Consider the following 72,089-nt stretch of genomic DNA (forward strand, 5'->3'; position numbering starts at 1 on the left):
ATAACACATAAACCAGTAAAACAGTACTTATGGCGTTGATTTCTTCAATATAAAATAATACTTATTGCTCAGAATTTGTAACAGAAAAAATCAATATGGAGATTAACATACTCTTTGTATTTTATGTATGGCTGAAATACATGAAGACAATGCCTGTTTAGTATGCTACCCTTCTGTCTTTAAAAACTGACCTGCCTGTATACTTTTAAAGAATAATTATTTACTTCTTAATAACCTAAGAGGAAAATTCAGAATGAGGTAAGGCCTCTCTGAAAAGACTCCTAAAAAGCTAGTTGTCTGTAGAATGGAAAGAGTGAGAATAATGTCAGAAAAACTCCTAGTCCACTGATGAATTGTTCAAAATCAATTGTAATTTTAGTAGCAAATACTGGGGGGGGGGGGAAACTAAAGATTAAGTGCAAAGAGAAATCATTCAGCGAAATGATCTATGCAGCAAACAAAGTAAAAGGAAACAAATTTTATGGAAGTGACTTTCATAAATTGTAATATATAGCCTTCAGTTTGCTCATGTACTGTAATACAAAGATTTTTTTATACCATATATTTAAAATTATGGCTCTCTGTGTCGGTGATCTACTCAAGTAATAATAGCTGATATGCCAACAGCGCTGGTCATGTTACGCTAAACCAGAGGAGCAGACACAATGCCTCTTGGGGGCACTGGTGGAAACAAGACTGTCAGCAACATTTGCTATACGGCTTTTAAAAGGATGCAGCATGTAGTTCTAGCACAGCTCTGCAGCACTGAATGGTCTTTTAAGCGAGGAAAGTGGTATGATACTACGATAATCAAAGCCCTTGAACAGGAGGTAGAAGCAGTGGGAAGGAGATGGAGCAAAGCTTTAAGCAACCTGCAGTGTTATGCTCTGCCCCCAGGTATCTTCTGTAGCATCTATCAGAAACTAAAAAGTTGTTCAACACTGTCAGACTTGCTGAGTGCATCAGTAGTGACGGTGTGTAGCAATGGAAGCACTTTAAAAACATTTGTGTCGAAGAAAAATAAGAATGTGGCAGATGTATAGAATATTAAGGTATGTGAATTAGTGCTAAACATAAATCTCCATTTTTGAAGACAAGAAGAAAGGTTCATAATCTACATATATATTGAAAAAGCATTAGAGGCATAACTGTGGGTAATGAGAAATAGAGAGGGGAAAAGAGAGAGGAATTTGCCCCCCAGTACTGAGAAAGTGCCCCTGGCACAAATAGTCCAGAGTGCATCACATCTCTACCAAAGACAAAACTAGAGGAAGAACTGTCCCAGATAGGGATAGCCCCATGGGCACAAGCTGATCACGAGCACTGCCAACAGCTTCTCTCTGTACTGAGGCGGTTAGCTTGCAGGCATCGTGCATGTGAATGGTGATCTCCAACAGACACTCTGAAGCATCTGTGAAAGAATTTGAAGCTCAATATAATCTAGTATTATGATAATGTTTCATTTCTCATAACTGTTTCCATCCTTCTGTCCAATTTGCTACCCAAGGTGGGTCTGTGTGAACCTGACAACTGTTCTTGAGTTATCCCTGGAAGTAGTGGGTAAGTCTAGGTAAAATGATGTGCACAAACCTTCTCTTGGAAGAACTCCATTTCAAGAAGAGTTGTGCAGGAACTGCAGCTTCTATCAGAAACACTGCAATACTGAGAGCCATTTTCTTAGAAGAAGTCCTGTCTGACAAGCATTGATCACTGTGACATATGCACAGAGAGTAGCATAATTCTGGGTGAGCCTTTAAGACTCTCCTAATTTCCTCTGGCATATCATATCAGCTTTATCGACTAAACTGAGTATTTCAGATGGTAGAGAGAAACGTGCATTTTCCCAGACGGTCACGTCTTCCATTGCACAGCACTGGGGAGCACAAGACTCTCTTTGCAGGCTGCAATAATGACTCATGGGTATTGTGGGGTTAGATGGCTTTGTAACAGTGATTTTGCATGAGAACAGCTTTTGTACCGCAGAAACCCTGTGTATAGTTGTCCGCAAAGGACATGTATTTACCTTATCTTGTGTAGGAGTATCCTATAAGGGAACTCAAAGAGTATGAGATTGAGTGCTGGTTTATCATAGGACTATAATTTTTAAACTCAGGTAACACAGTGAAGCAGGAGAAAAGGGTGAATTAGTAAATAAGGAGTTTTATCTGCATGATAGTAGTATAATACCTGTGCAGCACAGTGCAGTGCCATACATGTCATGTACCATTCAAAAAATATCAATCAAAAGAGGACATAAAGCCTTTTAATATTATTTTTGCATACACGGAATTGATGCACAAGTTCATTTTAGTTGTTAATAAACTCATGGTAGTGACAGTGACTTAGTTTGGAAAAGGCAGCAAGAAGGATTCTGACAAATCTCCGATGAAGAAACAAAGACTTTTAAGAGTATGAACTCATTTTGACACAAATTATGTACAACTTTGCAAGTGCCAAAATGAAAAAAAGATGCACAAAAATGTAGAAGTTCAAAAATAATGTGAAAATGGGGTGTATGCATAATATTTTGATCATTCATATTTCTGAATTACTTTTTTTGTGAGGAGGGAATTTAATTGAAAATTCTTAGGAAATTGTTATGGACAACAATTGAATTCCTGAAGACTGGCATGAAAAGTGCCAAAATTAAGTTCAAATCATGAGATTATTAACCTCAACTCTCAGTAACATTTTCCCATCTTTGTTAAAAAGAAATACCAAATGAGTTAGCCTGTAAGAAGGGATGTAAATTTGAACAGAGCAATTTCTAAAGATGCAGTTGTATGGTCTGCAGTAATACTTCAAATGCATTTTGTCTCCATCTCAGAAATAAGCACTCTTTCTGTTGATTTTCCATTTGTTGTTGTTGCGGTTTTCAAATTTACTTCCATCTGAAGTTCCAAACTGCTCATTTCTTCTTGTTTTTTTTTTGTTTCCTCCCCTTTTCCTTCACTGCTGACATGAATACAGCTGTTCAATCCCCCTGAGTCATTTTGAAACCTGTGAGAGACTGCTGCAAGCAATATCCTCCCTGATCATAACAATTTGATGTAGAGTCATTTCCTGTGCAGATCTAAAGAGGAAAGTAAATTGGAATTTTTTTTCAGCTGGGAAGAAAACAGCGGTGCCAAATACCTGAAGTCATTGAAGACCTGATTTCAAAGATTATTTTAGGATTTAGGACCCATGACACCAGCCTCATTTAGGATACTACTGGTATTTGGCTACAAGATGTAGTCGCATTCCTTTCTAGCTGGTAGAAAGGGAGCAAAGCTTTAGGAAAGGCTAAAGCTTTAGTTAGTGTTAAAATGGTAAAAGCAGTGCTAAAGACCTTTGAAAGAAAATGAATGTCTCCAGTTCAGAGACGTTTTAAGATAACAAAGACTTTTTTTTAACCAATTTTGAAAATAGGCTTATACTCTTCATTATTTCCTGTACTAGTCTCAATTTAATCCTGTAGTATAAAGTTTAGCAATTTAAAAATAGTACCATAAAGGTAATTGTTTATTTTTAAGTAAATTGATGGTTCAAACATATTAATTTGTTCCTGTTACTCTTTGTATTTTGGTAGCACATACAGTACCCATCTGCCCCCTAAGTTGTTGTATCTCTCTGTGCTAGGCAATATGTTGAGTATATTCAGATGTTACAAAAAAAACTTGTTCTAGAGGGCACACTGTAAAAAACAACAACAGAAATGTTCAACAAACAGAACAATAAATCTGAAGTATTGTATTGTGTGCTTTAAGATATTCAGAATGAATGTCAACTGTTTTATGACATTTATGACATTTGGCATGTTTTTAACATCCTTTTAAGAGTTGGAAAATGCAGGTAAATATGTGCTAAGAATTTTCTGGTACTGATAGAAAATCACAACTCAAGCCCTAATATCAACAGTCAGGAAACCTACCCAACTTTCATTGAATTGCCAAGCAAACTGGGAAAAAATGGGATAAAAGATATCAGCTGGAGATCACCAATAAGCATAAGCCAACTATTACAAACCACTGCAAAAAAAAGAAAAAAATCCCTGACCTTATAACTGTGTGGAAATATAACAGTTACATCTGGAAGGAGCATGGAGAAACTTTATTTTTCTACTTACTACTGGAAAGTCACACCTTGAATCAAAATGTGCAGCTACTTATGGCGAAGAAGGGTAGAAAATTTGACCTCAGAGAAAAATAAACAAAAAACAAAACACAAAACAAACAAAAAGATGAGGCTGGACGTGGCACTTAGTGCCATGGTCTAGCAACTGTGGTGGTAGTGGATCAAGGGTTGGACTTGATGATCTCAGAGGTCCTTTCCAACCCGTCTGATTCTATGATTCTATGAAACAAACAAAACAAAAAAAAAAGAAGACATGGAAAGGCTTAGAAACAGAGAAGGTAAAGGAACTTTTGTAACAGTCTTCAAAAACCTCCCATATAGATGCAGAAAAGGAGTCTTCATGTCCAATGTGGATATGCTGAGAAAAGGGTTTGAATCATAGAATCATTTAAGTTGGAAAAGGTCTTTAAGTTCGAGTCCAACTGTTAACCCAGGACTGCCAAGTCCACCACTAGACATGTTCCATAGATGTTCCTAAGTGCCACATTTACATGGCTTTCAAATACCTCCAGGGGTGGTAATTCAACCATTTCCCTGGGCAACCTGTTCCTGATTCCAGTGCCTGACAACCCTCTCTGTGAAAAAATTTTTCTTCTTTTGATTTGAAATGTGCAAAATGCAGGTTGAGTGTTAAGGTAAAGAGGGATGCATGACATGTCTAGCTTTCTAGCAGTGAAAGTTGTTAGAAAGATGGTTATACAAACAGGTTTTAGGAATGATGTCATATTTATTTCTAATTTGGGCAGGATCAGATGACTTGGTGTTGTTGTCAGCTTTAATTTGTATGCTTCTATAGAGGCTGGTCAGGGAGCTCACAAAAGGCACCTAAAACTTCTGTGAGCTATTACAGTACCTTGACCAGTTAAAAAAATTTGGAGTTTATCTACAGATTTACTCAAAAGTAATTACATTTTCTATTGAAATAGAAATCGAGATGATAGTTAATTTTTCTCCAAAATGAAAAGTTCTGTTTGAAAAATGCAATTTATATACAACCTATTTTTGCTTCATATATTGATAACACGTATTATTCTTAAAAAGTAGTCTGTTCCTAAATTTTATATTGATGTATTTTAAGTAGTCCATGTTACTAATAATTTAATTTCAAGATGCACAATGATTTTGTTTTTGCTTCTTGTCTCCAGAGTATTTTTGTGTATGTTCCTTTAAATTTTCTTGAAAAGCAATATTTTCTCAGTACTAAGGCACATAAAAGCTTATTTCCAACTACAATTCTTTTTTTGGCAATTAGATATATGCAGTCAGTGGATAACTTTTGGTTATGTATGAACTCTTCAAAATCCTGAGTGCCGTCATTTGTTGGCTACACATTGTAAAATATAGCAGTGTTGGAAAACTGCCACAACTTGAGGTCTGATCTGATATGCTTTTGCACAATCCTTTTAGGATTAGACTTAAGGAACCCTTTAATACATGGTACCAAGGGACACAAAATTAATCCCCAAAATTATTTACTATTCTGCATAAATGACAAATGTAACTATTTTAAAAAATAAAATATTAAGCACTTTGTGAATAAATGCCCTAAACATATAGACTAATAAATGCTGTTCCACATGCTCAGCATCATTACAAACACAGCTTGTTCCTTGCCTTCTGTTGTACCTTTTATTTATTCAAATTTCAGACACTAATAAGGATTCTATGATTCATAGATTTTTAAGTGTACTGAATGGGCAGGGGAGAAGAAAGGTAAAAATGGAAAAAACCCAATAAACTTTTCATTATTGTTTTTCAATATAAGAAATGTCAAGAAGTTTTGTAATGGGGTGAAGTTCTATTACTATGAGTGGTTTTTCACTAGTTTCACTGCTTTAACTGTTTGCAAATCACATGCAAAATTGCCATTTTCACAAATTTGTTCATTGGTTGAAAAGATTGAACAAATACTGTATAAGGATATATTCTAGTCCAAAAGCAGATCATGAGCTGGTGTGGATACTGCTTCAAATAATCAATACATGCAATTTTGAATAGCAGCTGCTTGATAGGCTATGAAGAGCATGTGACATTCATCTATTCCCTGTATGGATTAATCCCTCTCTTAATTTACAGTTTCCGTTTTTCATCATTACCACTTTTGATCTGCCGCAGTGACTGCAAAATCTGCTGCTTTGGCAGCCACTCCAATCAACAAGATTTTTCAATGCTCTTAGGAAACAAATAAAAAATGTTGTGAGCACAAATCAAGAACTATATCTAAAATAGAGAATAATTGCAAGTATTCATCTGGGGTGACACAGAGTAAGTCCAGGAGAGCCACCTGAGTTTAAGCACTAGACTGGAATTGTTGAGTCCTTTCTCCGCGTGTGACAGTGATGAATGTCCTTAAGTCAGTCACTTCCTCTCTCTGCTGCTGTATCTCTCAGTGATCCTGACTTCCTTTGTGAAGTGTTTTTTTATATCTATGCTAAATCAAGACTAGATGCTGTTATCAGTATTATGACTGTATAGGCAAAAGTGACTGAGCTTGTCACTTATCTGTACCTCTCCACATTGGGACTACTAGAATCTGGTTTGCCAATAGAAGGAACGTAGACAGCATTGTCCTGTATTTTATGCGAAGATCTTAAGTCCTTTGAATTCTTAGTATCTCATTAGGTAGTCAAAAGAAATGAAAAATAATGTCTCAGACCAGTGACTTTTCAAAGTATGGCACAATAAAACCAGAATACCATATGTTCAAATGAAAAAAAAAAAAAAAAGAAAAAAACAGGGACATCTTGGTTCTTACAAAACGTGGAGAAGCTGTGCTTTTTTGGAAGTTACAACAACAAAGATGGAGATGGAAGATTTGTGGTTAGCATCAATCACATATTAAAGAAGTCCAAATTAAATGTCTAACAGATCAAGCTTTCATTGCTTCTCTAAAGACAAGGTGTATCTTTAAAGCAGTATTCCCTCTTTCAGAACATGCAGGCATACAAATAAGGTTGAAAATATTTACAGACCTTTGAACTATTCTGTTCTAACTGATGCCTTTGAAGATTGCAAAAAAGCATTTTAAGGAAAAGAAAAACATAATGATGCTATCAACAGATACACAAAGAAAGCACAAGAGATAAAGGTATGTATTAAAGCAAAGTTGATAGATAGACATCATAGAAGCTGAGACATAAAAATATATGAATATTTCCATTTTTTCCAATTACTTTAAAATACTTTCAAATAACAGTTCTCAAGTCCCCAAGAATCATTCTTGCTATTTTCATCCATTTGTATTTATCATAGGAGATGCAGGCTGAGCTGACCAGATCTGAGTACTTGCTGGTTCAGAGGACACAGGTACAATTTCACTTACTCCATCCCAAGGTAATGCTTAATATAATTTTTTGACCTGGTATTCTCCGCTGGCCCTCTCTGTTACATAGCTGCAAAATCCTATTAGTCTGCACTTTGGAAATCTGCAAAACGTATTTTTCTTCTTCTCTCTGATTATTGTAATATAGGACATACTGAATTGACCTATGATGCAGAATAACCCGTCTTAACTCCTGTTGTGATGAGTAGCAAGACCTACACAAATTTCAGGTGTTAACCCCTTACTATCCCATTTACTGACATGACTTTTGGACTGGGTTAGGTGTTCTAAGTTAATATCTCCTATTTACAATGAATTTCACTGCAACAAAGTATACTCAGTGGGAAAAAAAAGTATTTTACCTCACTGAATTTTAGTCAGCAAGTTTCAGTTGAAACCTGCACTTTGAAAAGTTCAGTCACCTTTACCTAGTCAGCTAGGTAATAACCTTTGAAGTAATAACCTTTAAAACAATGAAGAGATGCTTTCCCTTCTTTTTGTATCCCAGACTGGCAAACAGAATATATAAAAAATTTTGATCATGCACAGAGAAACACCTCTCCTCCCCCCCAATACATTTTTGCTCAGTAAGGCCCAAATCTGGCTACATGTAATGCTTGGTGTCAATGTGAAACATTTATGCCCTTTTCATCTGTTGACTGACTGATTTGGTAGTTTGGTTTTGGTTGGGTTTTTTTTGGTTTTGGTTTGTATTTTTTTTTTGTTTGTTTAACAGATTAAATATTATAGAATCTGTATATGGAAGACTGCTCATTTTTGGGGGAATAGTGCCTTCCAGTTTTGCAAATGCTGACAGGCAATGTTTTTTTATGAAGGCTTTTCATTTTTATGGATTAGTGTTAAAATGATTTAACATAGGAAAATCTGGAAATTATTCTTGCTCTTTGGAATTAAGATCTTTTTTCCTATTCATTCACATTCATGCAATAAGGCTCTCCCTATAGAATTCCCGATGAGGAATCTGTGCTTCATTTTGTTTTATCATCTACAAATACACACTAACTACTCTGTTAATAGGTATTTATAGAGGAGGGGGGAAGAAATTTTTCCTGGAGCAAGTTTTTTATAATGAATACTGATAATAAAAAAAGATTTCAATTAAAAATTAGGAGAAAAGAAAAAAAAACCTCAGTAGCTACAATATGCTCTGCATTTTCCTTAGAAAGCATAATATGAAGTAGTACTGATAAGACATACTCCAAATTCAGTGGTGGTTACGTCTGATACTAACAATTCAGCACATACTTTAGTTCTTACAAATCCAACCTGAGCGCAAGGTGTTCTTTGCTGTGCACATCTCTAGGCTTATGTGATCTGGTACAATTTTAAAATAATTTTTTCATATGACCTCTCTCTTTACAATAAGACAGGTTTTTCTCAGAAAAAAGTGCTAAACTAAGCTATGAATAATGAACTATTTTCCAGTCAGCTGCACCTTGTCACACTTGTTCATATATATATATATATACACTTTGTACTTAAAGATACTAAGACATCAACAGAGTCAAAACTTGGAGCACACTTCAAATATTAAACATTTTATATTTTAGTAGTTCTCTTCTTTTTTCTCCCTGTTTGCTTTGTGGAATTTTGGAAGTGACTGTGCAGGAGTAGCGCAGACATCTGCTGCAGTACTTTGCTTGGTGTCTCAGGAAGAGCATTACCTGACACTGGCACATTAAGTCAGACAGAGTCACTTAAATTCTGTGCTTCAGCTGAATAAGCAGAATTTAGGGGAGAAATATTTTCAGCTTCATTAAAAATAAAGAATAACATAAATTATTTTTCTTATGATAATTATAGGTTTTTAAAGAATGGAACTAGTATCACCAATTTTTTTTTCTTTGTGGATACTAAAATTTTCCAGAGAGTATTAAACATCAGTGATTGAATTTTTAAAATTTATAAATCCACTAAGATAACCGACATAGTTCTTAATGCTTTTCTCCATAGTGCTTTGATGAAGGTTGCCATTTTTGGCAGCATTAATGGATTTTATTTGTAGGTATTAGTAATTATGCTGTAATCAGAGCAATGTGCTGTTTCATGAAATAATAAGTCTTCAGCTGTATGCATTCTGGGGCAAGATGTACAGAAGTAGAATTAGTAAAAGAGTATAGCTTTGCATTAATTTCTTTGCATGTCTTTTGCTTCTTAAAACACTTGAAAATAGAAGTAAATGCTGGTCGAGAAAGGAATGCAGCAGAATAGGACAAGGAACAGAGGTGAGAAAAGTTTAGATTGAATGCTTTATGCATTTAAATTAAAAAAAAGTAATACCAACAATTTTATAAAAGGGTCGTGATAATTCACACAGAAAAATAAAAAGAGAGCCCTTCATTTCATGGCTGTTTTTCAAATTTTATCTAGGTCATTGTGCAACAGGGACCAAGTATTAGCTCTGGCACAATGCTAGGAAAGATAATGAAGTCAGTCCACAGATGAATTTTGTCCTAACTGTTGCTACCAACTCCTGATTAACTCACAACTCTATGCAGACTGATTTAGCCATTTAAAACTCCCAAAGTGTACGTATATATCCACAGAATAAAGTTGTGTCTTACACCAAATGGTATCCTTGTGACAAGATAGCCAGAGACTGAACATTTGTTCTTGTTCTCAATAATAGTAATTGTTACCAGTAGAGCTTGTGGTCTATGGTTCCTGTTAATACTAATATTGGGACTGCTTATTTTCTCACTTCTATTTTTCTGCAATTCATTCTGCAGCCTGAATTTGGCTCTGTTGATGAGAAAATTTGTGTTCCTACTTCTGATCCCTGCTCTACACCACTCTCTCCTCCACTAACCCCCATCTTCCTTTACTGGCTCTTTCTTTTTTCCTTCACCATCCTTCACCCTGACATCTTTCCACTGATGTTTTCCTCTTGAAACTGCAGTTATGCTTTAAGCCTCTACCCTCATTAAGACAAAACAAGCTCACCAGACAACCATAGGTTTACCTTGGTTTTGTTCTATTTTCTGATTCTTACCCTTTTAAAAACTCTTGAATTCTTCTTTTTTTTTTTAACCACTACAGCTTATTCAAAGAGTGTGGTGGTTGGATTTTTTGTTTATTTTTTAAACCAATTGTAGGGCAATATGTGAAATTCATTAAACATTTGACTCAATTCACTGTTTTCCCACAAAAAGAAAGGTTTAAAATATGCTTTTATTTAGATTAGAAAAATTTAAAAGATATTGAGCTTAAATTACTTCTTTATACGAAAAATCTTTTATTGATGGTAAAAAGATAGATTAGAGGAACACTTAGGCTCTAAAGGTCATTTTGAACACTTCGTAATTCTGGTTTAGAATCTTGTTAAGTGATATTGAGCAACCAACTAATTTAAATGTGCAAAGAAGACTGTACATCAGGGAGTTGGTATGTAAGAAAAAACAAACCAAACTCAAAAGCAAAAGACATCTCAGTAAAAACTTCTGTGCAGTGCAAGAATTTCCAGTACTCTCATTTTAATTTAATTAACTTCAGCAACAATTAAGTCTTGCATGGCAAATATTCTTCTCTTTGCTTACTTCAGTCTTCTGTCAGCTATTCCTTTGATTGTAACCACCAGCAGAAAGTGTACTTGGGAGTGGCAGTGGCCTCATTTTAGAGAAATATGAAACAGGTTAGAAAAACACTAATAAAACTTGGGAGGAAAATAGTCTATGATGTCAACAGAACCTTCAAATCTATGAACCACATTTATTAAAAAAATAAATATACACTTATGTCACGGTCTTGTCATTAACATTTAATGTGCAAAGAGTGTGTGAGCATTCTATATTTAATTAAAACACAAAATTATGACTTCCATCTGCACATGCAGACCTGAGAAGGAGCTTAAGGTGCACAAAAAATTTACATCTGGTATTCAAATATTAGTGTGGGGGGGATATTTTAACCACATCAGATATCGCATCATTCCTCTAGTGTAGAATAAATGTGACACTTTATGTATTAATGTTTGAATACATTTTCAATATTTGAAGTTTCTCAGGCACTTGTATAGAGTTTAAATCATGGGAGGGGAATCACAGCTTCCCAGGGTCAGGAAATCTCTTCAGTTATTTACATTAGTTATTTTTATTTTATTTTTTGGTTCCTTTGGAAACACACACAGAATGTTCTTTTTCTCAGTGCTGCTTTTTCAGTATATCTTTTATTCTACATTTGGTGCCAAGGAGCACAGACCATGTTAAATCTAAAGAGCAGTCTGCAATCTCCTTAACCATATGCTATTTTTACAGCAGGTGACCTGTGGAAATGCTTTTTGTCAACCAAATCCTCCTCCTCTTGGCTTGTCACTCTGCTTGTTTACACCGGGGCTAATCCTGGTGCTGTCACACTGCAGCCACCGAAGCCACCATCTGCTCTTTGCCCTACTCCAGCCTTTGATCAAACAGTAAACAAATCCTTCAGGATAGGGAAGAATTTCCTGGGTGTTGACCATACGGCAACATATTTGGTCATTGTGTGGAGCCTGTGTAGCACTGTAGTCACTGGTAAGTAATATGTCTTCCCATCATCTTCACTTGGAGTTGCAGAGATTTCTCTATGCAGAAACAGATCACTCTCACCTACCTCAGAAGTGGCAACGGTATTTGCGCATGGTTTTGAAATAAGGTTATCAAGTGGTCATTATGTGTCTCAGAGTGGCAAAGGCTAATATCATACAGGGAAAGGGAAAAGACCATGATGACTTTCCTGCAGTCCTGAAACATATTTGCTGACAAGGAGTTCCAGTGACCCAGAAAGGTATTGATTAAGAATTGTTTTCTTGGCTATGCTTGAACAGACCTGAAACTCAAATGATAAGACTGGATAGCTGCAAGAGAAAATCCAAAATGGCAAAGGGGATCCTGATTTTTTGACAAAGGAGTTGTAGTGGCTGAAGCCACTACAATACAGACCAGTAAACCTTGGCACATCTTGTTTTTGCTGGGAAGTCAACTGCTGAGCAAAGATGGGACACAATATATCACTTTTCCCTCTGTGTTCATGGGGTTGGAGCACTGAATAGTACAATTCTTGCTAAATTCTGCAAAACTGCATCTGACATTGCTTGAGGTAGGACAGAGGCTAACACAGTTGCTGAGTAAGCATGACTGGTGGGCCTTAAAATATCTGTATACTATAACAGAATTGCTGAACTAACAAGCTGCTGAGACAGCATAATGAATAGAACATTGCAATAACTTCATGGCTAAGACAGCTGTAAAAAAAGAAAAGAGAAGAACTGTCTCTCTGCCAGTTTCAAAGAACTGCCTCCCCAGTCTCTTTGTGTTTGAACTGGAATGTATTCAGCAAAATAGCAGAAGGACAGCCTGGACAGCTGAGAATGCATGTGGTCAGTGGGTCATGGTATTATAAGGAGATAAAAGACAACTCAGAAATTCATCAATGTGGGGTCAGCAGAAGAGAATCAGCGTTGCAGGTGCCAGGGGCTGAGAAAGGTGAGCATTTTCTCCAATAAGCATGACATACTGGGCAGGATGTACCTGGATCTCTCCATGCTTTTAGTGTGACTTCTAGGCGCCAATGGCTGAAGAGTGACTCATAACCAGAATACTATGCTGCAAATGACTGTGTGCTATGGAGTTTATTATAAATATCCTCTGCCTTTTATATAATTTTGTTACTTACCTTATAGGATTGCTACAAAGATAGGTAGATAGATACATACACATATACATACATACATACATACATATTCATTGCCATGTTTAATTTATGATTAACTCATTGTTCTGTTGCTATAATTGTCTGTAGTCATTAGCTGGGTTTTGTTGTTGTATTGCTGACTTGTAGTTACATTTGCTGCTGCTGTACTTAGTGGAATTTGTATAAGCTACCAGTCAACATAAGGTATTAAAATCATCACCTCCTGAACATTGAGGATCCCTGTGGTTTTGCTTCTCCCCACTAAGTAATTTGTATTAGTTATCTAATATTTACAGTTATGTCTTCAAAAATTAAAAAAGAGTAGGATACTGATATGTAATCATTCATATTGCTAACCTGTTAGCCTGGTTTCTGGTATATTTAGTCCAAGAGAACTAGCAAAACTACTAAATTACCATGATAACTAGCATGTCTGGGAATGCTTTAAAGGGTGATGTGTTTGAAAACATTCCCAATAGGCTGTTTGAATGTCATCAACATGTTTTGGTTGGAGGGGAGGTTATTTGTGTGGACACCAATTGCGCTATGTCTGTTGGCTACAAGAACCAAACACAAAACCTATTTCATCTAATATAAAACTTACACACAGCCTTATGTGTCTTTCCTGCTCATGTCCACGAAACTTTTGGAACATAGCTCTGTAGCTTATAGTGGGACTCCCTCTTTTCCTCTCTATTATTATCAGAATAGTTTTGCAAAATGAAGCTTTGTGAAAAGTTCCATTGACCAAAGCAGGGTTGATAGCATTTGAATTTTGTATAAATATATGCTAAGATCCTCAGAACTTAAGAGAACATGACAGTTTCTTGTAAAGGTATGGACCATCTTGTAAAATAAATTAATTATAGATCCCATTCAGCATGTACCAAGAGCCATAAACTGAGTATTTAATATTTTTTCTTTATAATTAAATTATATTATAATATAATATGAGATTTAATATTGTCCTTTAGAGAGAGCACATGCTCCATTTTTTCACATACTTTTTCTTTAGAATATTTTTTCATTTACTTCTCATTCTGTATTTTAATAAAAAGCAGAAAAAGTATGCAAAATATAACACATTGAACTTTTCTTTCAAGCACAAGCACAATGTTTATTCTTGAATTAATGAAAAAAACCCTATGTCAGCATATTTAACTGAGTTTATATGAATTTGAGTCATTAAACTTAAGTCTAGACTCAGAATGACTTTTTTTCCCTATCATCTGGTTTTAATTGGATCATAATTTTATGTCTTCAGAGAATGACTCTCACATGTTACTAGTATTTTGGCAAAATATCTGTAGAGATATTCCCTCTCACTTCCTATGTAATTTTCAAAAATTCTTAAAGATCTATTTAACACTTCAAGGACTATTCCTCTCCTCTTCTGTTTCTCAGATTAATTTTGAAAATGAAGGGAGGAAGTCCCCTCCATCTCTTTTACAAAGTTAATTTTTCCCTTGTGGGATAAATCAATAAAATGGGATACGTAAAAAGAAAATCTTCAAGGAAAGGCCCCCTGAGCTCCCATGGATGCTCACTTCAACCAAAAAAAGTTTGGAAATGCATTGGGGATCAAATATGCTAGTCATGGAAAATCCATGCCTAAATCCAAGTATACCAGAGTGAAAACACAGAAAGCTACAGCATTTCCTCCCTCTCAAGAGGCAGCATTTCAGTTACCAGCCATGTTAACAGCAGCTGTTCCTGCTGTGCCTGAGCTGTCCTTGCTCCCCTTAAGGAGTGCAGTATTAATGTCCCTGCTTAGTCTGTGCTCAGATATCTGTATTCATATTGGCAGCTATTCCTCCTTTCTTCATCTCCATCACAACACTCAATATATAGCCAAGACACTCTGATTTTAAGATACCTATTACAATGGAATATACTAAACATGGAAAAGTACAGTGCTGTAACTGAAAGCATCAATAATCCCTGGCAGAGAAACAGGCATACATCATGATATATCAGAATAACAGTAAAAACGTTATACGCATAGCTAAATTATAAACAGTAATAAAGAATAAATAAGAGTTTAGGAAGCATTTTTGTCACTTTTTCTTCCCCCTAAAATGAAGTGAGATGAGAACACATTTTCAACATGGTATCTGCAAGCATTAGCACTTGTTACTTCATTGCCACTTAGTGAAAACTAAGATTCCAGTTAATAACAACAACAACAAAAAAAGACTCCTGAGTCTGAGTCTGTGCTGAGGTTTCAAGAACAGAAATTAATAAAACCAGACATTATGGAAATTATACTGTCAAGATGTTGCTTCTTGTTTAGCCAAAATTAAGGTGGACTTTTCACTGTACTCACACAAACAAAAAGCAGTCTGTGCTCTGAGAGAGTAAATCTTGTCATCCATAATTTTTCCTCAAAAATGAATTGCCTAAATAAATAAGAAAATAAATAATGTTAAAATGTGACTGGAGAGTTTACTCTGTATCTCTTCTTTCATTCCTTTCCATTTATTTGACAATCTCTTCTTAAACTATCTCTGCTTTTCATTGTATTTCTGAAGACTCAGTGAAAACCTATGTCACTGCCAGCTGCTGCTACACCCGTTTTATTTTCGCAGCTCTCTCCAAACTTGTGCATAAATCTTGTTCATGAGGCAAGATTTTGCTAGTAACCTTACGCAAAATAGCCAGTAGTGTCATTAATTGGCATAAGATTTATTCTTTTACCACTGCATGGTTAAAATTTACAATTATGTTTACTGGGGTTCTGTGTGTATATTAACAGGAGGCTGGATGCCTCACCGGATTCCTTTCTGCTGTATTCAAAATTATCATAGGTGTTATTTATACCACTTATGTTCTTAGTGCCTTTGCCAAAAAAGAAAAGTCAGTTCAACACAGTTGTCATCTAAAAATAAACACCAATGAGATCTTCTTCCTGTGGGCTGTAAGGTCATTCTGTAACTCAGCATGGTTCATTGATCTCTTCTACCCCCTGCGCCTTTCCAGATTTATTGGAAATCTGTTCAAAGGAGAATATATCTTACTACCCACTACTCTAGGAACTGCTGCTAAACGCTGAGTAAAAGATTCTCTTCTATTCTCTTTATTCCTTGTCCTTAGAGACAGAACTGAGGAAAATCTTCCCAAGTCTCTCAGACATCAGCTGAAAACAGATGAGCCAAACAGGTTGAATACCTTCTGCTGCTCTTCCTTTGGACAAGTTCACTAAGTTCAGGAAACACCTTGGGACCAATTCATGTCAATGTGCGTCTGTATTGCTTCTGTCATTAGGGTGAAGAGCCTCAAAGTAATTTAAGTCAATCATCAGATTACTAATAAAGAACAGCACTAGGCAGAGGTCAGAAATGTCTGCTTTGTATTTACCTTCCTTTTAATATTTCACAGTATTAAACAGTACTGGGAAGAGAGAAATCACATTTCAACTAGCAAGAGAGATATCTATCTACCTGTTTATTTCCTGTCAAACTAATCATATCGTGGCATAGGGTAGTTCAAGCACCCATGTAAACATACGTAACTTATTAGAAAAGATGGAGTTTCATCCACATTCACTCAGTTTATGTCCCCTCTTCACAGTAAATCTTGAAATAAAAGTTAAAACACGAACGTGTGCTAGGAATTTTTCTGGAAGCTCAGCAGCTGGAATATAACCACTGAGGTTTGCTTGATTTTTTGTTCTTTTCCTTTTTTCTTTCTTTAAAACAAAGGTTTCTAGCAAGATTAATATATGTGCACTCGAGCCAGCAGTATGTGTTGGATTAGTACAGCAGTTTATGAGCAGTAGGATCTTACAGTCAGTGGAGCTCCCAAAACAAAGGGCTCACCTTTTGGAGTGGCCCTGGAAAGTAGTGTGCAAAAAGGGAGAGAGGCTCAGTACATCAAGGAGAAGAAAGTTGAAGCACTTGAACTCCTTTGATTCCTGCTACAGAGGCACATCTGACAAAACAAATTTGTGTCAGGTTTTTTGCGAAGTGTTGTCTTCTGCTTTCCCCTACTGCTGGGCCAGGCAGCTGCATGCCCCTTCCTCATCTGTGCCTCATTCCTCTCTTCCCTCTCTTCTCTCTCTTCTCTATTCTTCTTGATCTTGAACATTCACCAGCTTTTGGCCTGATGTTTTTGCTGCCAAGCTTATAATGGTGGACTAGAAAAGCTATGCTCCGAGTCCTAATAATTTTATACTCTTTTACTCACCAAATAAATCTGAGAGGATAGTCTCTTTAAACCATTATCTGATACACATAATATTAACAGTAGGGTTTTTTCTGTACCTCATCTTTCTTCTTTATCCCAAAGGTGAAGTGGTATTGAAGAGGAAGCATAGTTCAGGAAAGGAATATTTCTCTTTGATTAGACATTCAAACACCTCTGTAACCATCAGTCCCTCTCACATCTCTGGCTTCATGGCTTCTCTAACCTCCATCCAAGAGATTCCTTTGCTTTCTACCCTCAAACAAATATTTAGCTCATATTGTAAACCTTAACTAAATAAACACAGTGGTGTTTGTAAAGAGTTTTTAAGTCCATGAGGTATTACTTCAGTCCAGGAGAATGGTATACAAGAAACTCAACTGTTGTACTTGAACACTGCAATTATGCAGGAGTTCTCTGTGAATTTATCTTAAAAAGTCTTAAGGTCTTTTGCCTACTATCACTGTTGCATATTTCATTTTGTAGTCAGGGTGTAAATTACTTAACTTATTTATCAGTGATTAGTGACAAATTAGGTGGCGAATTGCTCAAATACTAACTTTCTTCCACCCCATGGAAACCAAATGCAGCTCTATTTTCAATGAGGCATGATCTGAACTTCAATAGATACACAGGTGGAGGCTGTCCTCTTTCTGCATACATGTTACAAGCAGAGCAGCAGATTTGCTTTCTTGGTGTGTTACACCTGCGTGAGAAGCACATAAATAGTGCTTTGTACAACTTCTTTTCTTTCTTAAATTGGGTAAACATTGTCATAATTCCATCCCAAAATATTCTCAATTGCAACAAACAACCAGGGTCCCTTCTCAGCATACAGTAATTTCAGCTTAATTTTATAGTCCAGTCCATGAAATAATCAGAGCTCTGCCCTCGAAGTTGAATTTGACTAACTAGCCTAAATTCTGAAGACTTCCATGAACTCTATGAGCACCTATGTCTTCCGATATTGCAGTTTCTGCTTTGTAATGCTGGCCAGAAATTACCTGTTTGTTTTGCTAAATAGGTATTATTTTTTGGTTTAGTAGCTTTCCCAGAAAATCTAAGATATCTCCACATATTTTGCAGATAAATGTTTAACATTACCTGAAGGGGTATAAAAGCTGTATTTTCTAACACTGTTCCTGGAGAAATATGGTGAGACTGACCCCTCATCATTACGGGTAGTGATGTCAGATGGGGAAAACAAACATGCAGACTAACAACAATATTAAGGAAGCACCAGGATATCACAGCACTGAACACCGTAATGTTTAGACACCTTTGCAAACAGCAGTTGGAGATAGGAAAGAACCTTACAAGATGATCCATAATAACCAGCATTCTGAGCCAAGAGCTATAATGCTACAACATGGAAAAACAGCTAATCTAAACTAGCAGAGAAAAGAAACCTCCCTCAAGTTGTGTTTAAATTTCACAGATAAATTAAACATGCTCCATTTATATTTTTTCTAAGATGTGTCAGGGTTTAGGGCCTTAGAGCAAGAGGTGGAACCTAGAACTTTCCAACACCATCTATGAAATAAGGTTTTTAACCACAGAGTTGGTGAGCCTTCTCTCCTTCTCTCTTCCTCTCACTCTTTCTTTTTTTTCTTCTTCTTTTTGCTGTAGTACAATGCCTATTTTAGTAGGTTTAGTAGGTTTCCCCATAGTGAAATTGCTTTAAAATGAGTTCAAATAGTTGTTAAAATAGGATTTACCATAGATTTTGACTGTCCCAGGCCACACATAGACAATTGCTTCCTATTTAGGGCAAATTATAGGAAAAGTGGCTCTGAGTTATTTCAGACAGAGTGCAACTGAAGCCCAGGTCCTCTGGGTCTGAAACTTATGCTCGAACCACTGACCCTTCTGTATAAAAGGAATGCATTGAAACACATACTCTTACAAAAACGGCAAGTGTGACTGAAATTTTTGTAAGTGTCCTCACAGCATGCCTGCTGGATAGAACTTGTTCAAGTTTCCTGGTAATGTTGCATCTAAATTATAGGTCCAAGCCAGCCCAAAGCTATACAAACTTGTCTAGCCTTGTTAAAACTTGAAGACTCTTGGACAGACAAAGCAAGACTTCAGGTATGTGAGGAACCCTAGTGCTGAAAACCATGTCACTTCTATAGTTCAAGTGCTTCCAGAAGAGTAAGTCATCTGAGTTGAGGTTTAAGGATGGTAAAGCTGACTTATAGTGCTTAACTTCCACCTAACTCCCATCTGGGGAACTACAGCGATTTCTGAAGTTATACATCAATTCACAACTGTAGGAAAATAACCCAAAAATACTGTTTTCCCCATAGATGCATTATTTTAGTCTCCTTCTTATATGCAAATAAAAATTAAACTCATATTTCTCAGCATTATATCCTGAGATATATTATCCTTCCATTTCAAAATCATGTGTGAAAGAAAAAGGCTACTTACAGAACGTGCTGAGAATCTGTAACGATTTTGCAGTTAATGCTTTTATCCAGACATGACTGAACTTCATGCCCTCCCCAAGCTCTTCCCATCTGCTCAGTGAAACATAGGGTAAGAAAACATGTCACTGCTGTAAATTGATCTTGAACTTTCCTGCCTCACATTCATGTCTTCCAAAAAATCCTTAAAGCTGTAACTAGAGCACTGATATACTCAGTTAAGAAAAAACATTGAGTTAGGCAGCCAAAGTCTGTCCATCTTCTTTCTACTGTGAAACTGGAGTCATTTCGCTGAAGGTGAAGGTGTAAGTCCTTATTTATTTGGCCAACAGCATTTCTAATTTATGACCTTAGCAGATTGGCTCAGGCTCTCTTTGGACTTAAGCGAATAAGTAACCTATAATATCCTCCAAACCAGGGCAACAGGGGCAACTTTAAGTGCTACACTTCACTTCTGAATACACAAGTTTATTGTGCATGAGGGATCTTTTATTTTATCAAGATTGCTGAAAATATAAAAGGAACTAAATATACCTACACTAAAATTACCTCCAGAAGCACATTTAAATAAGACTTACACAACTCAGTTAGAGGGGAAAGGCAAGTACAGAAAGCGTCTGCTCTGATTTACTGTAAATCTCTCCCTGGGTGATTTTGATGACTCAAGAGCAGAGAAGCTTAGAAAAATATATATGACAGAGTCAGATGCTGTTAACTATAAATAAAAACAATAAATACTGTATCCCCCACTATGAAAGAAATCATAGTGCCTTGAGCACTGAAAGAATAACAACGGCACCATAAGAATATTATATGTCATAAGCATTTACAATTAACAACCAAGAGGAGGGAAAAAAAGTGCCCTAAGTCCCCTTTTTTAATAGACTTTATATTTATGAACAACAAAATTAACAGGCATGGCCTAATTCAAATACTACTGTAAATATTATTTATTAATCAAGAAAGTAAGTGAAATATTTTAACACAGCAAAAATTTCAACAGTACCATCTGTTACTCTAAAAAAGCAGTAAGCCTTTAGCTCCTGTAATCATCTCAGTGTAACTGAATAGGTCTATGTATATTTAAAAAAAAAACCCAGGCAAACAGTCCTATTTCTGTATTCTACCCTCACTTCATATTTAAACCAGCCCATTTCCAGAGCCAGATCTAGATCTTAAAGCCCAATTATGTGTTAAATATCAGCATTGGACAAAACTCTGCCAAAGTTTAACAGCTATTGAACCTGCCTGATCCATATACCTTTAATAAAAATTTTCACCAATCATTCTAAAAAATGTTTATTCTGTTTTTAAACTATTTGGACTCTTTGTTCAAGTTCTTTTGGGCTTTACTTATTCTGGATAAGCTGAAGCTTTCAGTAGGATCAAAAAGTCTTTTTCCATAGATGAAATTAATGTCTTTTAAATACCATGAAAACAACATTTAGGTAAAAATAGAGTTTAAAATGTATTGCAGTATTCTTCACCTAGTATCTGAGAGTGAATACTTAAAATTATAAAGCAAAAAGTGAGTTGTGTTCACACAGAAAGTGTGTTAGGCTGAGATTCAGAAGACATTTGCTTTGCCTTGCCTTTTTCTTGCCTTGGTACCACTCATCTGGTGATGATGTTGGGAACATTACCTGGGCTATAGACTCAGTATAAAGTTAAAGCTACCAGGATCATTTTCTGCCAAGGTAGCCAACTATAATAAACTATATCTTTAGTTTTTGATTCTCTTAAATGTCAGAACATGCAAGATCTCCTGACTAATGGATCAAAGCCTGTGGCGACTCCTGAAACGTGAATGACATAGGTTTGAAACCTTCCTGTCCTTTACTATAAAAGATTGAGGTTTAGTATTATGCTGGAACCCTGTTTAGTTTATCTGTACAGATGTAGCTTCTGGCTCTTTCTTCTACAGTGTCCCCATCTGTAAGGAGGGGAATATAATGCCTGCTTCCCCTGTGCCACACATCACAATCTCTAAAGGAAAGTGTTAACTACCTTCCTTAACAAAGAAAATGAACTGTTAGAAGGTACAACATAGTATTCCTCCCCTTGTAATATTTGTAACTCTTCCAAGCCTACATCAACAGAAACCCATTTATGCCATTACTCACTCTAAAGTTAAAATATGCTGCTGGAACAGTAGCATTGCTTTCTATAATGGTTTCTAAATGTGTTTTACATATTTTGTTAGAGATATAATCCTGAGAAATATTAAATCAGACTACCATAACTTTCTCATAGTTTTAACTATTATTTTCATTATTAAAATTGAAATCACTACATATTTAATGTTACTTAATATGTCAACTATACAAGCTGCAATTCAGCAATATGTTCTGCCACCAGCTTTTAAGGTGTTTTGTTTAAGTTGAGAAAACTTAATGGGAGTTGTAGAAGACAACCATTTTGTAATCAGTGTCATGGTGATGCAGGGCTATACATTACTTTTAAAGCTTCAATATGCAATCTCTATTATCTAGAAAAGACAGCTATTAACACTGTGTCTTGTTCTTTTGTTTGTTTTCTAATGAGTGGTATTTCAGTGTATTTTTGTGTTCTAGTGAATTGGGAAACATATTTTTCATCGGGAAATAGAAAATATTGCTATGCAAAATGTCTAATGAGGCATTTTTCACAAATTTTAGGATTCAAAGTTGAGAACTAATGAGTGCCTTGAGTTGAGCAAATAGTAGAAGGTTATGCGGTGGTTGAGAACTGCTTTGGTTTGCTATTTGCTAATTTCCTGATGTTCAAATAATTTCCTTTAATAAAGAAAGTATAACTTTTCTCTTTTATATTTAACATTCCTTCCCACTCAGAACCTTTGGTTTGTAATTAAAAAAAACAGCCAAACAAAAAAACCCAGTATCTGTTTATTTTCCCAGAGTGTTTATAGTGTAAAGTCCTGATCTTACATGGTCTTACATGTGTGAATAATTTTAAGTGGATGAGTAGAATTAAAATGTTTGCAGAAGTATTTATAGGAATAAGGCTTAAATCCAGTTGATAGTCACTGCTTGTGGAAAAAGTGCTCTTTTTTTGACATAGGACTTGCCTTTGTTCCTTCAGATTACTCAGCTCATGAGAAACTTTTCTCAAGTCTGAGCATGTCTTCAGTGTTGGTAGATAGAAAGGGAAAGTTTAGATACTTAGAAAAGACAAGAGACATGGCATGTGCCATCAAGGACATTTGCTACCTTTATTAATAGAAAAGGCAGGTAAAAGTATTAGGTAAAACAGCTTTTCCTTTCATACCTGCAAAGACACAGTAAAGAACAGGACTTAATGGTTAGATGCAAAGGAACAAAACTCCGTGTTATCATGGGAAAACATTTCTTAAGGTAGGTATTTAAGATAAAGATTTTGGTCTCCTAATCTTCTAGGAATACTATGAAAACCACCTCTACAGAGAGACTTGAGTCTGAGACCTATATAGTGGAAGAAGACAGGCATTTTTGACCACAGTGGACTTTCATTTAAGCCAAGAACTCCCTGCTCTTTCCCTTTCCTGGCAGTCCAATCTGCAGGAGACAGGGAAAAAACAATAACCCTGAGACAGGACACACTGGGGGGTGAAGTCTCTGGGAGTGGCTCTGTAAGTTGCCCTGTCTTCTTTAAGAAGGGCACAAGAGCAGAAGGAAGAGCATGGAGAATAGTGTGGGAATAGGGAGTAAGTGATAACAAATTGCCTGCCTGCAGAGCTGATAGACACCCATGGAGCCTTTTGTGCCTTTTAATTCCCTGGGTACCAGATGGATGTGGTGATGTGCTAATCTTGAGCACCTCTGGACCTTTCTTACCACAAAAGCAGCTGGGAGGCAGACATCTGCACTGTGAACTTATTGTGTGAGATGATTCTCTCACCTCCCTCCCCCACCACTCCTGATCAGTGCTCTCTTTGATGGATGAAGCCGTGTGTGTGTGTGTGTGTGTGTGTGTGTATGTGTGTGTGTGTGTGTGTGTGTGTGTGTGTGTGTGTATTCAGGGATGCCTGCAGAGTTTCCCTTTTCCAGGAAAACCAGGGCTAGTTTGAGGAATCTGGCTAATGGACAGTTTTTCAGATATTCCCACAGAAGGAAGTGAACATATGACTAATAATGAATGGCCTGATTAATAGCATAGTTCTGGCAATGATGTCCGTACGAAAAATGGTACCAAAAGTTAAGTTACCCTGAAATGTGCCAGGAAACAGCAATTCAGGGTGAAATAGGACATATTTTTAATTTGAGACACTGCCAGGTTATTTCTGACACCACTATCTTCAGTCAGCTTATTCAGAGACATCCAGAGGCCACACGTGGCTCCCAAAAAGCCTGCCAACAAAGAAAAGGCTGGCAATCTCATCCATCTTTCCTGGTATTTCAATTTCCATCTTGCTGGAATTGGAAACCCCCCTGAACACCAGGTAGGTATGGGCAGGGCTAACAAGAGTCTAAGGGGCAGCAGCAGCAACCTGGGACAAGCTGGATGATTCTGCACTGGATTTGTCTGAGATGGAGGCTAACTTTTATCACAGCAGCCTGTATGGTGCTGTGCTTTAGATTTGTGATTAACATAGTATTGATAATACATTGATGTTTTGGCTACTGAGTAGTATATGCACAGCATCAAGGCTTTCTCTTTAACTCACTCTGCCCTCTGCAGTGAGTAGTCTGGGACTGGGCAAGAGTCTGGTAGGAAACACAGCTGGTAGAACTAATATGAACTGGCCAAAGCGGTACTTTGTACCACATAGAGTTATGTTTGGCAATAAAAGAGGTGACTGTTGCTTGTAGATTGGCTGGACATTGGTCTGCTTGTGGGGGTGATGAAAGACTACCTCTACATCTCTTTTAGTTCCCCCCCCCCCTCTTTCCTTGCTTTATTAAACTTCCCTACAACCCACAACTTTTCTCTCTTTTGCTATTATTTTCTTCCTGTCTTTCTGGAGAAGGGAAGGTAGATTGAACAAGGGACTATATTGGTGCTTAGATACTGGCCAGGATCAAATCACCACAGGTCCTGTGACATTTGCTCGCAGTCGTGATCTTTCTGGCCTGGAGTGACATATATTTGGTTTGCTTGCACTCTGCCATACCTCCAACCTTGTTTGACATGCCAAAACTCTGACTCAGAGATGAGAAGAGAGAAAGAAAATTATTCCTCCAAGATTATTGGGAGAATGTGGCTAGGCACAGTCTCAAGAATGTTTTTTCAGATAAACATCTATTTGGCTTTTCTCCGTCTCTGTGTTTATATGTCCTTGCACTCTGACTGTGAGAACCATTTCTGGAGTCTGAAGGTCATTGAGGGATTTGTAGTCTTATATGATATCTGCTTGTAAGGCAAAGGAGGACTGCTTTGTACTACTGCAGCATTTCATTGGAATAATTTGGATTAGTGGCCTTTCTCAGACACTGCATGCAGATTTTACTCTCTGGTTCATTCCACTTGTTTGTGCTCTTCCGCTGTTACTGTGTGCTGTTCAGCACAGCATCTGCTAGGCTACTAAAAGCCTGGAGTCAGCAGCTGTCAGTTTATACTGTTAAGTTTTCCTTTTACTCCTTCTGACTGGTGCTGTGGAAGCAAATACTGCAGCCTCACTCCCCTTGCTTGCCAGGCAGCTGTAGCTCTTCTCAGATTCCAGAGAGTGAATCCATTAGTAATTTTTTATCAGTCCTCAGCTATCTGATCTTCCTGTTACACATACTAGTAGAATATGGCTCAGAGATGGTAGTCCCTACAACACCATCACACTGTTGGTCTAACACCAAGGAAACGTAATTGTGCATCATACTAACAGCTGAATGTTGCTTAAGCCCTGCAACACTCACTGGAGAGAGCAGGCTTGAGCTTCTTTTTCTTTGTTTTTAAATGTGTTAATTTCCAATAAATTGTTTCCACAGAAATTCCTTTCCACTATCTTGGAAAGAATATAATCCAACCAAACAAAAAAAGTCACATAACTATCATAGCGTTTTATAACTTACATTTTAATGCACATCACTGGAGCTGCTGACTGGTAGCAGTCTAATGGTACAGAACCAAATCAGAAAGCAAACAGCTTATAGTGCAGTTTTTCACTTTGCTATGAAGTATAGCACTGCCAATGGATGTCAAAGATGGGTCCCAAGAAGTGGAGGTGAGAGAGGTAATTACATATAGCTTACTCCCACCCCAAGCCTGCAGATTTTTGTGGCATATGAGGCAATGGTTCTGAGCTAAAGTCAGAAACAGTCCTAATGCAGGGGATGAGAACATAGTTAAATGTATAGTTAAATGCAGTGAAGTACCATTATTTAAAAGATACAAATTATTGTTGTAAATAGAAAAGTGGGCAGAGTGATGTTTTTCCTTATCTCTTTTTTAATCCTTAACAATTTACTCTCTTCTTTTAAGGAAATTCTTTGTCACTTCAAATGTTAAATCAATGTCACAGGTGCATGGTTCTTTGTTTTCCCTGTAAGAGTGCATATTGCTTTACAAGCAGATGCTATATTTTAATAAAAAGGTATTTTGCACTGAATTTCAATATAATTGAAATGGACATACTATTACATGCTTTCAAGTGTAATAAAATAGATTCATTATAGTATGAGAAGGATTTCGAGTTTGAAAATATATTTTCTTCAGAATATTTAATAGAAAACAGCATATCATTCCCCTATATAAATTGATAGAAACGGGATGCAATCACAGTGAGAATGTGCACCCATTAACTGGACCTGGAAAGGAAGGATTGTGATGAATATGTTTGTGATTTTCACATCTCACAGATAAATTCTATCAACGAGAAATGAAAGTCATTTATAGCCTTAAAAAGAAAAAAAAAAGAATACAGGTTTCTGCGAACTGTATGGTAGGTCCTTGCATTCAAGGACTTCTCTGCCTAGCAATACCTCATAAATTGGAGTAATAAATACTCCATTTGCTTACAACTAAATCTGATACAAAAAACCACTAGAGATTAAGATGTGGCAAAAGTAAGTGAACCAGGATAGACACTGAATAAAGGGATTGGTGTTTTTATCACAAAAAAACCATAGATGGATCTTAAGGAAGGCTGAGTTCTGTTCCTGATTTGTCTGCAGAGGGTTGGTGTATTCTTGATCAAATCATATAGAGACACTTCTAACTGAAGATGTGTACTTATTTAGCTGTCTCTGTGACACATCTAAAAGGTAATGTGGGATCCTGTAACTCAAGCCAATCAAACTTAGACAACCATACGTTTTTAAAGGTAGGCTTTAGTGTGGTTACAGAGAGAAGATGTAAAGCTCTCGCTTACTAGATTATTTGTAAATCACTTTAAATCACTTTATTGACAGTTACCAATTAGTTCTTGAACTACTTTAATTTTGCGTAGTCTTCTGTTCTCCAAAGTAGTTTATGAAAGATACCATGTCCTCTCCAGTCATGATATAAAATTGAAACCGTGGAAGTCATTTGCAAGAGGTTTTGTGGATGCCAGACATTTTCATGGATTCAGATGGCAACTAAATGCATCACAGAAGACAAATCCAGGAGCTATCAAGGAGAAAGATTATAGCCTCGATTCAGAATTCCCTGCACACTGCTACAACCTCTGTTTACATTAATACGAATTATTACATGCATCTATTCTTCCTCTGCTAGCCACTGTTAGGAAAAGGGTAGATGGAACATGACTTCAACCTAATATGCTCATTTTTATTGTTTTAAGTACTGAATGACTTCCCATCACACCAAAGTAACTAACTGCATATATTCTTTGAATGACAGTGAGAAAGGAATCAGATTAAGAATACAGTAACTAAGTCAGTGGTGTTCTCAGACTTGTTTCTGTTTTTACCCAAACCAGTAAAGACTGTGACTTGCTACTTCCAACTGGCATACCTTTCAAAGAAACTGTGATAAGCTAATGGTCATATCAGTCTCATCATATAGCATACAGTGCAAGAAATGGGCAAAATCTTCCATAAAAAATACAGCTATTGTAGACTGCTGATTCCTTTTTATTCTGAAAGAAGACATGAAAATTATTGTTCTGATTGCTTACTCTTTTCTAGAAATAACTGCAACAGCCAACTTCAGTAGCATATTGTGCCAAATTGTAATTATCATGGGTGTGGTATAAAACCTAAGATGTGTAGACAGAGAAATAGACTTCTATTTTAGAAAGACCCAGGTATATAACTTACTGCAATTTCAAATGACAAATAAATCTGGGAGCTTTTAATGTTATACTAAAAATCCTCTCTCTGCACAATTTTTCCTTTCCTCAAGGTAGTTTCCCCCCTTCTATTTCAACCCCCAAACTTCTATGACTCACTTAATGTTTTCACAAATATTCCACACTTACAACCAGCATAGCAAGGACTGAAGAAGTGGTTGTCCACGGCTTTATCCAATACCAAAAGTTATTTCAATGAAAATAGAGTACAAAATTCATTCCCACACTTCACAACTAGGTCTTTCAGAGATTGCAGCTTTTGAACAAAAGTATTATAAAACACAGAAGGAACCCCTTGAGTTTTGATATTTGAGGAAATTGTCTCTCATATAAGAGAAATTCTCATCTGAACCAAAGGATCGAAATTGTCCCTTACATTTTTCTGTAAGTTTATAACTGTTTATAACATTCTGTTTAAATAACACATAGAAGTCAAATGCATAGAAAATTCGCTGCAAGTTGCTGAATCCCATAGCCTGGCAGAGGAGAGTCCCGTAGTCCTAGATCCACTCAGCAGTCAGACTGAGCTAAGTACCTATCCTAGATAGGTATAAACTTACATATGTACACTTCCACAATACATATATGCATACTTACATAATTGGCCATAAAAATTACCACAAACAGAAACATTCACACAGATATAGGTAGCACAGGCAGCTTTGCTGTTTCCATCTCTCGCAGGATGGTCTTTTAGTGGGCAATTTATACACATAGTATGGATCCCCTCAGCAGCTGGCTTTAGTTACACAGCCTACACAGTAGCTGACCACAGTAGCAGACCCCTGGATCCTCTTGTTTCCCAGTTTCCTCATGCACAAAAACACGAGACACAAATGAGTCTGATCTCTGCACCTCACAGTTTCCCCAGTTGCTGGCTTGGATCACCTGTGTCCTCTCAGACCACACTGGTCTCTACAGTTGCTCCAATACTTCGCTCCTAACCTTCTGCCATACTCACCAGCTAGTCCAGATGGACTTTAGCCAGTGAGCACATGCCAACACGTACCATTCTAGCCTCTCTAGTTGCTGACACCCAAGAAATGTGGTCCCTATGATATATGGTCCCCAGTTCCGTCTGCTGATGTTCAGGTCTCCATGCACACACATGCATGCCAAAAATAAGAGCCTTAGTCAGAAAAATAGTTGGAAATAGAATCTGATGGGAGTACAGGACAGCCTGAGGTGATCAGACATGTTGACCAGCAGGCTGATAAGAAGTACCTGGCCCTTTATCTCTTTATCTCTCTTTTTTTCCATTGTTACTTCACAAGTCATCCAGATCCCTTCCTTTCCCTGCCTTTGGTTTCTCCTCTAATTGTCTCATAACAGATTTGTAAAATATCAAAATACTCCTCCCTTCACCCCACAGCCAACTGCTTGCCTTTATAGGCAGTATCCACTCTCAGTCTGTAAGGAGGCCTGGAGACCCTCACCTGTTGACTGATGGTGATGGGTCTCAGTCACAGCCCAAGGGGCTGACACACTCCTGAGATGCCCTGAGAGGGACTGAGTTGGAGGAACTCATCCTTCTGCTTGCTGTTGTGCCTCTGGGCTTCTTCAACTGTGTGGAGATGACCCTTTAATCACAAAACCCGTCACAGTACAAATCCGTCTGAAATTGCTTTTGTCTGTTTGTTTTGCAGCTATGTCATGACAATGCCATGTTGCAGGTCTGCTTGTGTAGGGACAAAAGCACATTTGCAAACCCTGTAAGATCATATTTCAATCAGCTATTGCTTTTTGGGTAATCTCTATTCAGAGAGGAATCAGAAGTAAAATTTGTCTGTTTACCTATTCATGGCATCTCCCTTGCACCTAAATTTTATAATTCCTGTTCTAAATTAAATGGGGACCTTCACTATGTGGAATGAAGTCAGACCCTTTGAGAGTCTCAAAACAGAGATCACCTCTTCTGACCAAATAAGTTGCTTAATCTTCTTTAGGTATAACTGTTAGATGAAACTGAAGGAAGAATGGAGAATATAGTCACCTAGGGCATGTCAAAAGTAAGATTGCCTCTTCTTACATAAAAGTAGTTGTAGAGAAATGAAAACAATCTATAGCATCTTGAGGAAGTGACCTAAGCCAGGCCAGACTAATTACAGACTGAAATGGCTGATATCTCTCCACTGATAAAAGCAATCCAGGGTGATAAACTCAGATGTAAACACTGTAGGCACCAATATTTAATCTGATGAATCTCACCTTAAACTCATTAGTTAGCTGTGTAATAGAAGAGAATGGGATGCTGCTATAAAAAAGTTTGAAGTCACCTGCCTTTCAGCATGTGTAATAGATATATATATATATTAACATGAGAACTGATGAACTAGAAACTGAAATTTCTGTACTAATAAAGTGTCTAAATAAGGTAAAATGCATCTCTTTCAATATTTTCTGTATGACAGAAAGGACCAGTAAGCTTAACAGGTGTTTAATGCAAATATGTTTGCATTACTTTTAGAACAGCATGAGCTTAAGCCAGAAAACTCCAGTCCAGAATTTTCAAGGGGGAAAAGTTTTAATTTTTTAAAAGTTTCTATTTTTTTCTTCCAGATTTTAGAGGATTTATTAATTAGAATCTATGAAGACAAGATTAGAAAAAAACCCCCAAATTAAACATTATCATGTTACAGGTAAAGAAACCAGGGTTTTGTTTGTTTGCTTTTTCTGTTTGTTTTGTTCTGTTTCATTTTTCCAGGAACAATATTCCTAGCCACTAGACTACTAATTCTTGTCTTGTTTCTGTCACATGACAAGTCAGGACAAGTTAGTCACATTTACCTGATAAAGGCAAATCTTGGAGGAGCTAGGCAATATATGACTTAAGCAATGGTGAAAATTTTGGCTTTCTGCTCATAAATTCATGTTCAGTGTTTCTTCAGGTGCCTCCTTGATTTGATATGGCCATTTAACTGCAGCTTACTTAAAGGCAATTTATTTTTTGTATTACATTAGCAGTGATTCATACACTACTTTGGTTTTTTTCCTTTTTTCTGTCCTTGGTATGCCTTACAAATTTTGCTCCGTATTACAGTTCTTGTCATGGTTCCTGGAAGACTGATTTGGCAGCTGCCAAGATGCAGTCAGAGGTGAGCTCCATGATAGGGAAGTACTTAAGCACAGGTGACAGGCTGCATGGCAGCAGCAGCATGACATTTTATCTGGAGATACAGACAATGCGGGCAGTAGCACATTGCATTTGATACACACAGGAGACAGCTGTGGTAAGTGTGGCAGTGTACAAGTAAGTGCTTTGAAAGATTATGACAGGCAAAATCTGACTTTTATTAAGAAATGGGGGAGAAAAAACCAAACAAATAGATTCTATACCTTGAGATCAATTTCATCCTACATTAAAAAAGTTATATGTATACTGTATATGCGCTGCATTAGAAAATAGTTTCCACACAGTCCCAGACTTTGAAAAGGCTTGAGCCTCCCTGCCTAATGTGCATTAAATATGACCTTGTTCCATAAGTGGTTCCACCAGTTACATGACATGAGTAAAAGTGGCATTGGTAGTTTCCTATTTGACAAACACAAACCCAGGTATGAAACACTCATTTTGGTTTAAGTTTCCCTTAAGACATATTTAATTTCTGTGTTGTTCATAATTCTCAGCAGCAAAAATACCAATAAATGGAATACTGAACTTCTGGAAAGTTAGAAGTCATGTGTTCAAGAATGAGTACTAATATCTCTCATTCATTCATCATTGAATTTTATTTTAAAAGACCTTGAAAGAAAGAAAATAAAGGGTAAAATGGTTAAGTGAGACCCACCACTGGCTAACCATCTTTTTATTTTTTTTGATCCTTTTACAGATCAACTCCGATGTTGTCAGTGCAGAAGAGCCAGCAGTGGAGGTGGCTTTCTGTAACACCAGTATCCCCCACAGCTGGAGTCTGGACAAAAACATTTCCGTCATTCTGGAACACATATGGAGAGAGATCAAAGAGATATATGTGCTACTAGGCTTTTTTTTTTTCTTCACAGTTACCTGGATTCATGACATTTATTCTAAGCACAGCTGTTACTGTCTTTCAGCTGTAAAAAAAAAAAAAAATACAGAGGAAAAAAATCCTTTTGGCATATTTTTCTCCTGTATCTCTGCTGTATAAGGTTTGTATTTGATTATATACTGGGTAAGATCCTTAATATACTTAAATCAATATAGGTTAAATTGAAATAAGTAGAAAGAAGTAGAATTAAAATAAGTAGAATTATGCCACTTAAATATTTTACAATTTTTAAAATTTGGACCTTGTGACATAGCCAGAAACTTTTTTCTTTGGTACCAATTACCAGTAAGTAAAAAGAAATCTGACACAGGATAAGGAGATGATATTTATCTGCATAACAAGCCTTTATGCTATGTTTCTTGTTAAGAGCTTGCATTGAGGTTTCATTATTTTCATCCCTGAAGTTAGTAGGCAGTAAGCTCCAATTCTTTGTTTTCCTGCCCAGTCACACATTCCTTCAGGAGAAGGACATCTCCAGAGCCCTCCTACCCTAGTCAGGAGCATGGTACCTCCCCTGGTCTGTGTTTTACAGGTATGGAGCAGTGATGTACAGTGTAGCCAATCATGTAAAAAAAGTGAAACAAAGAATTAGCCGAGGGAAGGGAGCTGGGAGATGAAGAGCAACTTTGTTGGTTCCCAGGAAACTGCAACCTGTAAATTCTTGCAGCCGTGAATGGTAGACACATCATCAGGTCCTAAGTAGAGAAGAAAGGAGGTAATGAGACAGCAGTTTTCTGTAGGATACAACCTTAGGTAATTGTTTTTGCCTATCTCCTCCGGCTCTCAAAAGAAATTCCACTGTGTTAACCGCAGAGTTAACCCCAGCAGAGAGAGTGAATTACAGAAATATGCCTAAGGCATGGGATGTGAAAGAGACCAGTTTCTTTAACTGCTCCAGACAACTAATAGTCTCCCCATTCTCAGGAATTCTACACTGTTAATAACACCAGATTATTCTTTGGCAAGGAAAAGGTGTTTGTGTTTTATTGCCTCAAGGTTGCTTTTTTTCCTGCAATTTAATGGAATTAGGAAGAGAGAAAATATTTACTTGCAGGATAAATGGAAAAAGGAGAGTACAAGTGAAAATGGAAAGCAAGAAAATGAGAAGAGCAAACTTTAAAACTTTAACAGGAAAAAACCTCTGAAACCAGCACAGCTATGATAGTGAAATGAACTAAAGAATATATATAAAAAAAATGAGCATTCTAATTAAGAAAAAAAGGCAGGCAGAAGGTAAAGTCATAAGTAATTCAACTCCTAAAACTCGTAGAAGACTGTTGAGAGGCACCAAAGAAAAAAGAACAGAACCTTGGACATATTGAATTAGAAGAAATGCAAGTATCAATATACCAGGAAAAAAATAATCCTTTAGTATTTCTTTTGAAGTGAAAAAATCAGTCTTTTCAAAAATAATGCAAAAAGAACAGTTTAATAAATATTACTTTTCAGTCTTGTAATAATATACACAATATTTTAAATTTCAGCAGAAACTCAGGAAAATTTTTAGTAGCAGCTTATAAAGTTAGATATTTCAAAGAAGTAGGATTAATAACTTTAATCTAAAACTATGAAAAGAGCTGCGCATGTGCTTTTATGGGTCAATAATATTGATTTTCAATAAGTCTTGGACATGAGATAAGTTCCACAGAAGTGGAAGGAAACAAGTGTTTTCTCGATATTTTAAAATCTGTAAACAGAATGACCACATGACATATATATATATATATATATATTACACAAAAATGTGAAAGTGATAATGTAGGATGACTTCATTAGCCTTCTCTAATTTTTTTTTTAATGTAAATCAGCATGGGGTTATAGAAAACAGATTGCATAAGCTAGATTTTTATTATTATTATTTTTTTAACCATAACCTCTAATAATAGTAATTTTCCAGAGTACTTTAAATTTAAAGGCTTATGGTTATTTTTAGGAGAATAGAATAAAAAAATACAGCAAAAAAAGCAAAAAAACCTCCCAAACTAAAACATGACATATTACTTCGATCAGACTCAATGTTTAAGAGAATACTTTTAGTAATGGTGTCCTACAGGCAATTAGTTCCTATTCTACATACACTGGAATATTTTTATTAATTATTAACACCAAATAGATATTTGGAGAAAGAAAATAAAATTATGAGACATCAAACCCAAGCAGAAGTAATCCAACTCTTAGTATCTCTGACTATGAATTCATCATCATCATGGCTAGGCTTCACGAACGAAGATTTGAGAAAGGCTCTATCCACATTTGTTACAAGCATGCTGGTGGCTTATAATGCCGATACGAGATAGGCACGTCCGATTACAAAAGGCACAGCAAAAAGACTCCTTAGGTGGTACATTCTGCAAGACACGGTTCTTTCTGCACTGTCTTTTCTCCTCAAGAGTGATCCTGTGTGCTTCCTCAAAAGCATCAGCAGCATTATAGATGGTGTGTCTCCAGGTCTCCCGATTGGAGACCAGAGTAGATCAGTTATGTTGATCAATATGGCCAAGGTTGAGATGTTGTTTCAGGGAGTCCTTGTATCTTTTCTTTGGGGCTCCTCTCTTGCGGCAGCCGGTGGCAAGTTCACCATAAAGCAAGATCTTAGGGACGCGGTGGTCCTTCATCCTTGAGATGTGCCCTGCCCAACGCAGCTGTGTTCTCAGCAACATGGCCTCAATACTTGTGATTGCTGCTTGTTCTAGAACAGATGCATTGGTCACATAATCTGACCAGTGAATATTAAGGATTGTACGGAGGTAGTGTTGACGGAAGCGTTCTAGGAGACGCAGGTGGTGGCGGTAGATGACCCATGATTCAGATACATATAAAAGAGTAGACAGCACAGTGGCTCTGTAAACACTGATCTTTGTACTTTTCTTCAAGTGTTTATTACATCATACTCTTTTATGGAGTTTTCTGAAAGCACTATATGCCTTTGCCAACCTGTTGTCTATCTCCCCATCAATCTTACCATCCAAGGAGATGAGGCTGCCTAGGTAATTAAACTGCTGGACTGATTTGAGCTCTGATTCGCCAATGGTGATACGGGGATGATGGAAGACTTCCTGAGGTGCAGGTTGATAGAGAACTTCTGTCTTCTTTAAGCTGACTTCCAGCCCAAAGAGCTCAGCAGCGTCTGCAAAGCAGGATGTTAAACGCTGCAGGGCTGCTTCTGTGTGGGTGACAAGGGCGATGTCATCTGCATAAAGCAGCTCCCGGACAAGATGGTTTAAGGTCTCTGTGTGGGCTTTCAGTCACCTTAGGTTGAATAGGCTTCCATCAGTACAGTATTGAATGTAGATACCATCTTGATCATCATAGGTATTAAAAATATCAAGTTCATTTCACCATTACAAAAATAACCTTTCTAGTTTAATAGATTTTCATAGATTTATATCTGAGTCTGGCAAAGTCAAGAGGGATATATATAACTTAAGACATATATTATTAACTCTTGACTAATGGTTAATAATTTACTGTTTATGATGAAAAATATAAATAGCAATAAATACTACTGTAACAATCTTGGAGAAGACAAAATGAAGGCCTAGGCTTTCATGGCTATTTAGTATTTTTATGATGCATTTTATTATTATTTAAATTCTAGGCATACTTACAATTCATATGTAGGAATGGGACAACATTACTTCAGGAATTTCAAAAATATTCAGGACACAAAAAAAATTTACCTGATTTAAATGACTTAAAAATTTACATGGTTAGTCTAAGCGTTTTGTGTAGGGTCCTTCTTCAGTCAATTTGGATTAAGCACCCTTTTCTGAGACTTGTGAGGTCTTAAAGACAGATTGCCTAATCTGTGAGTATGTGTTAAAGATGTCTGTGGGTAGGGAGAAGAGACATAAAAAAACCAGGTGACCTAGCACAGGGCAAAAAATATGACTGACAGGGAAGTATCTTAAATTTTTATGTGCTCTAGAGAAGGTAAGGTGCAAATTGCAGCTTTCATCTTTGCCACTGCACTGTTGTGCTGTGTGCTGTATTTCAGTAATTGTTCCATTTCCAAACCATTACTTATACTAAGTAGAAGGTAGGTCTTACGCTGGATATCATGAATATGATGGTGAATATCTCACAGCTTATAGAGAAAAATGCAGCGGTTCTTTAGACATAAGTGCACCATCTCATTTTTCTACTGAATTTAGGACCACAAGAAAGATGACACTGCTGACATATTTATTCATCTCTTAATCATTTGTAGGACAGCATTTTATGACAACAACCCTGAGCTGATAAGGGCAATACAAATACAAAATAAAAATGTAATTCCTCAGTTCTGCAGCTTTTCACAGTCCACGTATTCAGAGAAACTGATTGCCTTCCAAAACTAGTCCTTTCCAAATAACAACCACATGCCTTTGTAATTCTGTTGAAAGCTCTTCGTCTACTTTGTCAAATTCATTTTAAATTCTCTTTTAAAGACTGGAACTTTGATGGGTTTGGTCTAAAACTTTTGACTCATTGAAAATGATCTTTATTTAAGGGGCAGTTCTGACATATAAAAGGTCTCTTAACTCAGATTTTTAACTTGAATGAAGTACAGCAAGCTAGACAGGCTCCAAAATAGCTATCACCTAAAATATGGGACACCTATGATCACAGTACAGACAGACACTGAACTTGAATTTAAGGTTTGGTCTTGCTAGCAGATTGTTTGACCATGAAAAGAATTGTGGTTTTTCATAGATTGTCAGACAATAAGTTCCACGTTATTTAAATAATTGCACTCAAGGTACTTGAGTGTAAGAGGTCCTCATTCTGTATTTCATTTGTTTAGGTCCTCAGATGGGCAGAAGAAAAGAGTTCAATAGGAATTTATGAATATTCTTAAAATATTAATAGAAAAATTTTTCCCCATTTGTTTTCCTGACACATCATCTAATAGCTGAAGCATAATTTTGTCTTTGTTTAGGCCACACACCTACTTTTAGAAACCTTGTTTTTACCCTCATTCATTTCAATCCCTCTTTCATTTTTTGGCTAAGCATTGCACACATTTTTTCAGATGAAATCCTACAATACTTTATATAATATCAATATATATGTTGTTTCTGTTTCTCTGTTGAATGTATTTCTTACAGTCATTACAGCCCTATTGCTTTGAGCTTATAGACACTTTGTGACAAAGGACTGCCTTCAGTTGTCAATTTCCATCTTATTGCAGATATTTATATTAGTCCTGCTCATCCTATTTCTGAATGTGTCTCAGTTTGATGAGACTGGAATGTTTGCTAAAGAGAACGAGTTATGAGATAGACCAAACTACTCTTTCTCAGCAATTGTAAATCCAAAATTAAGGGGCTTTAATTGAGGAAGTATGGAAAAAAGAAGAAATAGCAACCCTTTATTAAAAGGGTTGTTCTCGGATGACAGTGTTTCAAGGCTCCTCCCTTTCTCCCAGTGAGCACAAAACTCTCCAATGAAAACACAGCAGATTCAGGCTGGAGGAAAGGGCAGCCTGCAAGCAAGCAGAGGCCAGCAGTCAGGGCTGACCAGGTTGGGAGCCAGAAAAACTGGCCTCAAGGCTTTTTTCTCCAAAATGCCCACACACAGACCCTGTCTCCATTCCAGAGCAAGACCAAAAAAAAACTGTTTTCTCCCTTGTGAGGAGGGCCAGCTACCGAATCAAAACTCCTCCCCCCTCACTCCAGTCTTCGATGGGCCATCAGTTAGGAATGGGGCTCTGCCAGCTAGATCTTTTCTAAAGCTAATCACCCCCCCCCTTCCCTCTTCCCATTCGAACTCCGTCTTTCTTACAGTGGAACAGGAGAAGAAAAAATTCCCCCCTTGGATTTATAACCTATAACAGAATGTCTGTCATGATATCCTGATTTTCCTGAAGAAGTTTCCAACTCTGTGCATTACTAATTGTTATTATCACCATCTTTTCTGTAGCAGAGCTGTTAATTCATAAGTTGAGTTAGAAGTTTTTAAGATCAATACAGGAGACACTCCAAGAATAGCCACCTTTCAGCTTCCTAGTCTGATTTTCAGCATACCCACTTTTTTCTTTAGTAGTTCCTTACCCCTTACAATTCTGGAAATGATGTCCGTTTTGTGCAACTAAACTAAAAGTTTCCAAGTGGTACCACATCTTTTTTATATTTCTTTTTTTAATTGCAGTGTTTATGGATTAGATCTGTATTTTCCTTGACTAAAAAAATTACTTGTAGGAAAAGATATTATCTAGTTTGCTACAATTTACCTTTGACAGTATCATATGAAATACATCACATTTTCCATTTACTTCCATATTCCTTCTTTTGTGGTTTAAATTTTATTCAGTCTTGCCTGACCTCACTATTCAACATACTGTACTATAGAAACTTAACAAACTGATCTAAACCACAAAAATAATTGTACTAGATTTGCATTTTTTTTTAATATCTACTTTTAGAATTAAAATAGATTTTTGGGTGTGTGGGATAGTTCCAATTTCAATTTTCCCATTGTGATAAAGTTCTTTATACCATTTTTCCTTTCTATTTTTATTCACTATAAAGTGTGAAACTTTTATTGAAAAAGTATATGGCTAAATAAAGACCTTTTTTTTTTTAATCTCTCTCACCATTGCAGAGTGGCCTCGTTTCTTCTGTCCTCATCCACCAAGTTCTCCATTCCCATTCAAGTGCTCTGTCAATCTAATTATTCTTTTTTTTTGCCTGTCTGTGTTAGAATTAATTCAGTTAGAATAGGCTTAGTTGCTTAGAAATTCTATGCTTTCAGTTTCCTTCCATATAAAAGGTCTGTCGTTGCTTCTCTTTCCTTATGGTGTTTCTGTAAAATGCTTAGAAAGGTGTTGCACAGAACATATTTTCTAAATGCTTATAAAAGGTCTAGGTAACTAGTTTCTGTCCTCAATTACTACAAATAATCATGATTATCTGAAGAAAAAGTTGCATGTGGATGAGCAGGGATGGAAAGTATTCTCTGTATTAAATATATAACACAAAAATACAGATTTTGAAAGAATTTACCTTGGTTTTTTAGAACTGGGAATTTATTCCTGACCTATGGAGTTTCTGTGCCAAGAAGAGTTTCCCTATTACTCTCAATCAGTACATAAGGAATTTGTCCACTTAACCACAGGAAAAAATGACACAAAGAATTACATAACATTCATGTCAAAACCCATCAGAAGGTAGGTACTAAAAAAGATATATTTTATATGACACCATAGCACACTGGACATTCCAGGCTAAATAATGAAAATTTGTCTTCACTGGGACAGGGAAGTGGATCATTCAGAAATGACATAGGGAAAGAAAGTTGCAAAACGACAATTAGTCACCTTTTAAAAATAAAAATAAATTTCACATCTTGAGTAATTTTATGATATGTTTTATAAAATTAAGTATTCTTTAAGTGGTCAGACCTCCTCAGCCCTCACTTTAGTCTCTATACGGATATTTTGGAACTTACAGTGCGCCCTATCTTCATTAAGTTCCTGCTGCTATCACTTTTCTTATATTTCTTCAGTTACAGGCCACTCCTTGTCTGATATAGGTCTATATTCCAGTGTTGAAGTCACTGAAATCAATTTAATTCAGCTAAAAAGTGAATCGTAATGCAGCTAATATGACCCAGTTGCTATGCTTTTAAGATGTTTGCTGTTATATACCCAAAAGGTTTTCCTGGATATTAGTCAAGGACTATATAACTTGGTGGGGAAAGCTCCTTGCTGCTGTATCTTCAAAGGATCAGTTCAATAAAATCCTGTATCCGTTAAATTTCTTATACTTTAACTGTAACTGAAAATAGTAAGGCAAATATAAGAATGCACACTTTTAGGCCTTTTAATTAAGATTTCTCTTAACATAACTAATATAGTTGACAGTATCCATACTTACTATGTCAATAAATATCAATTACAATGGGTGTATTCCTACCTACTTTTTAAAAACACATTTTATCTCTCTCTATATGTATCTAAAAACAAATAAACAAATTGCAATATTTGATTTGGAACTCCTCCTGTGTGCCAGCTGCTTTACATAATATACATTTTTTTCCAGGTTACATATTTAGTCAGTCATCAGAGACACTGATATGTGGGTAAACAATGTAGTGCGTGTTTTGAAAACTAAGTTATGGCAGTTTACCCAGCCCTTGTAACTCAAGCATAAGGAATGTTCATCATCAGCTCTGACAACAGAGAAAATATACCACATGTACAAACATGTCTGTACATGCATATTTATGTAATACACTTTATTGAATGAAGGGTTAAATATCAGAGAATCTGCTCATTTGCAATTAAAAATTGGAAAATCACTATAAAAAGTAAAGTATGTTTTAATACATAAAAGAAGGAGGCTGGGGACTCTCTAGTTTTGAAATTGTTAGGTCATTTTTTGGACAATCATTAACCCTCTGATTCAGTATGAAGTAACTCTTCATTAACACTTAAGTTAATGAGATTACTCTCTGACCCTTTGTCATGATCTTCTGACAGTGTTGCCTTCTGAAACAGTATTGGAACTGATAGACAACCTCAGAGCCAGCTCTGAGTAGGTACATTTGTTCTTGTATGTGAGGTACTTGTTGACATCAATACATATATTTAATCTCTTTCAGAATATAAAAATATTTACAATACATTTAAATCTATAGATTTATATTAGATTAACAATATCCAGTTTGTGTTTCCCAGAGCATGACATTTGCTTAGATATTAATAGCTTTGAAATACAAAAGCATTACTCTATCACAAAACCCACAAGAAAATAGATGCAAATCTTGATTGTCTATGCAAACACTAATATCACATTCTGTTTTCACATTTGAATTGAGAAGTGTAGGTTTGCTTTTGAATTCATGTCAGCATGTGCTTATCTGCTCAGGATAGAGAAGTCATCTCTGCTCCCATACTCTTACAATTTGCAAAGAGGTTGTTGTTTCAAATGTTATTTTTTCTTGTAAAGAGACAGCTCATTAGATCTCATTACTAGTCAGCAGCTGTCACAGAGCATGGATTTCAAACTTGTTGCAATATATCTCTTCACAAAAGCTTTCTCCAAAAAATGGGGAAACAATTTATTTTATTATTAACCTCAAATGACATTATATGGCTGCATTTACACCTTTTGCTCTGCTGAAGAACATTTCAAAATTCAGTAGTTTAAACTTGTGTTATGGTATTTATTTCCTTTAAAATGCTGATTTCTCCTGTTGGAAAAATGTAAACAAAAAAAAATTAAGTGAAAAAAAAGATATTTCATCACCAAATTCTGTCACAAAAACAGGAGGGAAATATTAAATGTAATTCTCCTGACAGCCTTTTTGCAAGGAAAGAGGGATTCCAGGAAATTCATTGCTTCAATCAATGAAAGAAGTGAACTTGAGCTAGAGAAGGTTGACCAGGCAACTTCCACCTGTATCATCAGAAACTGTGAGGTTAGTGTGTTATACTGAGGAAGAAAGATGTCTGGGGAATGTTGACAGTGCAGCTTCAGAGTTAATAAAGTTAATTTAACGTATCTGAACAAGTGTATTTCAAAGGTCTTACTTCTGAAAAAGATTTTACAGCCCTTGCATTAAAATTAGAAAAAATAGGATTGTTATTTGCAGAGCTATAAAACCATCTTATTATTTGAATATGTCTTTCATCTTTTAGAAAATATGAAATGAGGGATTGTACACAGTGTTGCAGGTCCCAGTGTTAAAAACCACGGAAACTACCTGCCAAGTGCTGTCATATCAAATATTTTGCATCCTTAAGCAGAAAGTTGGGTTATAGAGCAGCAACCAACATTTTCCAGTTGACAGCGCACTTATTAAAATCCGAAGGCTCAAGGGTTCCTGCAGCAGACTATAACTTCAGTAAGAAAATAACAAGAATTTGCAACTTCTCATGCAGTTTAAGTCAGACATTTTCTGAAAAAAAGGAGACAGAAATGGCTTGATTTATAACATATCTTATGACTCTGATGACACTTTTCTGCATTTCTTTGATCCTTAACATTAGTTTGTTTAATATTCTCTTTTTTGTTTGTTTACAAAGTATTTTACAGTGTTTTTTTCTGTTTCCACTTGATATAAAGCATATAGGTGTGGCAAATTACTGTCTTCCAGAGGAGAAAGGTGATCTGTTCTTTTGTTAACTATTTTAATTTTTAAGCAAATGTTTCCTCATTTTACCATCTACTACTTGCAGAATATTTAAAGTGGGTAACTTAAGAATTCCATTAAATATTTTATACAAAGCAAAAATCCCAATAACTGTTATGTGTGACTGCCAAAACTTAGGATAAAAGAAAACAGGGTGGAACATTAAAGCAAGGTGGATTATAAATCTGCCTTGTAGGGTCTGAATAAGCACATTTGGATATTTTATGGGCAAAATAGTGTTACCTGCTTTGACAATTGAGACTTTCCCTAGGTTTAGGAAAAAAACAAGCAAGAAACAAACAAAAAAAAATCCTCAAAAAACCCACCACACCTGGAATTTGTTTAGTTTACCTGAACAGCTCTCAAGTAAAATATGTATGACAGTGATCATAAGTTCCTAAATCCTAGGATGCTCACCTGTCATATTAACCTAATCAAAGCAACAGCACAGATGATTCATGCTTAAGTAAGGTTATGTACAGAAATACCTGTTTTTCATCTCTTTCTCTCTATAATTCTGTACTTAGGACATGTGACAGATCTCATACCAGCCATCCACACTCAGAGTCTCTGGTGTCAAGCCAACAGAGAAGATTTCCAGTGGGCTACCAGTGACAGGCCTTGCAGCTAGAACAAATTGCTTCTACCCAAGGTGATATGCTGGCTTCCTGAGCTGCACCTGGAGAAGCCAGGCACTGCAGGATGAAATCTGACATTTTGCTTGTGGAGTCATCATATGGAATTCTTCATATCCAGCTTTATCTAGCTCATAATGATTTTTAACATTTCCATTAGTTACTGTAGACTCTGTAGCTAAAGGAAAGAGTAGGACATCTCCAAAGGGTGATTGAGCTCCCTTGCAGATAACTCCCAATACTCCAATAAAACTAGATAAGAATACTCTGCCTTTGTACACCGTCATGCTTACAGTGAAGCTATGGAGGACAGGAATATACCACAACTGTCTTATTTTCTACATTTTTAAAGAAAATAATGAATCACATTAGTTTATATGAAGATTCTGGTCCTGTGGTAGGTGCTAGGAGTGCTCTGAGTGCATTGGCCAGACAGAGGATTTCGAGAGATGGACATCTAGCTTTTGAATACTTGCCAAACTATATAGGGTGACTTGTAACCATGAGTATTAAGTCTAAGCCATTAGCTGAGATACAGAGTGTATTGACTGCTGCTGATATGCGGTTATGGCACTCTAAAGGTAAAAACAATGACATCTGCAGAGTACAAGTCCCTCCAAAATGAAGTGGCCTTGAGATCACAATTTAGGCATGTAAATCCTTTCCTGATACCTAGATTTATGTGATATACCAAAGGTCACTAAGGCAATCCACAGCAGAGAAAGGATTTGACCCAATGCCTCAACTCCTGAGGTAATATTTGAAATACTCTACAAATCAGTCTGTCTTTGTTACAGTTTACTATGTGAGAATGTAATTTGTTTCTAGGCAAAACATGTTCCAGATGGTTTGCATTTGTAACCACGCTTGAGGAAGAATTATGAAAGCACTCATTTGGCTCCCATCTTAGAACTAAAGATTAAATACTTGCCATTTACGAGTGTCTGGACCTAATATTTACATACAGTTTTCACTTTCTAGAGTAAGATTCATATCTGGTTTTACCGCAGCTGCCCTTGATAGAAATTATGTTGCAGAGGAATGGACAAAAAAGGCTTTTTGCTCATAATAAAGATGTCTGAAACTTAATTTCTTTACAGCCCAGGATTTTGTCACTCTAATATACTAAGCAATTTGCTGGTGAATTTTTCAAAATGTGAGAATGTTTTCAAACTTGTGGGAATAAGCTCAAAACATTGAACCAAAAATATGGAGGAATGCAAACAAAGGGAAAAACAGATTTTTAACATTTTTTCCAAAGTATATGGTGTATCCCTAACTAAAACAGTTCAATTAGCCTCAACATATGAGATTTTTATACTTAACTAGTCCAAAAACGTCCCATGATTTTTTCAGGTCACATTTATGTATCATGTAGTTAGATTAGAACTCATCTAATAACTAGCCTGCAGCATGCTGAACTGATAAATATTTCCCTTCAAAATTCAAGCCAAAACTCCATTTAACAGGAAAGTAACATCATCATGGCTAGGTTTTGCGAACAAAGATTTGGGAAGGGCTCTACCCACGTTTGTTGCAAGCACGTTGGTGACTGAAAAGGCCAATACGAGATAGGCATGTCCGGTTGCAAAAGGCACAGCAGAAAGACTCCTTAGGTTGTATATTCTGCAAGGTACGATTCTTTCTGCGTTGCCTTTTCTCCTTAACGGTGATCCTGCATACTTTCTCAAAAGCATCAGAAGCGTTATAGATGGTATGTCTCCAGACGTCCCGATTGGAGGCCAGAGTAGACCAGTTATGTTGGTCAATATGGCCGAGGCTGAGATGTTGTTTCAGGGAGTCCTTGTATCTTTTCTTTGGGGTCCCTCTCTTGTGGCAGCCAGTGGCAAGTTCACCATATAGCAGGACCTTAGGGAGGCGGTGGTCCTTCATCCTTCAGACTTGCCCTGCCTAAGGCAGCTGTGTGCTCATTAACATGGCCTCAATACTTGTGACTGCTGCTTGTTCAAGAACAGACGTATTGATCACATAATCTGACCAGTGGATGTTTAGGATTGAACAGAGACAGCGTTGATGGAAGTGTTCTAGGAGATGCAGGTGGTGGTGGTAGATGAAGGAAAGTAACATAATTTTTAAGTAAATGTCCTGGTTCCAGCCAGGACAGGGTTAATTTTTGCAGTAGCCAGGAGAGGACATGGCTAAAACTCAGGTTATTCTGTACCACGTCACATCGTTTTCTGGGAATGGGGGAAGGGGTCTCTTCCAGGTCAGGTAGCTGGCAGAGGGAGAGGTCAGGTATTGTCCGGGGTGTGAACTCACATGCAACTTGTTCGTTTCTTTTATACTCTTTTATTAATATTGTTGCTGTTACTGTTCCCTTTCTTATCTCACTGCTGTTTCCAGTAAATTGCTCTTATTTCAACCTGTGATCTTTACCTTTTTTATTCCAGTTCTCCTCTCCAGCCCACCGCAAGGGGAGGGAGAGGGAGAGTGGGGAGTAAGCAAGCAGCATGTCTTGGAATGTTTCAGTGGCAGCACTAAGCTGGGAAATACCATTCCTAAATGATGACAGTAAATAAGCAAATTAAATATGATTTAAATTTCAATATTAGTATGTTCATTATTATCTGAAGATGAGATAATAATTTTTTGTGTCAATTCTGTCTTGGACTTAGTTTTTATTAAGTATTATTCAACAGTTTTAGATTGTGTAAATAAAGGATATATTTCTTGGTTTTATTTCAGCTTCTGATTTCTTTATCAGGATTATGTGGTTTGTGAATCCCTTTTCAGAATGCTGATCAAAGATTTCTAATAAGAACTCTGATAAGATGAGAACAGTAGTTTTTCCTTTGAAGCAGAGACAACTGAGAAGGATAATGAAATCATGTGAAGCTAGGGAATAAGAATGCTATTTTTATAATAAACAAGTCTATTTAGCCATAGTGAAAGACAGAAAATTTCAGACTGATAAGGAAAAAAAAATAATTTCTAAAAAAAATTACCAAAACTTAATTGCAGTAAAATGTTATTCTCTGAATTTTCACAAAATATGAAACTGTTAAAATGAAATATACAGTATTATATCAGATAAAAAGCCAAGCGAACGAGAAAAAAAAATGGAACCAAGATTTTTTTATTGAAAAATAAATCTATCTTTCATAAAGTATGTTTATGAAACAGAAATTCTGTTTTTCTAAAGCAACTTTCTCTAAAAATCATTTGTGTTCCTTCTTCTGTTCATACAGTGAGTAAATTGCCTCACAATATAAATAAATAAATAAAATCTGTTATTACAGTGATTTCACAGTCCTGATTAGGATTGAAATCTCTGACTGTTATGGCATACTGCACTGTTAACATCTCTGTTTTATCGTTTATGAATAAAACTGTTAAAGAAGATGTTATATATGACCAAGTTTTTTCGCCATCTGTCTGTGGAAGTAAATTTTAATCTCTAAATATAAAATAGTTGAAATATATGACTAAACAAAGGAGCACGTGCAGGAGATGAAGCAGAAAATTAATCCCATGTAAAAACAAAAAATAGCTGAAACTTACAAAACAGTAAACGAGGTTCCTTAAAGCAAATTCCTTTCCACAGTATTACTAAAGATAAAGCAATTATGATTTATACTAATAACATTAAACAATTTATTTTTCAGGATATTTCAAAAGAAGACACTAGACACCAGTTTACCATGGTGTTCTTTGCAGAAAATTTGATACCTTGGATGGATTCTCAAAGTGCTGTGACAGGTACATATTTTCTTATTCAGTGTAATACATTTACAATTAATAGTGGTAAGCTACTCTTGTGTATTCTGATAATTAATTAAACTTTGATAAAATACTAATTTGACTGTGTAATTGAACTTATTTGACTATAGAAAGTATCGATATATTTGCAATTTTCACACTGATGTTCATGGTTTTTTATATGGAGCTCCAGCTGTCTCAATGGGGAAGTAAGGGCTGTAATCCACTGTAAGGGGAAAAATCATCAGACACACTTCTGGTTATTGGTGTGTGTAGTTTGTAATATTTGGGTCCTCTTCTGTTGCATTTCTTCATTTTTCTTCTCAGAAATCTTATAAGCTCATCCTGATTTTTCTTTAATTTATTTCTATTTCTGCCAAATAACACAGTCCATTGGACTCTGGAAGATATCTATGGTGCATCCTTCAAGTGATAAACTGACATTTTAATTGCTTTCTGACTTGTATTGTTTTTGTCTTAAATTAGTCAGAATAAAATTTTACCCATTTGTTTGTTTCTTTTAGGTGAATCTTCTCATATAATGGTCTCAGAAGCTAACACATGGAAAAAAATCTTCATCATAACCATATGGCATCAGCTGAAATGATAAGCATTATAATTTTTTAAATTAAATTATCCCAACAATCTTTACCACCATACTTCCCCCCCCCCCCCAAAAAAAAAAAAAGCGCCCCCAAAAAACCACCACAACTTCTCAAAAAACCCCCAGAAAACACCTTAGGTAAGATTGTTTTAAAAATACTATTTTTTGGCATAAGGTATATTTTATGTCTTGTCCTTTATCAGTAGATTTCAACCTTTCTTGGAAATATCTATTTTATAACAAAGGAACTAAGGCACAATAATATGACCTTATTGCCTAAGGTCAAAAGGGCTGCTCAGTAGGAAACCAAAACTTAAATCCTTTTCTAAAACAAATCATTGACTAAGACCTGCAGAATCCAGGATTAACCTGTGTGATCTTTTTGTTTGTGGGGCAGAAGAAGGTGTTAGTGGCTAGAATCAAGTATCAGTTTCAGCTTTCTAAGCAGTTGTTAAAGAAAGAGAAAATTTGTTGCCAATGTGTTTTTAAGAGGTGGTCAACTGCATTCTGTATCGCAAAATAGTTCTGTCTGGCAACTTGGACTGTCGGTTGTAGAATACTCCTCTTGAGGGACTTCACACATAAAAAATAAATAAATTGAAGATATTCTTGTACCTTAACAGAACACAATATTCAGGTCCCAAGTCTCTACTCAGTCCTAGTATTAGACTTACAAGTCTCCAATTTCTTAAAGACTATTTCAGATGAAAAGCATTCCTTAGTATGTTTTTTTTAATTACTTTTTTCTGAAGTTAAGCTTCTTTGTATGAGCAAGAAGATGGCAAAGCTTCCTTTTAAACCAGACTCCAGACTGTTTAGGCAGCAGTTACATGTTTTTTTTTACTTCCTAAACAAGTTTTCTAAGCAATTTGCTGTTACATTCTGTGTTGGTTAACTTTTTGTCAGAGTATGTGGACCAGTTTAGGGCCAATTGTGTGCATGAGCATCCATGTATGTGGTCAACTGGGGCTTCTTCCTAGGCTTTAAAAGTGTGAGGCTCAATCGTAAGACATAGATAAGGTATCAGATCCTCAATAGAAGACACTTATTTTACCTAATCATGTAATCTTAAATTCCATGTGATTTTAAGTGCTTGCAATGCCAGTCTATAAGTTGATGATGACTTTGTGATGGTATGGTAATGGTATAGTCCAAGATAGGTGCCTAACTATTGACACTTATATCCAACATTTTGTTGTGAAATTCCTCACAAGGATGGGTGGGTTTTTTTAGATTAAAAAAAAATACTTATTTTATTTCTGAAGGAAAAGCAGAGAATTAACAATAGCAGTGAATTTCAGCCTCAGAAAATGGGATGTTGTGTGTCTGGTTGATTGAGTTTTTAGGTTTTTATCACAGACCTATTTAAATTGTCCAATCAGGATAGGGAAAGATTAAATCTTTTTATTTTAAAGTCTTTTTTTTTTTTTTTGGTGTGTGTTAGCAAAAAGGGAGCAATCAATAATTTAAAAGCATAATAAATATGAAAAATATTATGTTATTCCTTAATGAAAACAGAGCCTTGAATAAGCATTGTAAAGAAGAATGCTGTCTAGATTAAGTTTATGATGTCAGTGAATAGATTTGTACATTATAGTTGAGGACAAAGGAGTTCAAACAAAAATTGAGGAAATTTGACAAGGTCATACAGAAAGCAGGAACCTACAAACCCAGCTGTTACCAGTAAAATGTCTGGTTCTTCATTTTCCAAGCAAACTGATGGAATTAAGATGTAGATTAAAGTAATTTTAGCCCTGTTGCTTTCAATGGAATTACAATGATTGTCACCATGGGGAACTTCCCATGGCTGAAAGACTCTGTGTATTCCCATTCTCTGTGCTTGTCCCTCTTCTAGTTAGTGGATCTTTAACCTATGAAGTCCTTTGTTGCAAGATAAATGTGATATTAATCAATGAGATTTGCATCAGAGAGGTGTATTACATGGTTTGTTTATGCAAATAGCATAAGAAGTGAACACTCCAAGGGCAAGCAGTAAGTGATGTTTGATTGGAGCTATTAAGACCAACATGAAATGCTGTTTAATAAAATAATGTCATGTGACTTTTAACACTACATTAATCAAAAAGGTTAATGTGTCATTTAAGCAGAAAGAAGGAAAAAATAGCATTTCTATTTACTACTTATGAATAGGAATAACATTTCTGCTGTTATATTTCAAAACAAAATTACAAATAATTGTCCATTATAATTTGCGAATGGTCAGATACCTAATGAATGTGTTCAGAGAATCATTCCATAATAATAAATTACTATTACTAAACAGTAGTGAAGATAAATGTATTTTCACATGAAGAATTAATTATTTCTGTGAATTCTTACAGAAACGGCGATACAAGCAAAGTGAGAATCTATTAATCTACTGACTAATAAATGTAATCCTGAGGAAAAAACCTGATATTCTTGAAATTTGCCAAACAACTATTCCTGTCTTTCTCAGCAAAGACAGAAAGGAAGGTTTATTTTTTCAGTTTCCTTCTCATTTTCTCTGAGCTCTAGTCTTCTGCTAGACCCCTGAACAGACATTACCTGTGCCCCATTTACATGTATCTTTGTATGCAGTCAGATAAAGTTTAAAGAATGAGAATATTTTAGATCTTATTTAAATCTTAAATTAATTTTAACTTACTTAATGCACAAGGCTTTTACTTGCGGCTTCAATGGAAGTATTAGCTTCTTTCTTAGTTAGTGCATTAATTATCTAGACCAGAAGCAGAAACATCATCTTCCAGTTTAGCTGACCAGTCACACGGCAGTAATCATGGGTAAAATTATTCTCGTGTTTGTAATGGTGTACAGTGATACATATAGTTATGTCATTCCAGAAGCTTGGAATATCACCCATTCCCTGCTCCTCACTGATTCTCTAGCTTTTGCAGCCATTCGTCTAGCAGAGCTTGTACATTCCTTTGCATGCCTAGCTCAGACACAATGATCAGTAAGGTTAGTGACTGTGTAAATAAGATAATTCTATCGATTTGTTTCATTTTCACATATGAGGGAATAGTGGGTATAAAAACCTGCTTCTTTCTCAGACTTGCCAAGTGTTTTGATTCTCAAGGAAAAGCACACACTGATCCCTTCCTTTGCCTCTAAGATCTTTACAATCACTAGCATTCTGCTCATTGCTGTTTGTAGGACTGTTGTTCTACTGTAGAATAGCAGCAACAGAGACAATAGTAAATGGTATCTCTGCTTTTAGAAATTACTTAACAAAAATAAACTCTTTGAAGAAATAGAGGTGTTGAACAATTCATTATTACCATAGTAGTTTATTTGCCCAGGTTTGATGATTCAGTCTTACTTCTTTACACTGCTTGATGATGCAAATCAGTTGTAGTTTAAGTCAGATAGTCACCGCCATTTTGTCTCAAGGAACACTACAACGGAGAGAGCACTCTGTGAAAGCTTATCCATCGTTAATAATGAAAAAGCATAGCTATTTCATAACAGAAGCATTACCATCTTGGAATAGATCTATATTTAGACACATTACTTGTCCTATGGTCAACACCAGACTGTTTACAAGTGTGACAACTTAACGAGTGTTTTTTACTACCTTGTATAGGTAGGAACTGCTCATCCTGATGAGCAGCTTTGGTGTTTTTGTTCCCAGATCGGCCCCGCTGATAGGGAATTATCACCTCCATAGTACAGGCAGCATAGAATAGAAAGGATGTTTGCACTGTAGCTGCTCTGAATTGGAACAGCTAAGGCAGGGACTGATATCCTCTTTTCTGGAAGATGCTACCTCAAAGGAAAATTGAATGTAGTGCTATGTGCTGCTGTCAGATCCTGAAGAAACATCCATCATATCCCTAAACTTGTAGGGGAATGGGGAATAAGCACTCTCAGACGGCTCAAATGCCTAATTTATCTACCCTGGGATTTGTAGTGCACTGCTGGAAGGCACTGAAACTGGTATTCTTTATGGTCCCAGTGAAAAGATCAGTTGGGTTCAGTAAGACACTCCTTAAAATACCATTTATTGGAGCTAACACTGTAGGGAAAAAGACAATAGTATAGATAATCTTACATGCGTCAGATGTAGGGAACAGTTGTGTATCATTACAAAGACTTCCAGTCAGGGAACAGCACATAATGCAGATCCCATCTGTGTGATGACATTTTGGTCTTTAGAGCTCTTATAGAATATTCTTAGAAAAGAACAACTCTATTAATCATTTCTAGTGTCAAACAAAAGGATGTTCACATGAGAACAGGCTGCTTCACTTTCAGATAAATACAAGCACACACAGGTGGTGTTATTGCTGATGCAAATGGCAGCTGCCTACAGGCGTCTTCATTGCTAGTACCAGCTATGCACACCCTGCAGCCATAGGGTGTGCACAGCACAACACAGCCCTGAAGGGGAAGGGTCATAATACAATGTGGCACAGCAAAGGACTGCACCTTCTCAGGTAAACTCTTATGTGGATTATTACTTCTTTAGTGTATGACGGTCCTCCAGTTAGAATCAATACTGGTTTATCTGAAATGTTTCTACCATTGGCTGCTGTGCTTGCCATTCATGAAATAAATGTTTAAAATGCTTATATGGCAAATAATACTCTACATCTCAGTGTCCTCAAACAACTGTTCAGTATACTCCAGCTGTGTTCCACCATGGAGACAACATGGAGATAGCGTCCTCCACCAACGAACCATTGCCAATGAACTGAGCTGGAAACTGAAACATGGGAAGACTTCACTGGTCCTTTCTTTCTACTTCTCTAAAATTCCTACAGGCAGATAATAGTCCTATCTGTAATACACACATGAATAAAATTTGCCTTTTCCCTTGCCTCCATTAGTCTCGCATATAACTCTAATACCTACCCAATACTCTGCAGCTCTAAGTCTCATAACTACTTTAAATTCATTATAATGAAAAAATATCCCCTTTTTATTCACTCTGGTAAACAGGTAAGTTTTTTTTGCTTAGACATAGTTCTGTGGCAGAAATCTCTACATTTTAATTACATATTGTGATAAAATTTTCCCTTTTCATTGTATCAGACAGCCTGTATTTCTTTTTATCATGGTATCTTACAGGGATGACACCAGTTTTAAACCTAATTTCTCTAGAACATTTACAGTTGGACATATTTCTCTTTCAAGTTTTCATTTGCCTTTGAAGAGAATAATTGTAGTTCATTGTGTCTTGGTTCTTCCCTTCCAATCTTTAGAAAAGTTTAGAACTCTCATTGTTTTAACAAACCTCTGGTTTATCTCTGCGAAAAGAGGTACCAATATAGTGTATTGTAATACGTTACATCTTGGATGTCTGTACATGACACTGTGAGATTTGTTGCGTAATTGTCGAGTCTCATTGCTTATGCAACCTTGCATCTTTGCTCTTTAGAACCCACATACACACTAAATGAGTTTCCATTGGGGTCCCTGAAGAGACACTAAATTTGAAAAAACATTCAACCTGAGGTTCACACAAGATCTTAAACTTGACAGTTTCTGTTCAGTAAAGACCTGAAGCAATTTTAAATGGTATAATTTGCATTTCATGGCATCTTATCAGTAATAAAAACATTCCAGGTATATATATCTAATACATATATTGAGGGTTTTTTTTCCACATATATGTTTTGTGAAGCTTTCTATGTTGTGAATTTATTTTGTCATCTTTCTTTTGTGTTGTTTTAATTACATTAATTATTCCTGTCGTTCTTCAGAATCTCACATGTGGAACTCTTGATGGCCAGAAGACTTAAATAAAATTAGAGAATCATAGAGTGGTTTGGATTGGGACAGACCTTTAAAAATAATTTTTTTCTAAGCCCGTACCATGGGCAGAGACATCTTCCACTAGACCAGGTGACTGAAAGCTCCATCTAAACCGACTCTGAACATTTCCAGGAATGGGACATCCTCAACTTCTCTAGGCAACATTCGCATCATCAAAAATGTCTTCTTAAAATTATTATTATTTATTTTAGAACTGTTACACTTTAACCTGTTACTGCAGGCCCTGGTAAAAAAGTATTTCTCCAGGGCTTTTTATAAGTTTTTTTATATATTGAAAGGGTCCTCAGATTCTTCTCTTCTCCAGGCTGAACAACCCCAGCTGTCTCAGCCTGTCTTCACAGGAAAGGTTCTTCAGTCTTCTGATCATCTTCATGGCCCTGCTTGTTAAGCATTCTAAGAGGTCTATATCTTTCTTTTCTGGGGACCCCAGACCTGGATGCAGTACTTCAGGTGGGATCTCAAGAGAACAGAGGAGAAGGGGAAAACCACTCCCCCAAACCTGCTGTCCATGCTCCTTTTGAAGCAACCCAGGATACAATTGGATTTCTGGAATGCAAGGGTAGATTGCCAGGTCATATCTAATTTTTCATCTACTAATATTGCCAAGTACTCCTTTCAATCCATTCATCCCCCAGCATGTGCTGTTACAGACTGTACAAGAAATTTCTGTTTTCTCCTGATGGATTATTGGCACATGTTCAAGCCACAGTGTACATAAAAAATATTTAGAAGCACAACTTTGTAATCTTATAATGGATTCTCTTAATTTTATCTTTGTTTGGAACTATTGCAAACTTCTTGTTGATGTAAAACTCAATGATTTTCCTACCAAGTTTGATGAAAATGCCACTGTACGTTCAAAAACCAGTTCAAATTTGTTCCAATAAATAGCCATTTGAAAACTTACTTTATGTGAGAAGATGCTTATTCTGATAAGAATGTATCTTAATTTCAGATATAAAATAAACACGCATCCAAAATCAGAAAGAATAATAGATTTATAATGGTTTAAGTGGACAGATTATTCCCTCTTTAATAAATGTTTCCAGAAAGTAACTCTAGCAAAATTGCAATGACAGCTGACCCCAAACCTTACAGGTCCTACTGAACTTCAAGCTTTGTCTTATTTCTGACATGTGTTCCACTTAAAGCAGTGTCAGTTAGAAGGTATTCATTTCACCATGACAGTAACTGAGCATTCTGGGGAAGAAAAATGGATGTTTTGATATTATTTCTTTCAGAATGAGAGTGAAATGAATAACCTTACATGTCCCTACATGAAACTGAGCTTTCTAGATGGACAGGATTTGAATCTTATTGTCTGAGGAAAATGAACACTGGAGTTAACACTTAAGAGTTTTTTAGCTGACTACCAAAAGGACAAGACCACTGTAAAGACAAAAGTTACTCATGAAAATTGTTTTCTCATTTTCAAATTTTTTTCCTCGTGCAGTTCATGTGATACGCTCTTGTGCGTTTCCTATGTAGAAGTATTCTACAGAAATGTAAATCAGAACTAGTTATCATTAATTTTTATCAGCTTTAACATTTGCTTCTTCTAAAATGTCTTCAACTGAAACAAAAATCTAAAACACTGGAAACATTACAAGTGCATATTTTAGTATTCCCTGTTGATTTCATTACCACCAAAGTTTACAGTGCAAAGAGTCTTAGTTTTCTTAAGTAGTGATAGTGGGTATCTCTCTTTTTTATCTTGCCAAATGAGGAAACTCCACTCATTAAATCTAAAATTCCAGGATTCTTACATGGGAAGGAGAAATGCCATTTCTTAGTTTTTCTCCAAAATAGGTGGTTTTTTTTTAATAGAAACAACATTTTTTACATCAAATTGGGCCAAAGATTTTACTCCATTTCAAGAGATCATAAAATGTATCAAATGTTATCTTCATGGGAACCATAACTCAAATCACAGACATCTTAATTTTATTAGCAGTAATTTGTCTAACCACAACAAATCCTCACTGATCTGGTTTTACCTTTCTTACTAATAAACCTATTGTATATTTCCCAAAACTGGTGCAGAAAACTATAACAATTACTTTTAACTATGTATACAGTTAACAAGAATTATCTTTATTTCTTTTCCATTGTATGGGAATATTATTTTTTTAAAAGCAAATTTAAATAAGCATACTGATATAGAGACTAAGACAACCTGAAAATTAGCAACCAACCCATCTGAATGGGCTTTTTGTCTTCAAGATGATATCCATTGTCACCTTTATGATGGAATTTGTGAGGACATTGATGTCTTCTATTTCTAACTAAATAAAAGTAGAACTTTACAATCAACTAAAGCATTCTCCTAAAAGGATAAGCTGAGATGTGTGATACTTTCAAAATTTTTTCCAGACATCTGATACTGCTATTAAGTTAGCAATTTACTGTTCCTTCCAATAGGATTGTTATGTTGTCCATTTTTCATAGTTTTTCTCCAAAAGGTTTTTTTGAACTGCTGCACTTTTATTAATGTTACTGTTTTAACTTGAGCAACTAAAGCAAATTAATTTTATTATTTCCCTATAAAGCATTTTAATCTATGTTTTTGATTCTGGTTTTGTTCAGATAGTATTCTTTCTTGATTTTAAGTATTGAAGCATTAATAATACCATGTCTTGCTTTTCAAATGATTGTTAGTTGCAACTGCTTAAACAACATTCTAAAACTGTCTTTGAAATCTTCCTTTTCTAAAATTGTTAAAATACCTAACCAAATAAAACAAACTGGTTTAGGAAGCATGGGTTTAGGAAGGGCAGGTCCTCTCTGACCAACCTGATCTCCTTTTATGATCACGTGACCTGCCTGGTGGATGAAGGGAAGGCTGTGGATGTGTCTACCTGGACTTCAGTAAAGCCTTTGACACTGTCTCCCACAAAATACTCCTGAAAAAGCTGGGAGCCCACGGCTTGGACAGGGGCACCCTGTGCTGGGTTAGGAACTGGCTGGAGGGCCGGGCCCAGAGAGTGGTGGTGAACGGTGCTGCATCCAGTTGGCAGATGGTCATTAGTGGTGTCCCCCAGGGATCAGTGTTGGGCCCAGTTCTGTTTAATATCTTTATTTTACAATTTAGATGAGGGGATTGAGTCCACCATCAGCAAATTTGCAGATGACACTTAGTTGGGAGGGAGCGTCGATCAGCTGGAAGGCAGGAGGGCTCTGCAGAGGGACTTGAACAGACTGGAGAGTTGGGCTGATTCCAACAAGATGAGGTTCAACAAGGCCAAGTGCCGGGTCCTGCACTTTGGCCACAATAGCTTCCTGCAGCGCTAAAGGCTGGGCACAGAGTGGCTGGAGAGTAGCCACGCAGAAAAGGACCTGGGAGTTTGGATTGACAGGAAGCTGAACATGAGCCAGCAGTGTTGCCCAGGTGGCCAAGAAGGCCAATGGTATCCTGGCCTGGATCAGGAACCTGGTGTGGCCAACAGGTCCAGGGAAGTGATTCTTCGCCTGTACTCAGTGCTGGTGAGGCCACACCTCGAGTGCTGCGTCCAGCTCTCAGCCCCTCAGTTCAGGAATGATATTGAAGTGCTGGAGCAGGTCCAGAGAAGAGTAACAAGGCTAATGAAGGGACTGGAGCACAAGTCCTGTGAGGAGAGGCTGAGGGAGCTGGGGTTGTTTAGCCTGGAGAAGATAAGGAGGCTCGGGGAGACCTCATCACTCTCTACAACTCCCTGAAAGGAGGTTGTAGCCAGGCGGGGGTTGGTCTCTTCTCCCAGGCAGCTATCAGTAAGACAAGATGGCCTGGTCTTAAGCTGTGCCAGAGGAGGTTTAGGTTAGATATTAGGAAGAAATTTTTTACAGAGAGGGTAATGAGGCATTGGAATGGGCTGCCCAGGGAAGTGGTGGATTCTCCGTCCCTGGAGGTTTTTAAGATGAGACTGGAAGTGGGACTTAGTGCCATGGTCTAGTAACCACGATGGTAGTGGATCAGGGGTTGGACTTGCTGATCTCAGAGGTCATTTCCAAGCCGGTTACTCAGGCCTTACATGATCTCATTGCTGTTAGTTTCTATTTGGATTTGAGAGAACATATTTTCCATCTTCTCTTACTATTTGCCATTATGACTTTAAATGTTTTTTTTTAATTATATGAATGCATATATATAGAAGGTATGTATCTAGTATGTATCTTTAATTCCTTTTAAACACTGACAGGCATTGGGGAAGTTGGGCGTGTTGCCAGTGACAATTTGCAGTGCCAAGCCTACTGTCTAAATAGAGTAAATAACTGCAACAGAGTAAATAACTGCAAGCTCAGCAGAAGGAAACAACTGGGCACAAGGACATGGATTTATGAAAGAACTGAGAATGAAAGGGAAAAACTAGTGTGATAAGGCTATGGAAAGGCAAATGTGACTCAAAGCTGTACTAAAAGAGATAGGAAAGAATAGTATTGTTCAAGGAAATTATGACAATAACTTCAAAATACTGTGTATGATGCTAGTTATCATGAAAGATTAACTCTTATTTGGAGCAGACAAAAGAGGCCAATTTATTTAACCTGGAAAAAAAATTATCTTTGTCTATGAATCCAGCATGGATATTATCCGGAAAACTGGTTGGAGAAGAAGCAGGTAATCCAAAACACATGATAGCAGAAGGATGAATGGAGTAGACAGGGCATTAACATACTTTTTCAGAAAATTTAAAAATGCGCTAACTTTCAGAGTGACATTCTGTAGCAATTTACTGTAAGAAATGTGAAAGTAAGCATCTGATCAAACTGGAGTTAAGTATCTAATCTAATGTAGACTGTCTTTGTATGAGCAAATCATCCTACAGCACTTTTTCCGAAGGTGCACATCCTAACATACGATGTAATTCATCCCCAAAAAAATCATCTAGATCAGATGAAAGTGTGTTCTAGAAGAATTAATTTCCTCTCATCAAATATTGTGGGAGAACAGAGAGCAGCAACCCCTATCTTAAGTGAAATGACATCTACTCCAGATGACTATACTTGGTTCTTTATTTGCAAAACTCCTCTACATATCAAAATTTATAATTTATTAGTGATACATAGTATTTACTGGGAATTCTACTACAAGTTATTCTGTTCATATTCTTATTCTTATAATAGTGTTATCAGATAATATTCTAAATGGGTGAAAGGGAATGTGCTTACCACATAGGAAAAGTGGTTTTTTTTTCATTTCTCCCTGGCTATAGCCACTGATTAACAAGTGAAAAAAGTTGCAAAGTTTAATTCAAAACTTGAGGAGCTCAAATCTTGAGGAGCTCCATATCAACATGATAGCTTCTGTTGTTCTGTGTCAACAAAGTTCATTAAAAATATATGTGCAGGTAGAAAAGAGCTGCCTGTGCACCATATATCTTTAAACAGAAGAGGGACTAAAACTGTTATTAAAAAGTGTTAATTTCATGAGCTATTTTATACCTTTCCTGAAATTATGTCAGCATCCAGAAATACAGAAATTCTAGAAAGATTTGGCTACATGTATGTGATTTTACTTAATCGAATTTGCCACACTTTCAAATTGAAGGCACGATTTACGTCATAATCCTCTCTGTTTCTTGGTACCCATTCTTATTAACAAAAATGACTATTTACAAGAGTTCTGAACTGAAAAAGAATTGCCATTAAACGTTCTAAAAGTGATAGATGAAAAGGAGTCAGAATGTTAGTAAGTAGCAATTTTCCATACAGCACCCAGTGTTGCCTTTCCACAAATTTTCAAGTTTCTTTTACTCACCAATATGTTTATGTCAGGGATTAAAAGGTGAAATTAAGGAATTGTAAGATGTTTCAGATAACACATGATCCTCAGTCTTGTTTCCTCTAGGCATTTAATTTTGGTTTTACTTTAATAAAATAAAATTCAAATTTATTTTTTAAACTTTGATATTTTAACTTAATGGAGTAAAACTAGCTTTCTCCTTTCAAGGTACTGATTGTGCAATATGATAAATTTACTATAAAAATGTAAAGTATGTTACTTCTAATATAATTTACGGTTTATTTTTGGATAAGTCTTACATGTGTTTTAATACTTTGTTATGTAGTTTATGACATGGGATTGATAGAATGATAGATTTTCAAAAATAAGAGTACCGTCAATTTAATGATCTCAAGGAAAAAAATATGTATTTTTATCATTATATTGAAGACAACTACTGAATTAATAGGGAAAGCTCTTTTATCTAGCAGCAAATACAAAATTATCTTTCTGAAAAAAAATTAGAACACAAGCTTAAAATGATCTAATTGTACAGACACTTTTATCCATCTTTTAAACTAGAACTCCTGAAGTAGTAAACCAGTTTTTTAATCTGGATCTTCAAATTAATGGTCCATGTTAAAAGATATATAATGAAAATCATCAAAATTACATCATTTTGATAAAAAGACCACTTTAAAAAATTCAGTCCTACATGCCTTTATTTACTGTTGTGATGATCACTTGAAAGGATCAGTTTCCATATTATTATTATAATTATATCCACATATATAATTAGATTATTACTTAGTGCTTCATCAAGAAGTTTTTTAAAACAGCAATGGCTAACAGTGGAAATAAAAAATTTCTGTAAAGGAAAGAAAAAATCCCATATCACTGGCCAAAACTCCATATGAATATCATCCTGAGTATGAAGGGCAGGTGGGTGTCTGTCTTCTTACTGGAGCTAAGTAAGAAGCTGCCAAGAAAACTTCTAAAATCTGAATCTCACTGCACAGGGAGTCTTTCTGTTGATGTTGGTCATTTATGAGAGTTACAGTATAGATAAAAGCCTTATAGTCTAGAAAATTCCTAACCTACAAGTGCTTTCATAGGGCTTTAGCTATAACCTGAAGAAATGCAAAGCAAATTCATTCACCATGCTCATTTATTCTTTATTCATTTCAATTGATAACTTCTAGTACTGGTATCTACTTGTGCAGCTCAGATCCATTTACTGTCAGCGTGATAAATTAATGGAGATCATTTGAAAATATCACTGTGTATGTGAACATACATTCAGTTGTTTATTGGCCTCCAGATTTATAGTTCTGAAGCAAATTTTTGGAAAAGGGGGTGGGACAAAAGTTAATTGAAAATCTACATTTAGCAGTAGTCCTTCTTTCCTTAATTTTAGCTTAAGAAATTCTAAATGTTGTTTTTTACAGTAGAAATTACTTATAAAGTTAAAGGGTCAAATGATCATGATCTAGCTGCCATGGACAGGAAAATTGGTTAGAGGGTCAGAAGGAAGAACGAAGATCTACAGGAATTCAGATTAACTACTGAAAGACTAGTCCAGTGCATGCTGAGAAACCTGAGCTCTTAATCCTACAGAGATCCAAAGAGAGGTAAAATTGGCAGAGAAGGTTTTCTTCAACAGGGCCTCTGTCTTGCATGTTAATACCAGAAGGAGACAAATTAGTACACAGCAATGATTTGTAGTGATAGAACATAAACCTAAATGAATTGAAGAGCATAAGAAAAGACAGATAAGATGGGTAGAAAAAAGACATAAAGGGACAAAGAAAAAGGAAAATGTGTGCAGAAATCACAAAATTTGAGAGAAATATTTTGGAACGTTTCCTTTGGACCTTATTTGTTGTATAACAGAAACATATATTACATTCATTCTCAAAAGTAGAACCACAAAGAACATAGAAAAAGTGTTAAGAAATAAATACATTCAAAAGATATGAAAACTGGAGATGAGGAACTAAGGAAGTGAAGTCCAAATGTAAGCATTTTGTATCATTTAATAGTTTAATTGTTCATAAATGGTTTCTGGGATGCATATTCCTGTCATATTCTGGGGCCATCTACATCTTAGCAGTTCTTTGTGATAGTATGCATGATCAGTATGCTGAGTGCTTAAAGAAATCACATCAGTAGTCACAACTTTTTTGCTATCTTTTTCAGGATACTGGAATAAGTTATTCCATTGCCTTCCTGTTCTACGCTGCACCAGGTGGAAACAAGGATCTATATTTTTTATCTATGCAAAGTGAACTAATTAATATAAAATATCAGGCAAAAAAAGGAGAGAGGGATGTTGTATAATGGTATGAATACCAACTGAATGCAGTTAGATGCAATAAAAACATTGAAAACTTGCTCAAGTTAGATAAACTCTGAACAACATATTTAATGTCATTAGAAATATGATTGCTACTGTGGGAGAAATTATGCTTCAGTCTTATATATTTTAATAGCAAATAACTATCTCTGTAATGAAAGCCAGAAGAAAAAGAAAAAAAAAAGAAAAAAGTAAAAAAGTCAATTCTATGAGTGTTTGAAGTATTAGTCTCCCTTGTTCTGAGTTTCTGCAGCAGATGCCATTACTGCACTAAGTGAACTCTATTGTTTATAATCTGTAGTTGTTATGAACCATCCTCCATCAGAAGAGAAACGAAATGAATTGTGGCAAACAGGGGAAGAGATCAGAAATAACTGTTAAGAGGCCAATCATGAGGCTAAATGCCTTTGCGAAGAGGTCAATGCTTGATATGTCTTTTGCTGCTGGGTGAAGTATTGTACTCTGTAAAAATGCTTTGATCTGGTGGTCTTTAGCTGATTTGCTCCTGTCCTTCAACTCTCAACAAGCATTAAGGTGTATAACTTAAAAAGGACTTCCTTGCTTCAATCCAGGATAAAGGAAGAAAGTCTTTGAAAACAAAATCCAATTAGGTCAATAACAGAGGGGGGACCTGAAGGTCTGAGTTGCTGAAAGCTGTCAAACGTATTTACTTTGAAGCAAGAACGTATCCTCACAAGTTGGTTTGCTTCATAGCAGTCAACAATGCACTCCTTGTTCACTTGAAATGAAAAGGTCCTGATAACACACCTTCATGGGTTTGTCTGTGCTTTCCCTTACTGTTGGTATCTCATCATTGTTGGAAACACTGATGTTATACACACCAAATGCTTTCAGGTCTAGGTCTCATCTAAATCCTTCAGAACTGGCCTAAACCATTCTTTCAATTTAATGAAACTCAGGATCAAATGTTTTGTTCTAAGATTTAAGATTTCCACCTTTAAGCCATTTCTAAATAGATGTATATGTGGTGGGTTGGCCAGGAAAACAGTATATTTATGAAAAAATATGATGATGAGAAGTGTTATAGACATTAGATATGCTCATGTCCTGTAAGTGCTAGAGAAGAGCTAAATTCAAGAAGGTTTTTAATAGTGTGAAGTGCTTAAAAGAACTAGACCTTCCCACCTCATTGTTATAAAATACTAAGCTTTAAGTAGCATGGCTATGCATGCATGTTGTTCAGACTAGATTCTAAAAGGACTATAAAAGTCCCTGCTCAAATTGACTTCAAGATATTAATGAACTTCTGTGAAGATCTACTTTCTGCCTGAGAATATCTTAGCCTCTGAATTGCCTAAGTCTCCACTGCCAGACTTTGCCACATGCCTAAATACTTGTTAACAGGAATATGAAAAACAACCTCTGACACTGCTGAGCAGATGAGGCAGCTCTATACAGCCTTGCCTCTTTTTAGCACAATTATATTACAATATCTAACACTCTTAGAATTCCAAGTTAATAAACAGTATAGTTATGTGGAAGACTTATATAATGTTACATTAAGACAGTTAGGCACAAGAAGCAAAACACCTGAGGGATGAATGCAGCAACCATAAAGTGAAAGGAGATGCAACCAGATCCTATAACCATGACCTGTCTCTTGTATTCATATCAATATATCTATTTAATTTTATAAGTCTTATTATAAAACTGTGTAGAAGGCAAAACCCCTTCATTTCTAACACACATTGTAAAATCCATTATATTAATTGCAGAATATAATGACTTTCCTGACATGATTTTTATCTGGACTGTCTGCATTACCACAGTTGACTTCTACATAGATATTAGTCTAAATTCAGCAGTGATTTCTAGTTAACACAAATTTACTGACTTTACAGGAGCTACCTGAGATATGACTCAGCAAAAGTATATACCACTATTCATAAAAAACCAGAATCTTCACTGCCATTTATTGAGGTCATTTAAAAATAGACGGATTAAAATGGAAAATAAGTTTCAAAAGGTGTTGTAATCAAAATTAAAAGTAAAATTTGTACTTTTGAATCAGTTCAAATAATAAAAATAACAAAGAATGGATAGTATATTTTCTCACATTTTCAGCACATTAGATTATTTCATAGCCACTACCTTTCATGCAGAAATATTTAGACATACGTGTCCAGTACAGAAAATGAGGACTCTGTACGTGTATTCAGAGTTTGGAAGACTCAGAGCTTACACCCAAGGTCTCAAATTTAATTATTATGTTTTATTATGTTTCCAAAGATGTGTCCTCAAATGAAGTACTAAGACAAGTTCTGACAGGGTAGCATAGAATAATGAAATACTCATCCATTATTTTAATACATTCCATTCATATGACACAATTGCGTTAAATATACATGATTGAATGAGGATTTTTGTTAGGTATTTGGATATTAATTTCTTACTGCTTTCAATCCGTTCAGTATTTGCAGTAAACAACTTTGTTCCTTATATTCAACATTTGTTATTCTCATTTAGTCCTCTTCCTTCTGGTCTTCAGGTTTTTAAATTCAACGTTTAGGGCTTGATTGCCTAAACCTGAATGCTTGAGGCTTCCTCTGCCAGTCCAGAACAACATGTCTTTGTCTATCAAGTGTGGCATCAGTTAACCCCTTTGTGTACTTTCTCAGATGTCCTCAGCCTCTCAAATGTCACTAGAGTCTTTTAGTATGTATACCAGTACATGGATAGTTCTGAGGATTTTATCATAATCATAATTCTAATTAGATAGTATTTCATCCTAAGTAGATCTCTTTAAGGGAGACTGGAGGCCAGTCATAGACCGTAATGCTACAACACCTAAAGAGAAACAAAGTCCTAACTCCAGGTGTTATTTGACAACCATTTGTACCAAAAAAAAAAAAATCTATGGCACTTTCCTTAGTAATGTTCCAATGGACAAAAATAGAATAAATTTGAAAGTATCAAAGAAACTCATGTTTTACAGCTCTTTTAAAGACATCATTAATTTATTTGTTTCATAAATAATTGATTTTATAATGTTTGCATTTCAAATCTCTTTCATACTTCCATTATTTTTAAGGAAGGAAGCATAAAGATGTTAACCGAGCAAAGTGAAAGAAAGAAAGAGAAGGAAAAACAATCAACCCCAGACCTTTCCTAAATTTTTGTACAACTTTCTAAAATTTGACTGAGCTTATGCTCCATGTCTTCCATAGACTGAAAATGAACGTAAGGTAGCAAGCGATACTGATTGTTTTTATAACAATTTTATCTTTTTAGTGCAATAAATTGGTATAATACTTAAAATATATTTAATTTTAACTCATCTTTCATTGTGATACGTTGTATAATATTGCAGGAATGAATATGAATTTTTCTTATGTCAAAATGGTAACATTTTGCAGATATTTTCAAACTGAAATTCACATTTGCTTGCAGTGAAGTGTGGATATATCTGTACGCACTATGAAAAAACTTTACAAGTAAAATTAAACAAATAATTATGAATGAGACTGTTTCTAAACAGATTGAATGAAATGAGTCATAAATCTGACTGTTAATACTTCAATTATTTTATTTTAAGATTTAACTGGTATGTTTACAAATAATTACATTTATTTTCATTTTATTTTTAGTAACATAGTGGATGTTAAATTTTTTGAAAATTAGATATCATATGCAAGTTAGTTTTCAGCTAGTTAAACATCTAGTTTTAACTAAATGACTAGTTCTATAGTTTTAAAGGTGAGATCAATCCCATCCTTAAAGTACACACAGACAGACAATAGGATCATGATCCATGACACCCCAGCAAACACATTCACACAGGAATTACAAATCTTAGGCTGTGTTCCCAGAGTTAGTCTTCTCTGAACCTTAGTTCGGAGTCTAACCTGATCCCTAGTTTTCTAGAATCTCATTTTACAGCTATACATTCCTAATCAGAGAGTTCGTAACTAGCTTCTCCATAAGTAAATAAATAGCCAGAGAAGAGTTGAAAGGAACTGAAGAAGGCTATCTATATCATCAGATAGGCTCTTCTCAAAGCCTTAGAAAGCAAAGAGTACACCACTACTCTGGAAGAAATGCAAAATTGCCTTCTGAAATACTGGGCAATGAAGCTAACTTGACAAAGTATATATGAGTGTGTATGACTTTGTTTGAAACATAAAACTGGGTTGTTTTTTTTCTTTTTCTGAACATTAGTCATTAATGGTCAATTAATGGTCAAATCTGTCTCATACTACATACAAATGTGGTGGAGTTCTTCACAGAGATTTAATTCATAAGTCTGTTGTCATTTGGGGATTCTGGCCAAAATACATTAATAAAGGAAATGAACAAGCTGTCCATAGATCAGAGAGTAATTAGAGATTTCAGTTTATATGTAAAGATTTTGTGGTAACAGTTCTCTCTTGAAGACATTTAAGCATCAGCAAACAAGGATTGTTTATGTCCTCAGCACGAGAACAGCTGAAGCTCATAAATAGTTTTATAGGAGCTAGTTCAGGGTTTTATTCTAGTCATGTAATTTAAAGTGCTGATTTTTTTTTTACTCTCACTCTTCATTTTGTCCTGTTTGAGCCAGACTGTCAACCTTACTCAGAATGAACAGTATTTTACATTGCAAATCATTTCAGTGATATCACTAACACTACGCAATGCATGTTCTGCAATAAAACATTGCTTGGAGAGAACATCACCCACAGACAAAGGAGTCTTGATGTACTGAATATGTACTTGATAATTTGATAAAGTTAATATATCTGTTATCTGTAATATTTCTTTCTACAGAGAATATGAGAGAATCAGTTTCCAGTTTTGGACCAGTTTTGCTTTTTTATCCATGTTTTTGTGATATAACTGGTCTTGTACACAGCAAAAAAATTCTGGAGCTCCCCACAAAACTCCATGCATCTTTTGAAGACAATTGTCCTCATTTGCTCTACAGAGCAAACTGAAGTGACACTCTTTAGTATGATGTTTAGACTCACTTATCAAAAGAAAAGTAATAATTTTTAAAGAACTTTATAATTAGAAAAATCAGATTACATGACCCTGACATAGAGAAGTATACTGATCATCTTTACAATTTGCCAGTAGTATTTAATATACATAGTTTTATATTTTATATATTTTATTCTATGTCTTTTTGGTAATTTTATTGTTGTAGATGACCGAGAGGTAGCAGCTTAAAGCCAGTTAGGCACTGTCCATGGTTCTGTTGGCAGGGCAATTCAGGCTTGCTTTTTATCATGCCATGAGTGTGAAAAAGAAAACTTACCAAGGACCTGGGGGCTGACCTTTATTTGGGATTGATTTTTAAAATGAGCCAGTAAATAAGAATTGTATATTATTCTGTTCTGAAATAATATTTTAATGTTCAATATTGTTAATATTTTATGTAAGTATACTACAATAGCAGTGAACTTTTGCAAGTTTTGACATGGTTAGCACCAAGGTGGATTTTATAATGAGAAGTCTCTAAAATCAAGGGATAGAATCCTGTTTGTAAGCCTACTTCATCAAAGTAATTCCTTCATTAATAATATTACTGCTTTTCCAAGTAACCCATGACAGATTTTTTATTTGTTCCTAGGACTCAAGAACTGATATCAGAGAAGTGTATTCACTTTATTTTGTTTCATTTGATGATGAATACTAAAACAGAGAAAAAAAGATAGTGAGAGAAAAAGAGAGAGAGGTATTAAAAATATACTAATATAAGTGTACTGGATAAAGCATCTAGAGTACGGATGCAGTTATTATACTTCTGGGACCAAATTCCTCTCTATTAATAAGAGTATAATATATTCAACTGGTTATTTTAAGTTGTTTTTCTGTGTGGAGGAAACTGTGAGATTGAATTTTTTATACAATTCCTTATTAACTTAGAAGCAGCAAACCAGGTGTGCAGACAACTTGCAGGAAGCAAATTACAGTACTAGAGAAAAAAGTGAAGCTCTGAAGTTTAGCATAAGTCAGTACTTGTTCATTCAAAAGTGTCTAGGAACTGTCAGGCAGGTGTATTCAAAACCACTGTCACCACAAGCATTTTTTTTCTGATATAATTCCTGAGTTAAATATTCTCAATCTTAAGGAAAAGCTTTTATACATATATAATGATGTATATGACATCATTATACATATATAATGATGTATATGACAAATAATTAAGCAGACTATACCTATTCAGCCTGTAAAAGAGAAGTATGAAGGTTTTGATGGCTCTGGTCTTCAAAATCAGAAGAGCCTCAGTCAATAGAAATAAGGAACAATCATTCATTGCCTGATGACAGTAGGTATCAGGCATAAATGGGGGAGGAATAAAGTTAAGTAAAAGGGTGCCAACAAAAAGAATAAAAACATCTCCATAAGACAGGAATATTTGTAAGTTTACGTGAGTACAAAAATCATAGACAAATGGATAGAAGAAAAAAGCTATTGCTGTTGTTAAGTTTGTGAGGAGCAGAATATTAGAAGCTACTGAGATTTTCTATGTGCCTGATCTGTTCTGCTCTTTCATGAGATATTTGTTGAGCTGACGGCTGCTAACAGAGATTCCTGAGTTGAAGGGGTTTTTTATTAAATTAAGGATAGTTGGGCTTATATTCTTATAAAAATAATACATAAAAGGTTACACTGAGGTTTGTAGTAGAGTTTAAGAGGTTTAGAGTATCAGTTTCTAACAATGTTTGATAACATGAGGCTTTTTTTATTTCATAGGGAGAAAAAAACCTACCATACAACAAAAATAAATACCTAAATCTGAGAAATCTTCATAGACAAGGTTAAAGTCAGCCTCCGTATCTGTGAAATTTTTAATGTCGTCCTTTTATTTGAGAGGGAAGGGAAGAAACAGAGAAATATTCTAAGATTTTTTTTCTAAACTCAACACACAATTCTGAAAATGTTTTTCTGTAACTAACTATAATTTTTTTATATTCCTTGGGTAGTTACTTTTAATGGTTGTGAGCATATTATGCAATTGCGGTGTACATTCCTCTAATTCATTTTTCTACAATAAAAACATAAGCATGAGACAGCTGAGCTTAACAGTAACATTGCTTTAAGACTATTAAAAGAAATTTAACCCAAAATAAAAATGTAAAAAATAAATTTTAAAAAAAAGCAAACATCATGTTGTGATGGGAGTAAGTGAAATAATAGAGATGAATGTGTGAAAAACAATGCACAGAGCTATACTTAAAAACAATTGTGTGAAATTATGGAGTACCAGAAAAAGTATTACAGAAAAAATTCTAAATAGTGGCAATGCATTGTATGAATTCTGGAATAAATTAATTTTTATGGTTTTTTTTTTCCTGATTTATCCCTCCCAACCCAATGCAAAGTATTTTTGTTAGCTTTTTCTTTCCCTTCAGAAAATTCAGAAATTTCAAAGGCATTCTATATCTAAAGAACAGAAGAGACTGAGCAAGATGTCTACATTATTGAGAAAAAAATAGTTCTTAGCACAGAAGAATGTGATTCTTGAGAAAAACCAGAAAAAGAAAAGTTGAAACAAGTAAAAATTTTACTTATGAAACATGCACCATTTTTCTGAGTTGCTGACTGTAACCTCATATCTCAACTGGTAAGCAGAGAAATCAAAAAACACTCAAAATAAATACTGTCTTCAAGAGGCAGATAAAAAAATTGCAATCAAGTGGCCAGAAATATTTAAGTGTCTAACATTGCGCCTCACCTGAACTGTCCTACATTAGCTTAAAAAAAGTGAAACAGTTAAGTGTCTGAGACAAACAATTATGGGAAATTTTGACAAGAGAAGGAGATATGCATTCTATATAACTAGTTTAAGTCACAGCCTTTTGTCCAAGATAAACGGATGCATCATTATAGTTCTTTCTTGTAATATGATACCTATAAATTAGAAGTAATGTGACAAATCATTTGCGCCTGAATATCAATGTCATTCCATCGACTAAATGAGTGAGGCATTAAATTCAGTTAATTGTATGTTCTGGTTTATATTAGGTGAGGAGCAGGACAATTTATATTTGTATTTTCATCTTAAGTATTATTATTTTATGAATAGTATTATTTCCAAGTCTAACAGCTTGTATTAAATAAATATTCTACATTTGAATATCATGTATATTACAGAAAAAAGTAATTTTACTACAAAATTTCGTGGGATATTAATAATTCAATAATTCATGGCAATAGTTTCTTCTTTGTAGCATATTTCACATTCTACTGGAACTCTCAGGGAGTATAATACACAGGTAGGAAAATCCCACATGCAAATTTAAACATACAAAAAAATAAATCTAGGTAAAAGATTCATAGACAACTTTACAGACAAATAATAAAAATCCAGTGACAGATAATGTAATAATACTCTTCAGCAAAAATTCAAGACTAAAATGACTTTAAACAATCTTCTTGTGACCTGATTTTACTAGAAATTCTGTGTTGGCATCTTTCACTTCAAACACTTAAACTAGTTGTTCAATTTAGATATATCAGTTCCTGCAAAAAAAGAGTTAGAAAAACTAAGTTTAAGAGCATTTAGGTTTTTAATCTGGATATTCTGAATTATCTCCTGCAATAGTAGCACGACAGTAAAAAGAGCCTGAAAGTCAACCAAAAAAATATTCTACCTAATTTCAGGCACTTCACTCTACCATGGGGGGTATGATTCCATTTATTAATTTTCTATGGTTCTATATCTGTGCAGAAAAAACCCCCAAACAAACCTATCTTGAGGATTTACACCTGTGGTATGTAAACCAGAAACCATAGTGCACCTCATCAGGCAAGCCTGCTATTAACTTGGATCATCATCATTGTACCACACTACAAACTACTTTGATTCCTTACATACAAATATGAGCTTTACAGTGTATTTACTAAAAACTATTTTACATTTAAAAATTAGTCACAAACTAGACTTTAGACTTAGATTTTATTTGAGTTAGTTGAGTCCCATTATGTTCAAGATTAATTTTTCTGCTACTTGTGGTGTAATTCTCAGTTTTAGACCCACAAGACATCTCAGGGTGTGTGAAGGGTGCAAAGGTTTTTATGGAAGCTTCTATTCCAGGGAAACTGTAGCCTCCAGACAATTCTGGCTCTGTGTTTGAAACACTGCAGTTTATTTTTCTAGTAGGTTTGCAAACCACATTTCACCCAGTAGCCTCTGTCCTTTGAAATAAATGTACTGTTTGCATAAATGAAGGGAAGAAATAGAAGAAAATCTATGTGGTCCACAACTGAATTTTATACCTTAGAGGAACAAACAAACCAAACCAACAAACAAAAAAATCTCCTCCAAATAAAAACAATCCTTATACAATGCCTTTGAGAGTTAGGGATTTAACAGGTACCAAGTCTGGAAACTGTTGAGGTCTTTCTGGTGCTACTCAATACTTTCTGGTATTGCCCATGCGAGCAATGTGTACATTGGAAAGGTGTGAGGAGAAAATACAGAAAAGAGAGGAATAATGTGAACACAGTAGTATGAACGTTTTGGTACTGATCAAATGAAAAACTAACATAATTGAGAACTTGGTGTGAAAGGGGAAATGGCAACTAGTAAGAATGTTGGAATATTGTAGAACTCTACTTCCTGCAAAGCAGTAAGGTGGTGGAGAGTTTGTGGATTTCTTAGGTCTTTGTTAGTTATGATCCTTCATGAGGAAAACATTTCCTACTAATTTTGGGAAGATACCAAAATAGAATTTTGTTACTTTCAAGAAAAGCAAAAAAAAGTTTTTATTCAGGTGAAAATTGGTATTAATATTAATATTAATAATGGAATATTAAAATATTACCAAACATTTCTCTGAAACACTTCATGACAGCTATTCACACCAAGGTGGAATCAAGGCTGGTAACTTGAAAGTGGATCTATTGAGTGACTAAACTTCCTTTTGATAGATTCAGAACCCTTCCCATGCGTTGTAAATGATGCATACCAAGTTAACTTTCAAATTGAAAAGTCATGCTGAAGGTAAAAAATATTTTTGTATAGATATTGGTATCATATACATGCATAATTTGTTTTTTATCTAATCATTTATTTAACCAATGAAATCCTCAAAAATACATTCTTTAGGAAAGAAGTACAAACAGGATTTTTTTTTTAAATACCCTTTTAATGCTTGAAGAAAGATTTGCAAATTTACTTTTAATATTGCCTTCAATTTTCTATTATGTTTTAATCATAGTGAACTATATTCAGTATTCCTGTACTTTTTCTCTCTTGCTCTTTGAGTATAACTTCGGGAAGTTAGAAAATAAGGGGAATGAGAGAAATTATGGGAGAAACTACACAAACAGCAAAGCTTTTTCTCTCTTTATATCTCTCCCTCCAGTTTCCATCAGTCATTAACTCTTTTGGAGTCTATTTAGCTGATCAGAGACCTGCAACTGAAGAAACAGAAACAGAGGGCACTTCAAAAGTTTCATTACAAAAATTACAGCAGCTAGTTAATCTCACCAATCCACATTTGATAGGTGTGTAACAAAGTTGTATTTGATTAAAAAAATTATACAAGTGGAACAAAAGTGTAACTCCTGGAAGAAAGCAAATCTGAATCTTTTAAAGTACTATCTTGACTATAGAATTAAATTTTGGTCAACTGAAGCATTCTGAAACTATTCAGAATTACAACTTTTCTATGACACCTTCCTCCTTCTGTAAGTTTCCACCTCAAATGGAAGAACTTTATACTGAGTTCCAGCAATATAGCCAGTAGGGAGGTGGACTGGAGGTATGGGAGTTTAGACACGGCAAGGCAGATGCAGCAAACAGTAAAGTACTGGAAACCTAGCCGAACATAACACTGGGAAGAAACTTTGATAAATTCAGAGTGGTATGTCAAAACTAATAGGTATTAATAACAGGTAACTACAGAAGTACAGTGCATCTACAGACATACACATACATTTTCATTGTTTTTGCAGAGGCAACTATTAATCGCCCTAAAACTGGGCTGTATCTTTTACTGTCTTGTCCTAATAAAACTTTACCTAGGTTTGACTTGAAGACTGTGAAGTCCAGTAATGGTTTATAACAGGCGTCCCCAAACAAGATGGTATTAGAGGCCCAGAATGATACCAGATGTTCCAAAACTATAAACACAACTCAGAAATAGTCAATTACTATTTGCTAAAGGAATGCAGCAATAGAACAGGATACAACTATTGCAAATAACGGAGAGTACAATGAAAACTATCCAGTATACGTAAAACCTAGATGTAACG

At 35.6% G+C, this 72,089-nt stretch overlaps 1 long non-coding RNA gene across 2 annotated transcripts; it reads left to right on the forward strand.

The window, feature by feature from the left end:
* Positions 1–11,935: 11,935 nt before the first annotated feature.
* Positions 11,936–32,030, forward strand: LOC113942863. Of its 2 annotated transcripts, XR_003526082.1 has the most exons (4): positions 11,936–11,967; positions 16,697–16,778; positions 30,500–30,579; positions 31,771–32,030. It is a non-coding gene; the product is annotated as an uncharacterized LOC113942863 (long non-coding RNA). The 2 variants fall into 2 exon arrangements; XR_003526081.1 differs by lacking the exon at positions 11,936–11,967 and having other exon boundaries at positions 16,654–16,778.
* The last annotated feature ends 40,059 nt before the right edge of the window (positions 32,031–72,089 follow it).

This window comes from Corapipo altera, unplaced genomic scaffold (genome assembly GCF_003945725.1).
Source record: "Corapipo altera isolate COAL_440 unplaced genomic scaffold, ASM394572v1 2b, whole genome shotgun sequence".
In the NCBI taxonomy this organism is placed as follows: Eukaryota; Metazoa; Chordata; class Aves; order Passeriformes; family Pipridae; genus Corapipo; species Corapipo altera.